Here is a 69,432-nt window from a genome sequence, read left to right as displayed (position 1 = left end):
GACCAGCGGTGCATGGGTGAAATGAGAACTTAGAAGCTCATAATAGAAGACCTTGTAGTCAATGGAGACTCCAAAATGTAGCATGGTGTAGCCAGCGTCTTGGAAGTTGGCTGAGTGAACCTGGATTCACACCAGCCATGTGACATGAGTTCAATGGCCGCTCATTGCTGTTCTGGGGGATGGCAGTTGTGTCCCCTTGCTCTCAGCCTCCTTCCCCAGTGGCCTGGGAATGCATGTTTGCCCACACGCCTAGGGGTAAATGCCCCTCTAATTCTGAAAAGGTTGGGTTGGTGCCCCCTGCCCTGTATGACTCCTGTTAAAGAGCCTTGTGGAAAATCTCTCTTGATTCTGTCAGCCTCTGTGAGCTAACACCTTAGGGAGAGAGAGGCTTCTTGAAATCTCTCAGACCCCACACTTCATCCACACCCAGATGAGGGTGGTCAGGATTCCCAAAATTGCTGAGCCTGATGTTTCAGCCTTTTGGTAGATTTTAATTCAGTGTCCAACTTCATTCAGCAATGCTAATGTCTCTGGCTTCTTCCGCAAATTTCAGCATTTTTATTTCTTAATTATGTATTCTGCTTCACTTCCACTAGGGCAGGGGTTGGGGATGTGTGCCACTCCAGATATTGATGGATTCCAAAACCTCCAATCCAAGCCAGTATGGAAAATGGTCAGCAATGGATATGGGCCTATGGCCGTAATAAAGTATTTGATTTGATTTGATTTTGGTCAGCAATGATGAGGGCTGTAGTCAAGCAATATCTGGAGGGCTATAGGCTTCCCATCCCTGCTCTAGGGGGATTGAAAGCAGATAACAACAAAAGAAATAATATCTTTTGCTGTGTTTTTATATCTGCTGTAAGGCACCCAAAATGGCTGGGGTTATAAATATTGAAATAATAATAATAATAATAATAATAATAATAATAATAATAATAATTTCTACCTCCTTCCATTTTTGTCTACACTTGAATACTTGAACCTCCTGCAAGGGGGCCATAATCTTACCGACAATCATTAGCAAGCACAGGTAGCTTGCTGTAGAAGAGTAAAGGTGTCTCCTCAGAAATAAATGTTTTAAGGTTAATGGGGCTTGCTCTGGTTTACCTGCATTCTCCATTCATCATGGTTAGTTCTAATCAATTTTATCTGCTCATCAAACATTTGCTGAAGGATGCCAACAGTCAGTGGAATATCCAACTATATACAGAGGTACCTCGGGTTAAGAACTTAATTCGTTCCGGAGGTCTGTTCTTAACCAGAAACTGTTCTTAACCTGAGACGCCCTTTAGCTAATGGGGCCTCCGGCTTCTGCCGCGCCGCCGGAGCACAATTTCTGTTCTTATCCTGAAGCAAAGTTCTTAACCTGAGGTACTAATTCTGGGTTAGTGGAGTATGTAACCTGAAGCGTATGTAACCTGAGGTACCACTGTACTTGCCACATATATAATAAGTATATGTCTTAAGAATAGAGTGTTCTGATCCATCACATGTGTTGGTGAAATAAAACTTTTCAATTGTGACTCGCCATCTGTCAAATGTGTGGCACAGTCAGGTTTGAACGGTTCTTTCTTGCCATCTTTTCCAAGGACCAGGATCTAATTCATTCACATTTCCTTATCTAGGTCACTGAATTTCTCCAAAGTGACATGAGTCAGACAAAATCATGGGGGGGGGGGGGAAGGAGAACCTAATTCAATAAGGAATATATAACCTCACAGTACATTGATAAACTATGGAACTCAGTGCTATAGGAAACAATGGCTAAACGACTAAACAACAACATATTTTGATAAGAATAGCTCTGTCAGAACAGAGGTACAAGAGAATAATGCATGTGTAAATGTATGATTGAATTCTTCCATGGAAATAAGTGAATTTTACAAAGGAATTTTCAACTATGGAAATTTGGAGTTAAAAAAAATTATAAAAGGAAGGGTTGAGCATATATTTCAAAATATTCTACTGTACACACAGAGGAAATCATGAAATACATCAAAGGACAGGTTTCTCATTTCTTTAATTTTTCCTCCTCATTAACTGTTCCCTGTTGTTCAGCTCTGGCCTCAGAATGATTATGTAACACTTGGGGGCAAAGATGCAGCCCAGCAACCCAACACCGGAGGCTAAGATGGAGAAGATCTCCACAGCTACCATATATTTTCCCTTGGTGCTCAGATAGGAAGGAATAAAAGACAGCCAAACACTGCAGAAGACCAACATGCTGAAGGTGATGAACTTGGCTTCGTTGAAACTGTCTGGTAACTTCCTGGCGAGAAAAGCCACAGCAAAACTTACAGTTGCCAGGAAGCTCATGTAGACGAGGACACAGTAAAACATTTTCACAGACCCCTCATTACATTCTAGTATAATTACTTCTGTCATTGAGTACATATCCACATCTGGGTATGGGGGAGAGGTTGCCAGCCACACAGTACATATCCCTGCTTGAATCATGGAGCAGGAAATGAGAATGGAATGGCCTAGTCCTTTCCCCACCCAATTCCTTATCCTGGATTCTGGTTTTGTAGCCATAAAGGCCAAAACCACTGTGAAAGTTTTTGCCAGGACACAAGAAACAGCGGTTGAGAAGATGATGCCAAAAGCTGTTTGTCGGAGGAGGCAGGTCACCTTCTCTGGTCGGCCAATGAAGAGCAATGCACAAAGGAAGCAAAGCAGGAGAGAGATGAGGAGAGCGTAGGTGAGGTTTCGGTTGTTTGCAATGACAATGGGTGTGTCGTGGTGTTTTATAAATATACCTAGTACAAGAGCTGTGATCAAGGAAAGGGAAAGAGAGAAACAGGCTAAACAGAAGCCCAAAGGTTCTTCATATGACAAGAAGCTTATATCCTTGGGTAGACATGCATCCCGGTTCTTGCTTGGATAGTCTTTGTCTGGGCATTTCTTACAGTCATTCATATCTGGGGGGGGGGGGAATAAAGAAATAAGCTCATATCATATCAGTTTGCTGAAATGTTTCCTTTCTGTCTGATAAGAAAAGAACTCTGTTTAAATCAAAATAAGGGAACCAGGTGGCACAGTGGGTTAAATCACAGAGTCTAGGGCTTGCTGATCAGAAGGTCGGCGCTTCGAATCCCTGCAACGGGTTGAGCTCCCGTTGCTCGGTCCCACCTCCTGCCTACCTAGCAGTTCGAAGGCACATCAAAGTGCAAGTAGATAAATAGGGACCGCTCTAGCGGGAAGGTGAACGGCGTTTCTGTGTGCTGCTCTGGTTCGTCAGAAGCAGCTTTGTCATGCTGGCCACATGTGCCGGAAGCTGTCTGCGGACAAACGCCTGCTCCCTCGGCTTATAGAGCGAAATGAGTGTGCAATCCCAGAGTCGGACACGACTGGACCTGATGGTCAGGGGCCCCTTTACCTTTACCTTAAATCAAAATACATGATTAGTACTGTCTGGGCCCCTGCAAACTGGTAATGTTGAATTTAATTGGTTCAGAGCTATGTGGTCCTGTAAGTGCCACAGCCAGGGCCATTGACACCTGAATGTTTATTCACACTAGCCTGGGTGTAGCCTGTGTAATTCAGAAGGAGTGACAAGGCCACCCTTGATGTATTATTTGAACCACATGCCATCCAACTACCCTCCATGCATTGTCATTCTCATTTTATTGGCATATTTTCACTATCTGAAAGACAATGATCACAAAGAGGCAGAATCTGTCTCACACAGTAGGTTATCTCTTTTGAAACTTAACTTCAGTCATCCTTACAACACCTTTCAATTATTAGTGCTGAGACTGGATCTATTTCTCCTACCATCCTGGTTTGCAATCTTCCCCTCCGCACATGGGATGCAATCGTAGCAGCAAGGTGGCTGTCCCTCCTTCACTTTCTTGCTTGATCCTGGAAGACATCTCTCAGTACAGACAGAAAGCGGCTGAGTCTAATCCATAAATGGAAGACCAGAAGGTTAATCAAGTGAATAATGAGTTTGGACATATTGTTCTTGGGCCGTTCTCTATGTTACTAAGCTGACCCAGCATTTCAGCAATATGTAGAATAGCTATATATATATAGTAGCAGTAATAATATTTGAAGTGATGTTGTATTCCCTCTATTGTTCTAGGATGTGCAGGTGTTGTGCTTACATAGCAGTGCCCTATCTGTTCTGCATAGATTGCCCTGCCAATTAATGTACACTCTGAAGTTTGTTATCTAACAATGCGGTCCTACCTGATTAAACCAACTGTGCCATGTTATGGCATCTTCATCAAGGATGAATGATTGGTTTGGTGGAGCCTGCGGATCTATACTCCCAACATTCACTCTGTTGAAACTTTGGTTGGAGAATATAATCCAATTGATGATATCTAAGCTAGATTCCACCTTCCCATTCTGGTTGATGAAGACCACATCTCCGGCAGTATTGTTAAATGAGATACTTCTCAGAAAGTGATGGAGCTAGATTGAAAACAGAAAAGGCACTTGTTTGGAAATGGCTGCAGTTCTAATACATGACTAAGGTATCTTTTTCCTGGGGCAGGACCTACAGCAATTCTCTCTCCCTTTCCCCATTTTTTTTACAGCTGTTCTTTCTCTCCACTGCCCCACACTTCTTTTCCTCCCTTCCTGTTCATCCCAGGAGACAAAACAATGGTATGCGACCACCTGCTCTGAGGGAGGATTTGGTGTATATGGGATAGAGAGAATGCTGAATATCTCTATTGGCCATTACCACTGCTTGTTATCTGTAAATGCAGTGACATCTCAGTGGTCTCCAAACATCTCTCTTAAAAATGCTTTTTCTTCTTTGAGAGGATTGAACGAGCTGACAACATTTTGAAAACCCATACTTTGTGAGGGAATCACAGGTCTCTTCCTGTTGAGCATGTTCAACCTATTACCTGCCAAAACTGTGGATCCTGATTCTTCTCTCCCCCTCCGTACACCATTCCTCTATGCCTGAGTCTGGATGTGGACATGGCATGTAAAGCATGGGCCAAAGCGTAGACAGCACTGTGGATGCTGTAACTGTGGCCTGTCATGCTCATTTCAAAAAATGATCCAGGAAGGCTCTCCAGCTTCTCTTCTCTGGTGCAAACATTCCCCTCCACCTTGTATGAAGTGATTTCTGGGAATACACATCCAAAGGCCTGTTGCCAGAATTCCCTGATAAAACCATCCCCATCTGTGGTGGAAGGTTTTCTGTGCACAACATACTGATGAAATCCTGGTGGGTTTTTGAAATGAATTTCAAGGGTTATAGCACCGTTGAATATTCCTGAATCCCAATTCCTTTGATTGACAAATGAAGTGAACTCAACCAGAGCCGTTGTTATCCATACTTTACTTTTCACATTGTTTGTCATGTCGTCATGTTCTGATAGGTATGTAAGCCATCTAAAAGTTGCCATGGAATAAGATTTTCCTTGGGCTACCATTACATTAGCTTTGCTGCTAAAGATTTTATGGTTTATAATTTCCCCCTGTCGTAGCAAGTCAAACATTTCAGAACTAAAACTAAGATCGGGGATTCTTTGTAGGAGTGCAATGCAGACACCACTTTTGGTAAACATTGAGGAAATGGTTTGCACAAATCTTTCTCCGTTTTCATTGTCCGTAGCAATGACTCCAATCCACGTCCACCTGAAATGCAGAAGCAAAGAGAGAATTCCCTTATACTGAAGGGCTTCTGGGGCTGCCATCTGGTAGAAGGGAAGCCCTGGGCTTTTATCATTCATCACTGGAGCAGAGCCGTAAATGAGCTAAAGAGGAAATGGAGGAAGAGAAGAGACAAAGTAGAGCTCTTTCAAAGTATTCATAATCATTATGTGGTGAACCCTGTTAGTCAAATATGCCCTTTTGCCAATATTTCGGGGTTTGTGTGCCTCTCTCTCAGATATTCAAAAGACACACATGCAGATGGGGTGAAAACTGGAATCTTCTCCCATTTATGGTTTTTAAAACTTTGCTTTGATGACTGCAGAGGGGCATTGTGTCTGTTTTATAATATATATATATATATATATATATATATATATATATATATATATATATATATATTGTTAATGCTTCAACACTAGAGTAGGATGTTACGTCTATTTTACATTTAAAAAACAAGAAACTTTTTTTGTGTCATTGCAAGATTTGGCAGGCTCTTGTACAATGGATAAAACTGAATGGAAGAACATACCATTCCCCAAACAGAAGATTACCTAGACATTATCTGGCTTTGTCAGAATTGCAACTTGGGTCAGATACACATTTCTTCTCTGGAGCTTCGTCTCTCTTCTTCATGACGCACATGCCCCATCACACAGCAAAACTGTGCTTATTCTTCTCAGACATTATTTATGAACATTTATTTCATTTGTGAGTCAGCTGCTAACTACTCTTACTGTTCTCCTGCAGAATTGGATGGCATCTGCCATTTGCCATAAATCCACAGTGTGGTGCCGTAAAGAGGAATAGTTACGGTTCTGGCCCTACCTGTCAGCTTTTACCCTTTAAGAAATTTCCCCCTTTCCACAACAATTCAATTTAGATACCCTCCTCACTGAACAGAAAAAGCTGCATAACCAAAAACAGCTGGTGAGGGAGAAGCCCACTCTCCCATCAGTGGCCTTTGGGATATCAGATTTCTGGATTTGTTTCTAAGACTGGGGGGAGTGATATATTTTTTCTGGTATTGCACCCTTTCCCCCTTATTCAGGCTTGTTTGTTTATATTATAGGGAAGCGGGTGGCGCTGTGGGTTAAACCACAGAGCCTAGGGCTTGCCATCAGAAGGTCAGCGGTTTGAATACCTGCGATGGGGTGAGCTCCCATTCCTCGGTCCCAGCTCCTGCCAACCTAGCAGTTCAAAAGCACGTCAAAGTGCAAGTAGATAAATAGGTACCGCTCCAGCGGGAAGGTAAACGGCATTTCCTTGTGCTGCTCTTGTTCGCCAGAAGCGGCTTTGTCATGCTGGCCACATGACCTGGAAGCTGTACGCCGGCTCCCTTGGCCAATAAGGCGAGATAAGCACTGCAACCCCAGAGTCGGTCACGAGTGGACCTAATGGTCAGAGGTCCCTTTACCTTTACCTTGTTTATATTATAATCATGTACCACCTTTATTTTCCAAGGGTCTCAAGGTGGTGTACATGGTTCTCCTTCCAATTTCATCTTCACCCTGAACTTATGCTGAGGATCCTGCCTCTTCCTCTATGCAAGCTAATAGAAGTATTGTACATAAATGTCTTACCTGCGGAATCTTATAGATATCCAAAAGAGTTGCCACATAAAAGGAGATTTCAGAATCCAGTCCACCAATGACCCCAGTCAGATTATTTTCAACATCACATATATAGTTAGGGGCAAATTTCTCCACCATGGATAAAAGCAGCAGTGTGGCAAGATATGTGCGCCTTGCATTGTTATAGCTGTCATATAAGTGAAAGCCCAAGGTGATATTGGGTAAGATGTGAGGGTCTTCGTTGATCTCCTTAACTGCAAATGTCAATGCCACAATGTGCTGGTAAAACTTAGGCACCACCCTAGAATGAGAGTTGCAAACGGTATCAGCAGGAACTTCAACAGTTATATCCTTTTACACACCAACACAGCAGTTAATCATATTGAGTTCAGTGAGGTTAACTCTAAGTCCGTTCTACTATTGAACAATTATAACCTGAAAGTTCTTCCTAGTGATTTGTTAGAAACTCCTTTCAGGTAGCTGGAATCCACTGGTTCTAGTCCTTCCTCCTGGAGCAGGAGAAACCCAGCTTGCTCCATTGAGACAGCCCTTGAGATATTTTAGAATGGTTATCATACTTCCCCTCTGTCTCCTATATTTTATAGCTAAGCATGCCAAACTTCCTCAACCATTCTGCATAAGGCTTGGTTTCCAGACCCTTGATCATCTTTGTCACCCTCCTCTGAACATTTTTCCACTTGCTAATCTCCTTCTTATATTGCTGCATTCAATACTGGATACAGTATTTCAGGTGTGGTCTGAGCAAGGCAGAATAGAGCAGTAGTATTACTTCCTTTGATCAGGACAGTATACTTCTGTTGATGCAGCCTAGCCTTTCTTGCTGCGGCATCACATTGTTGACATATGAAGAGCCACTGGGTGGCTAGCCAGTGGATCATTCCACTGCTGTAATAAGTGAGTGGTTTAGTTCTTACACAAGTGGTTTAGTTCTTACACAAGCTCATCAGGCAGTGCTGGTGGGGGTTCCTCAGTGAATGTTGCTGGAGAGGTGAAGAAGCCACCAAGGGAAAAAATGCCACCAATGAGAAACTCTCCTGGCTGAAGATACGTGTGAAGTGGACGGTGTGGATCTTGGAGCCAGCACTTTGCTATGTGAGCCTGACATACTTTGTAAGAAATCAGTTCCAGCAGCAAGAACAGTAAAACCACCATCCTTAATCCAAGGGCAACTGCTTGTTTTATGCAGAAAGCATGATTTTTATGGCAATACTAGAATAGATTTCTCTAAGATAAAGATTGTCTCATTTAAATGGTAGATTAATTTCCTGAAAGCACACAATCCGGGAGTATCCAAAAGCAGACTTGCTGATCCCAGACACTATTTAATAATTCTGGTGAAGTTGTTGTATTCATTGTGCTATGTTGCCAGTGGCCAGAGCAAATACACAGGGATTTTTGAGGAGCAGCAGATTAATTATAGCCCTGTTAATAACTAAGCAGGAGTGTAGTTATTCATCTAGTGCTCGGGACTTCCTGTGGAATTGCCGAAGATAATTGCTGAAGAAAATATTCAGAACTGTTTTTTTTTTAATTTCCCTTTCATTAGATAATAATAGACCAGCGGTGCATGGGTGAAATGAGAACTTAGAAGCTCATAATAGAAGACCTTGTAGTCAATGGAGACTCCAAAATGTAGCATGGTGTAGCCAGTGTCCTGGAAGTTGGCTAAGTGATCCTGGATTCACACCAGCCACATGACATGAGTGCAATGGCCACTTACTCTGGGTTTAATGGGCCTTACTCTGGTTTACTTGCATTCTCCATTCATCATGGTTAGATCCATAGCTGCCAAGTTATCCCTTTTTTAAAGGGATTTTCCCTTATGATGAATAGGCTTCCTAGCGAGAAAAGGGAAAACTTGGCAGCTATGGTTAGATCTAATCAATTTTATCTGCTCATCAAACATTTGCTGAAGGATGCCAACAGTCAGTGGAATATCCAACTATATACAGTGGTACCTCGGGTTAAGAACTTAATTCGTTCCAGAGGTCTGTTCTTAACCAGAAACTGTTCTTAACCTGAGACACCACTTTAGTTAATGGGGCCTCCGGCTTCTGCTACACTGCCGGAGCACAATTTCTGTTCTCATCCTAAAGCAAAGTTCTTAACCTGAGGTACTATTTCTGGGTTAGTGGAGTATGTAACCTGAAGCGTATGTAACCTGAGGTACCACTGTACTTGCCACATATATAATAATATATGTATTAAGAATAGAGTGTTCTGATCCATCACATGTGTTGGTGAAATAAAACTTTTCAATTGTGACTCCCCATCTGTCAAATGCGTTGCGCAGTGAGGTCTGAATGGTTCTTTCTTGCCATCTTTTCCAAGGACCAGGACATAATTCATTCACATTTCCTTATCTAGGTCACCGAATTTCTCCAAAGTGACATGATTCAGACAAAATTTCGGGGGGAGGGGAACCTAATTCAATGAAGCGTATATAACCTCACAGTACATTGATGAACTATGGAACTCAGTGCTATAGGAAACAATGGTGGAGACGGTGCATTTGCTCTTGGGTACGGCTTGAAGGTTTACCACAGGCATCTGGTTGGTCAGTGTGAGTACAGGCTGCTGGTTGAGATGGGCCATTGACCTGATTCAACAGGGTCATCTTACATTTCTACAATCTTGGTTATGGATAGGTTGATGGTGAAATCTAACTGTTAGCAGTACAGAAGAATAATTCATAAATGAGTACTTGAATATTCCATGGCCTGCAATAGTACAGTTTCACGGATCCTATTATGCTGAAAGCTGTGAGACAAGTTTGATCACTGAGAATTAAGGCCAGATAAAGATTTACTTGCATATATTTTAACAAAAATTGCGCTGAGTCTTCTTGTCACCACACGCTACAAGAGAATAATGTATGTGTAGAGGTATGATTCTTTTCTTAAAAGCAAATAAAAAAGTCTTTTTTTACAAATGAATTTTCAAGTATGGAAATTTGGAGTCCATAGATAATTATATAAGGAAGCAACTGAACATATATTTCCAAATATTCAACTGTAAACACAGAGAAAAACCCAAAATATATCAAAGAGCTGGTTTATTATTTCTTTAATTTTTCTTCCTTATTAGCTGTTCCCTGTTATTCAGGTCAGGCCTCAGTACGATAATATAACATTTGGGGGAAAATATGCAACCCAGCAACCCCCCACCGGAGGCTAAGATGGTGAAGATCTCCACAGCTACCATATATTTTCCCTTGGTGCTCAGATAGGAAGGAATAAAGGACAGCCAAACACTGCAGAAGACCAACATGCTGAAGGTGATGAACTTGGCTTCATTGAAACTGTCTGGTAGCTTCCTGGCGAGGAAAGCCAAAGCAAAACTTACAGTTGCCAGGAAGCTCATGTAGACGAGGACACAGTAAAACATGGCCACATTGCCCTCGTTACATTCTAGTATGATTTCTTCTGTCACTGAGTGCATGTCCACATCTGGGTATGGGGGAGAGGTTGCCAGCCACACAGTACATATCGCTGCTTGAACCATGGAGCAGGAAAGGAGAATGGAGTGGCCTAGTCCTTTCCCCACCCATTTTCTCATCATGGATTCTGGTTTGGTAGCCATGAAGGCCAAAACCACCATGAAGGTTTTTGCCAGGACACAAGAAACAGCGGTTGAGAAGATGTTGCCAAAAGCTGTTTGTCAGAGGAGGCAGGTCACCTTCTCTGGTCGGCCAATGAAGAGCAATGCACAAAGGAAGCAGAGTAGGAGAGAGATGAGGAGAGCATAGGTGAGGTTTCGATTATTTGCAATGACAATGGGTGTGTTGTGGTGCTTCATAAATATACCTAGTACCAGAGCTGTGATGAAGAAAAGGCAAAGAGAGAAACAGGCTAAACTGATGCCCAGAGGCTCTTCATAAGACAAGAAGCTGATATCCTTGGGTAGACATGCATCCTGGTTCTTGCTTGGATAGTCTTTGTCTGGGCATTCATAACAGTCATTCATATCTGGAAAAAATAAGGATATGGTCCTTAGTTCCTTTCATGCCAGCTTGCTGAAAAGTTTATTTTCTGTCAGAGAAGAAAAGAGCTCAGCTCAAATTAAAACATATGTCCAGTACTGACTCATGTCATTGAGTGCGATGTGGTCCTATAAGTGACACAGCCAGGGCCATTCCTCCTCATGATATTTGAGTGTATCATTGCACTAGCTTGGGTGCAGCTTGTGTAAGTCGGAAGGATTAACAAGGGCCCCTCTGGATATTGTTTGAACCACATACCACCTGGCTATTCTCAATGTATTGTTATTCTCACTAATTTAACATATTCCAACTATCTCTCTAAATATTGACCCTCTATACCCTCATTTTTCAGCCTGTTTGAAGTTTTACTGTGGTTGAGGTTTTAATTTGTAGGAAGCTGCTCAGAATTGTTGGGGCAACCCAGTCAGATAGGCAGCATATAAATTATTGTTACAACTACTACTACCACCAATATCTAAAGGACAATGACTACCAAGAGGCAGGGACACACACACAATAGCTTATGTCTTCTTTTGAAACTTAACCTCAGCCATCCTTACACCTTTCAATCAAATGGATCCATTTAATCGAATCCTGTTCCTTACCATCCTGGTTTGCAATTTTCCCCTCTGGACATGGGATGCAATCGTAGCAGCAAGGTGGCTGTGCCTCCTTCACTTTCTTGCTTGATCCTGGAAGACATCTCTCAGTACAGACAGAAAGAGGCTGAGTCTATTCCATAAATGGAAGAGCAGAAGAATCATCAAGAGAATAATGAGTTCAGAATGTTTCAGGTTCTAAGGCAGGAGTCAGCAAACTTTTTCAGCAGGGGGCCGGCCCACTGTCCCTCAGACTTTGTGGGGGGCCGGACTATATTTTGGGGGTGGGGAATGAACGAATTCCTATGCCCCACAAATAACCAGAGATGCATTTTAAATAAAAGGATACATTCTACTAATGTAAAAACACCAGGCAGGCCCCGCAAATAATCCAGAGATGCATTTTAAATAAAAGGACACATTCCACTCATGTAAAAACATGCTGATTCCCGGACCGTTCGTGGGCCGGATTGAGAAGGCGATTGGGCCGCATCTGGCCCCCAGGCCTTAGTTTGGAGACCCCTGTTCTAAGGCTCTTCTCTATGTTTCTAAACTGACATAGAATGCCTATACCAAGAGCAATTGCTACTTTTCTTTTGAGTAGAAGTAATGTTTGAAGTCATAACTTTTATATGCCTATTGTCTTTGTCCATGGAGTTTTCTTGGCAGGGATACTGGAGTGGCTTGCCAGTTCCTTCTCCAGGTGGATCACGTTTAGTCAAAACTCTCCACTATGACCTGTCCATCTTGGGTGGCCCTGCATGGCATAGCTCATAGCTTCTCTGAGTTATTCAAGCCCCTTCGCCACGACAAGGCATTGATCCATGAAGGGGTTATGGTCTGAAGCTCAACATCAAAAAAACCAAGATCATGGCCACTGGTCCCATCACCTCCTGGCAAATAGAAGGGGAAGAAATGGAGGCAGTGAGAGATTTTACTTTCTTGGGCTCCTTGATCACTGCAGATGGTGACAGCAGTCACGAAATTAAAAGACGCCTGCTTCTTGGGAGAAAAGCAATGACAAACCTAGACAGCATCTTAAAAAGCAGAGACATCACCTTGCCGACAAAGGTCCGTATAGTTAAAGCTATGGTTTTCCCAGTAGTGATGTATGGAAGTGAGAGCTGGACCATAAAGAAGGCTGATCGCCGAAGAATTGATGCTTTTGAATTGTGGTGCTGGAGGAGACTCTTGAGAGTCCCATGGACTGCAAGAAGATCAAACCTATCCATTCTTAAGGAAATCAGCCCTGAGTGCTCCCTGGAAGGACAGATCGTGAAGCTGAGGCTCCAATACTTTGGCCACCTCATGAGAAGAGAAGAATCCTTGGAAAAGACCCTGATGTTGGGAAAGATTGAGGGCACTAGGAGAAGGGGACGTCAGAGGACAAGATGGTTGGACAGTGTTCTCGAAGCTACGAACATGAGTTTGACCAAACTGCGGGAGGCAGTGCAAGACAGGAGTGCCTGGCGTGCTATGGTCCATGGGGTCACGAAGAGTCGGACACGACTAAACGACTAAACAACAACAACAAATGTTTGAAGTGATGTGATATCTCCTCTACAGTATTGTTATGGGGGGTGCAGGTACACTTTGAAGTTACTCTAGTGTCCCTGTTAAACTTGTTATAACTGTTACTTTTGAGTATGTTGTCCACTAGGTAGACATCTCAAGAATTTATTTTGGTGCTGGTGGCTACACATATTCTTGGACCCATCAGATGCTTTCTGGGGAAGGGTTCAAAATAAGGAATTTTTGAGGAATGTATTCTTTATGAATTCTTATACAAAAATGTAAAATAAAATGACAAAATCTGGACAAATACATGAATTGGAATGAAGGTATCAAAGATATACGACACTCAGCATGTTAAGGGGAAAATATATTTTGGAATACATAATTTAAGGTAACTATTTTTTGAAGACTGATGTATCTATTCCTAATGCTCTGTCTCTTGCTCTTCACATCTTTCCTCTAAGCCTCCCTCCTTCACTTTCTCTATCTTCACCACTTCTTCTGCTTCCAGCTCTTCCACTGGCCCACTTAGAACCTAGTGGTCTCCTGCATCTGCTGCTGTCTGTCTTCACTTGTTTCCTCCTTTCCGCAACCACTTCATTTCTCCACTTTTCTCACAAGAAAGGCAAAATTTGGGGGCCTATCAATTCATGCATCGTCTTCCACTCAGTTAAGAACCAGTATTTAATATTTATAAAGAAATCCATTTTTTTTGTTTATTTCACACTAGTTTTCTTTATATACTTAGGATTCTGGTTGCAGTCTACCAGAGTCCAACTGTCCTCCTTTGTGCACTGTCCTCCTTTGTTTTATATAAGAAATCCACTGGATAGCTAATTGGTCTTTCAAAAATACACCCTCTAGTGCAGGGGAAATGTATGCCAAGGCCATGATTGGCTGAAAGAAAACATGCCCTCCTGTACCCAGGCCTCTTCATAGAAAAACTGGTAATTGACTGGGCCCAGTATTCTGAACCTACATTCAGATGAAGATTGTGTGATGCAAAAACCACATTTGTATGGATGAAGCTTGTGGTGTGGTTTGTGAAGGGTTGGGATTAGGGTGAGACAACCTAGCTTTCACTATTTCGGTTTGCAATCAGATAACCCCAGGTGAGTTTACACTGTTAGACTTGTTTAACTGTATTTTATAGTGAAACGGTTCTTCTGTTTTGTAACCTTCTTAATGGAATATTTTCCTTTATTCCTGACGGGCTGCTTTCAGATGTCTTCTTAAAGTTGTGTAGGTCTTTTATCTCCATGACATCTGTAGGGAGCGTGTTCCACAGGGAACACTGTTCTAGGGATACACATGGTGAATTGGCTTATTTATTCATAAAGTGCTTTATCCAAACCTTTAAGCCTGGGATTCCCAGTGTGGTACCATGGCAATCTCATACAGCTCATTAGTCCAGGCCCTTTCCTCTACCATTTTCAATGATTTTTGTTAAAGTAATTAATTTTGCATTTAAAATGAAGATGGTGAATCCAGTGCCCTTAAGGCACTGGATGTAATTCATGAATTCGGAAGTGTGGCAGGTTTTAAACTGAATAAGACTAAAACCAAAGTGCTAGATAAAAATTTAGACTCTAAGGAAAGAGAAACATTACAAGAACTTACTGGTTTGTCATTTGTTAAGAAAGTGAAATACCTTGGTGTTAACATGACAGCTAAGAACTTGAATCTGTTTAAGGATAACTATGTTAAATTGTGGAATGAAGTTAAGAATGACTTAGAAACCTGGACAAACCTAAAATTGTCTTTGTTGAGCCGTATCGCAACTGTTAAGATGAATGTATTGCCAAAGATGTTGTTTTTGTTTCAGTCTATACCAATAATTGATAAGATTGAATGTTTTAAAGAATGGCAAAAGGCGATTTCAAAATATATATGGCAAGGGAAAAAGCCGAGAATTAAATACAAGATACTTACTGATGATAAACAAAGAGGAGGCTTTTCCCTGCCTGATTTGAAGATTTATTATGAAGCAGCAGCCTTTTGCTGGATGAAAGACTGGTTCATGTTGGAAAATGCTGATGTGTTTGGATCAGGTACAAAGATCTTTTAGAAAGAAAAACACCTAAATGGATTTCACCTTTGGAGGCCAAGGCACGTAAGAGGTTAAATATGGAAACTAGTTGGCCAAAATATAGAGATTTATTCAGGGCCGTCTTAAGCGCCCTGAGAGAAGACAGAGGGAGCAGTCAAGCTAGAGGCATAAGGTACATAGAAGCAGTGGTGGGGCTTACCTGACCCCCCTCAATATTTGATTCAAGTCGGTGATCCTGCTTTGGCCATCCACAAATCAGTAAATCGCAGTTCAAAAGCCAGTATTAGACAGGCAGGTGGATAATAATGGCTTAAGCTATATTGAATCTCTTCTGAATCAGATAACAATGTGGCCCTACCTGGTTAAACCAACTGTGCCATGTTATGGCATCTTCATCAATGGTTAATTTTTGGTCTGGAGGAGCTTGTGGATCTATCCTCCCAACTCTCACTCTTTGTAAACTTTGGTTGGCGAATACGATCCAATTGACAATATCCAAGCTTGATGCTGCCTCTCCATTCTGGTTGATGAAGACCACATCTCCTGCTGTATTGTTAAATGAGATACTTCTCAGAAGGTGATGGAGCTAGATTGAAAACAGAAAAGGCAGGTGTTTAGAAAAGGCTACAGTCTAATACAAGGCTGAGCAACCTTTTTTCCTGTGTGCAGAGAATGCAGCAAATGGTGGGTGGTGTTTTAGGCAACTGAGTGGAGTCAGGTCCAAGCATGGAGAGAGCCAACCCATTATCTTTCACAAACATGCCTTTCTCTCAGTCTTTCTTATAGCCCTTCTTCCCCACACTCCCTTTCCCATATTTTCCTTTCTCCCTCTCCATGAAACGCAGTGTTGTGCAGCCACCTGCTCTGAGGAGGGATTTGGTGGATATGGGCTTAGAGAGAATGCTGAACCTCTCTATTGACTATGACCACTGCTTCCTATCTGTACATGAAGTGGCATCTCATTGGGCTGCAAAGATTCTCTGCTCCAAATGCTTTCTCCTCAAATACAGGGCAGAATCCACTCAAAATAGGACACAACCATCATTTCCCTTTCTTTATTTGGTATACTGCCATTACATCCTCTAGATTTGCAAGCAGGACTGATATGTGGGGAATAATCTAGCATACAACCATAGCTGTGTGTTCTCCTCTGTCAGCAGAACTATAGATTCAATTCTGGATTCTGCCCAAATGTTTGAACTTTGAGAGGAAAATTAAGATGACAGAATTTTGTGAACGCATGCGTATTCAACAGAGTGGGTGTGTGTGCGGGGGGGTGCCCAGTGCCATATAAAATATCCAAAATACAACCATGATCCTCAAAAGGATGTGCCAGAGCAAAGACTGTAGGGAGAGTTTTCTGGGCTATCAGCAGCCCCCCCCCTCCTGTTTCTACAAGCGTCCTCTGATGAGCATAGCTCTGGAAAAGGCATACCCTACTTCTCCAGGGCGCTCCAGTGACATATTTATTTAGACTATATTACACAAAGGAATCATTTTGCTCTCTCCCATCCAGCTCCGAGAGAGAAGAGGCAAAAGTGAAAATACATCACATAATGCATACAGATAGGGCTATATCCGGTTCTCACGCTTGCTCTCAGGCAGATCGTGTGATTTGCACTAATCACAAAATGCAGCCTTGCAGGAGTGAAATTGCTGGAAGTGTGGGAAAGGAGGCCACCTGCAGAAGAATTGCAAGAAGGGCCAGAAGCCTAAGGGCTCTGGGGCAGGAGGAGCCAGTGGCAAGAATCGTGCCAAGCCTAGCTCTACCCAGGCACGTGCTTTGATCACACCAAGCACATCCCCAACTACCCAGAATGAAGCATCTTCACCCAAGTTTATCCCTTTCATGAAGGTAAGATGTTGGGGGGGGGATGATAGGTCAACTGTGATGTCATGCACTCCCCCCTCCCCCAATATTGGGTACAACTCTGATTATGAGGAAGCAACAGAGCTGTCTTGAGCATGTACAACCTTTACCTGCCAAAACTGTGGATTCGGATTCTTCCCTCTCCCTCCGTACACCATTCCTCTGTGCCTGTGCCTGGATGTGGACATGGCATGTAAAGCATGGGCCATGGCGTAGACAGCACTGTGGATGCTGTAACTGTGGCCTGTCATGCTCATTTCAAAAAATGATCCAGGAAGGTTCTCCAGCTTCTCTTCTCCTGTGCAAATATTTCCTTCCACCTTGTCTAAAGTGATATCTGGGAATACACATTCAAAGGCCTGTTGCCAGAAGTCCCTGATAAAACCATCCCCTTCTGTGGTGGAAGGTTTTCTGTGCACAACATACTGATGAAATATTGGTGGGTTTCTGAAGTGAATTTCAAAGGCTATAGCGCCATTGAATATTCCTGAATCCCAGGTCCTTTGAAAGACAAATGAAGCGAACTCAACCTGGGCTGTTATTATCCATACTTTACTTTTTACATTGTTGGTCGAGTCATCATGTTTTGATAGGTATGGAAGCCATCTAAAATTTGTCATGGAATAAGACTCTCCAGAGGTCACCACTACGTTAGCTTTGCTGCTAAAAATTTTATCTTGTATATTTGTCGCCTGTTCTAGCAAGCCATACATTTCAGATATAAAACTGAAATCGGGGATTCTTTCTATGAATGCAAAGCAGACACCACTCTTGGTAAACATTGGGGAAATAGTTTGCACAAATCTTTCTCCATTGTCATTGTCTGTTGCAATGACTCCAATCCATGTCCACCTGAAATGTAGAAGCAAAGAGAGAATTCCCTCATACTGAAGGGCTTCTGGGGCTGCCATCTGGTAGAAGGGAAGCCCTGGGCTTTTCTCATTCATCACTGGAGGCGAGCCATAAATGAGCTACAAGGTAAATGGAGGGAAAAAAGAGACAGAGTAGAGTACTTTCAAAGTATACATAATCATTATGTGGTGAACCCTGTTAGTCAAATATGCCCTTTGCCAATGTTTCGGGGTTTGTGCGCCTCTCTCTCAGATATACAAAAGACAAACATGCAGATGGGCTGGAAACTGGGATCATCTCCCATTTGTGGTTTTTAAACATTTGATTTGATGACTGGAGAGGGACACTGTGTCCGTCTTGTTTTATTTATAAATCTTGTGAACACTTTGATGACTAGAGCAGAGCATTGTCACTGTGTCTATTTTACTCTGGAGGGAAGTTTTTAATGTTTGACGGACTATTGTACAGTATCTTAACATTTTGTTGGAAGCCCCACAGAGTGGCTGGGGGAAATCCAGCAAGATTGGAGGGTTATAAAAACATATTATTATTATTATTAAAGAAGCAAACTTTTTTTATGTCATTGCAAAATTTAGCAGGGTCTTGTACAATGGATAAAATGAATGGAGGGCAGCGGTATTTATTTCGGCAGAGTTCTTGGTTAAAATAATGAAAGCTTTATTAAAACATTGTTCTTCATAAAATATAGTTTCAGAAACATAGACTCAGTTACAGAAACACAGAGGCAAAGATGTTCATGACTGTCAGGTTACACAAACTGGACGAAGAGACTCAAGCCTAAAATGGCAGTTGACAGTTACACTACAGCAGTTGGGATTTGACAGTTACAGCCTGCCTTGCTGTCCCGGCTCCCATGTGTCTTTGTCACATGACAAGTACCACGCCCCAAACAGCAGATCACCTAGACATTATCTGGCTATGTCAGAATTGCAAGCAATTTCCCGTTTTCCCCAGCAACTCGATTCGGATACCCTCCCCACTAAGCAGAAATTGCTACATAACTAAAAAACAGCTGGAAAGATAGAAGCCCACTCTCCGATCAGTGGCCTTTGGGATATCAGTGGTCTAGATGTGTGTGTAAGACAGGGGGGAGGGACATATTTTTTTGCCTCTGGTATTGCACCCTTTCCCCATATTCAGGTTTGTTTGTTTATATTATCATTATGTACCACCTTTATTTTCTAAGGCTCTAAAGGTGGTGGCCGTGGTTCTCCTTTCAATTTCATCTTCACCCTGAACTGATGCTGAGGATCCTGTCTCTTCCTCTATGCAAACTAGTACAGGTATAATACAAAGGTGTCCTACCTGTGGAATCTTATAGATATCCAAAACAGTAGCTACATAAAAGGAGATTTCAGAATCCAGTCCCCCAATGACCCCTGCCAGATAACTTTCAACATCACATATACAGTTGGGAACAAGTTTCTCCACCATGGATAAAAGTAGCAGTGTGGCAAGATATGTGCTCCTTGCATAGGAATAGCTGTCATATAAGTGAAAGCCCAACGTGAAATTGGGTAAGATGTGAGGGTCTTCGTTGATCTCCTTGACTGCAAATGCCAAGGCCACGATGTGCTGGTAACCCTTCGGCACCACCCTAGAATGAGAGTTACAAACTGTTTCAGTAGGAACGCCAACAGTTATTTCCTTTTACATATCAACACAGTAGTTAATCAGAATGAGTTCAGTGGGATTAACTCTCAGCTCTTGTAAATAGAAAGTTCTTCTTGATGTTTAGTTGAAATCTCCTTTCTTGTAACTTGAATACACCGATTTGTGTCCTACCCTCCAGAGCAAGAGAAGACAAGCTTGTTCCATCTTCCTGGTGAAAGCCCATGAGATATTTGAAAATAGTTATCATACCTCCCCTCAGTCTGATCATAGCTAAACATGCAAAACTCCCTTAACCGTTCTGCATAAGACTTGGTTTCCATACCATATTTGTTGCCCTCCTCTGCACATGTTCCAGCTTGCCAATTTAGTTCTTGAATTCAAAATGGGATGTTCAAAAGGGCTCTCCCAGACACAAAAATATACATCCATTTCAATACATTTATATTCATTTCCATATCCAGAAACTGGAATTTATCTTGTATTGTCTAAATTCACAAGAGATTCCTGAAATTTTTTGCACCGCCTTAACTCCCATTCAAATCTAAAGTGGTTTCCCCCAGCTAAATTAGAAGAAGTTTGCAACTCTAGGTTTGCTCATTCCTCCTCTGTATTAAATGAGTGGCTTAGTTCTTACACAAGCTCTTCAGGCAGCGCTGGTGGGGGTTCCTCAGTGAATGTTGCTGGAGAGGCGATGAAGCCCCCATGGGAAACAATGCCACCAATGAGGAATTCTCCTGGCTGATGATACGTGTGAAGTGGACGGTGTGGATCTTGGAGCCTGCATTTCGCTATGTGAGCCTCACATACATTGTAAGAAATCAGTTCCAGCAGCAAGAACACTAAAACCACCATTCTCAATTCAAAGGTAACTGATTGTTCAACGCAGAAACCACTATTTCTCTGGCAATAGTATAATAAACTTCTCCAAAATTAAAACTATCTCATTTGAATGGTACTTTATTTACCTGAGAGGATGCAATCTCAGAGTATCCAAGGTCAGACTTGTGGATCCCAGACACTATTTAAAGTAATCTGGTTAATTCTAGCATCCTTTGCCTTATTTTGCCAGTGGCCACTGAAAGTCCATAGGGCTTTTTGAGAAGCCTCAGCTTTAATTATAGCCCTGTTAATAACCAAGCTGGAATTGCTTGTGAACCCCTGTGGAATTGCAGAAGAAAATGTGTTTGTCACATATTCAAAATTGTGTTTAATTCCCTTTCAGTGGCTAATAAGGGACCTGTGGTGTATTGGTGGATTTTGAAGTTTGAAGTTCATAATAGAAGACCTTGTAAAAAATGGAGACTCCAAAATGTATTACGGTGTTTTCAACATCTTGGAATTTGGCTGAGTGGACCTGGATCCACACCAACCATGTGGCATGAGTATAATGGCTGCTCACCACTTTTCCAGGGGGTGACAGTTTCGTACCCTCACTCTCAGCCTCCTTTCCCTATGGCCTAGGGACACACATTTGCTGGCCTTTGGAGGGAAATTCTCCTTGGCTAGTGGATCTCAAAGGGAAGGGTCTTTCCCACCCAAAAGGCATCATAAATGGGCCATAGAGTGGCACCTCCTGGAGGGCACTACCTTGCTGCTGCCTTGTCTGGCCTGGCAGTGAGGCTTAAAAGGGCAGATGCAGGGACCTCTCACAGCCCTGCTAGGTGAAGAGCGACACCCTCCCACCCTCCCTTATTATTATCATTCACAGTTCAGGTCAATTAATGATCATGCTTATAAAATGTATTTTCCTTAACACGTCATCATCTAACATTGCTTTTCTCCTTAAGCGTCATTCCGTTTAACCACTTCATTTTTTTTGTACTAGCTGACCTTGCTATGGTGGCTAACGGCGGTGGTATTCAAAGCTGGGGAGGAATTTGCCTGTGGACAAATTGGCTGGCCTTGAGGTTCTGCCTTCCTAATAGCAAAACATCAAAACTTTTGGTGGTTGAGGTGGTGGTCACCCCAGGTTGGGGGTGATGGAACTGTGCCAAGCCCTCACATTTGTGCCATTTTCTGCCCCTATTACCAAAATGACTTGACCTTCCACTGGTGCCTAAAGCTGTGTACAGCCTGGGACCCAGAAACCTGAAAGATTGTCTAATGTTGTTTTAAACTGGTTCAATAGGGTGAAGGATGGGTGATTAATAAATAAATATCCCTCCTGTAACCAACTGGCAATTGCAGCTACAGGGAACCTGTGGCTGTTTAGACAGAACACTCTCCCTGAATACGGAGAGGCAATTGTTTTTGAATAAAGGGAGCATGTTTTTATAGCACAACACACACTTTTTTCTAAAATCCAATCTGTGCAGCATCATCAAAGTTGAATTCATGATTTTGGGGGGTTATTTCATATATTAAAAAGGAGATGATGTGTCCCCTTCCTCTAGCTCCAACTCCAGACCATGGCAGCCTTTCCACCCACCACTCAAACCCTGAAAACTCTGGATCACTCTGTGTATCCCACCCCATAATTGGACAATCTGTGCTTGTCTTTCCTGAACTTGGCCCAAGCTTTGCATGACCCAATTTGGATTGTCCTTCAGCCAAATTCAAGACACAGCCATGAAAGATAGCTCTCACCTTCCCTTACCCAGTCGTAGCAGTCATAAGAGGGGCACTGCTCAATGAGATCAAAGGCGCATCTAGCTCAGAATCCTGTTTTCACAATGGAAAGTCTGAAGTCTATGGGTAACCTGCAAACAGAACATGAGCTCAACTGCAGTCTCCCACTCTTGTTCCCCGATCAACTGGTATTTGAGGACATACTGCCTCTGATAGTGGGGGCATCTTGAGTAGTAGATGTGGATGGATATAACTTCCACGAATCTGTTAAATACATCAAAGTCATTGACAATCCCTTGGGTCAGCAAAGTCTGTTGTTCAAAAGTGTGCACTATAAAAAAGTACTTCCTTTTCAGCTCTATTGGATGAGCCTGGGTTATATAATCAGGAGAAATCTAACTGTTAGCAGTATAGAACAATAAACCATAAATGAATACTCGAATATTCCATGGCCTGCAATAGTACAGTTTCATAGATCCCATCATACTGAAAGCTGAGAGACAAATTTTATCATTGAGAATTAAGGCCGGATACAGATTTACTGGCATGTATATTTTGACAAGAAGAGCTCTGAGTCTTCTTGTCAGCACATGCTACAAGAGAATAATGTATGTGTAAAGGTATGATTGAGTTCTTCCAAGGAAATAAGCCACTTTTACAAAGGAATTTTCATTTATGGAAATTTGGATTCTAGAAAAAATAATATGAGGCATCAGCTGAACTTATATTTCAAAATATTCTACTGTAAACACAGGGAAAAACACAAAATACAGCAAATGACAGATTTCTCATTTCTTTAATTTTTCTTCCTTATTAGCTGTTCCCTGTTGTTCAGCTCAGGCCTCAGAATGATTATATAACATTTGGGGGCAAAGATGCAGGGATTTGAGGGATAATGAAGAGGAAATTGTTTATGAAATAGAGGAAGATGAAAATGTATAAGTGCTAGAAAATGCTTAAGATATAATATGAAAATTGCCGAGGATAGATTAAAAATGGACCCAGTGAGGGGGGAATAGAGGAAGTCTACAATGTTAAGTAATGAGAAATATCGTTGTTACAGTTATTTTTTCCTTTTTTTGTCTTTTTGTTTCTTCTTCTTTTTTTGGGGGGGGGAGCTACTAAAAATGTATTTCCAAATATTCCACTGCACACACAGAGAAAAACCCAAAATACAGCAAAGGACAGGTTTCTTATTTCTTTATTTTTTCTTCCTTATTAGCTGTTCCCTATTGTTCAGCTCAGGCCTCAGAATGATTATGTAACACTTGGGGGAAAAGATGCAGCCCAGCAACCCACCACCAGAGGCTAAGATGGAGAAGATCTCTACAGCGACCATATATTTTCCCTTGGTGCTCAGGTAGGAAGGAATAAAGGACAGCCAAACACTGCAGAAGACCAACATGCTGAAAGTGATGAACTTGGCTTCGTTGAAACTGTCTGGTAACTTCCTAGCAAGAAAAGCCACAGCAAAACTTACAATTGCCAGGAAGCTCATGTAGATGAGGACACAGTAAAACATGGCCACAGATCCCTCATTACATTCTAGTATAATTTCTTCTGTCACTGAGTGCATGTCCACATCTGGGTATGGGGGAGAGGTTGCCAGCCACACAGTGCATATCCCTTCTTGAACCATGGAGCAAAAAAGAAGAATGGAGTGGCCTAGTCCTTTCCCCACCCATTTCCTCATCCTAGATTCTGGTTTTGTAGCCATGAAGGCCAAAACCACAGTTAAAGTTTTTGCCAGGACACAAGAAACAGCAGTTGAGAAGATGATACCAAAAGCTGTTTGCCGGAGGAGGCAGGTCACCTTCTCTGGTCGGCCAATGAAGAGCAATGCACAAAGGAAACAGAGCAGGAGAGAGATGAGGAGAGCGTAGGTGAGGTTTCGATTATTTGCAATGACAATGGGTGTGTTGTGGTGCTTCATAAATATACCTAGTACCAGAGCTGTGATCAAGAAAAGGCAAAGAGAGAAACAGGCTAAACTGATGCCCAATGGTTCTTCATAAGACAAGAAGCTGATATCCTTGGGTAGACATGCATCCCGGTTCTTGCTTGGATAGTCTTCTTCTGGGCATTTATAACAGTCATTCATATCTTGAAAAAATAAGGATATAGTCCTTAGCTCCTTTCACGCCAACTAGCTGAAACGTTTATTTTCTCTCTGAGAAGAAAAGAGCTCAGCTCAAATTAAAACATATGTCCAGTACTCTCTCATTTTGTTGAGAGCAATGTGGTCCTATAAGTGAAACAGCCAGGGCAATTCCTCCTCATGATATTTAAATGTATCATCACACTAGCTTGAGTGCAGCTTGTGTATGTCGGAAGGAGTGTCAAGGGCTCCTCTGCATATTATTTGAATCACGTACCACCTGGCTATTTGCAATGCATTGTTATTATCATTTGATTAACATATTCCAACAATCTGTCTAAATTTTGCCCCTATATACCCTCATTGTTCAGCCTGTACACTGAGATCAAGCTCAGAGAGCCTTTTCACAGTTCTCCCATTGCGGGAAGTGAGGTTACAGGCAACCAGGGACAGAGCCTTCTTGGTAGAGGTGTCCACAACAATCTGACTTTTAGAAGACACCTCAAACCAGCCGTATATAAGGAAGTTTCAAATGTTTGATGTTTTACTATGATTGATGTTTTCATTTTCTGGAAGCTTCTCAGAATTGTTGGGGCAAGCCAGTCAGATGGGTAGCATATAAATTATTGTTATTACTACTGCTGCCACCACCAATATTTGAAGGGCAACAACCACAAAGAGGCAAGGAGACACACACAATAGCTTATGTCTTCTTTTGAAACTTAACCTCAGCCATCCTTACACCTCTCAATCAAATGGATCCATTTAATCACATTCTTTCCCTTACCATCCTGGTTTGCAATCTTTCCCTCTGCACATGGGATGCAATCGTAGCAGCAAGGGGGCTGTCCCTCCTTCACTTTCTTGCTGGATCCTGGAAGACATCTCTCAGTACAGACAGAAAGAGGCCGAGTCTAATCCATAAATGGAAGAGCAGAAGAATCATAAAGACAATAACGAGTTCAGAATGTCTCAGGTTCTAAGGCTCTTATCTATGTTTCTAAACTGACACAGAATGCCTCTACCAAGAGCAATTGCTACCTTTCTTTTTAGTAGTAGTAATGTTTGACGTGATGTGATATCTCCTCTATTGTTCTGGTATGTGCAGGCACACTTTGAAGTTACTCTAGTGTCCGTGTTAATCTTGTTATAATTGTTACTTCTTCTTCTTTTCAATGTTTAAAATCAAATGTTTTTTTATCATGTATAATTTTTCTATTAATTTTTTTCTGTTTTACATTTTAGAATATTTATTTAAGCAAGCTTAAAACATTAATGACTTCCACAGGTGTAATAATGGTATGCAGAATTGTTACTTCGTAGTATGTAGCCCTCTAGGTAGACATCTCTAGAATTGATTTGGTGTTGGTGGCTACACCTATTCTTGGGCTCATCAGATGCTGTCTGGGGAAGAGTTCCTTAAAGTTCCAAATAAGGGATTTTTGAGGAATGTGTTCTTTATGAGAACTTATACAAAAATAAAATAAAAATTCTGGACAAATACATGAATTGGAATGAAGCTATCCAAGAGATTTGAGACGCTGATCATGTTAAGGGGAAAATATACTTTGGAATACATATTTTGAGATAACTCTTTTTCGAAGACTGATACATCTATTCCTAATACATTGTTTCTTGCTCTTCACACCTTTCCTCTCAGCCTCCTTTCCTTCACTTTCTCTGTCTTGACCACTTTTCCTGCTTCCACCTCTTCCCTTTTCTTTATATACTTAGGATTCTGGTTGCAGTCTTTCAGATGGGAAAAAAGGAACCTATTTAATTAGTCCAACTGACCTCCTGTGTGCACTGTCTGATGTAAGATTGTTTCAAGGTCAACATGATCATGCAAAAATCCACTGGATAGCTAATTGGTCTTTCAGATAAGCACCCTCTAGTGCAGGGGATATTTATGCCAAGGCCATGATTGGCTTAAAGAAAACATGCCCTCCTTTTCATAAAAACAAAACAAAACTGGTATTTGCCTTGGGCCTAATAACCCACATTCAGATGAAGATTGTCTGATGCAAAAAACACATTTGTGTGGATGAAGCTTGTGGTGCGGTCTGTGAAAGGTTGTGATTAGGGTGAGACAACCTAGCTTTCGCTATTTTGGTTTGCAATCAGATTACCCAGGGTGAGTTTACACTGTCAGCCTTGCTTAAGTGTTTTTTTAATCGTAAAAGGGTTCTTCTGCTTTGTAATCTCCTTAATGAAATATTTGCCTTCATTCCTTGTTCCAACGGTGGGCTGCCTTCAGATGTCTTCTAAAAGTTGAGTAGGTCTTTTATCTCCTTGACATCTGGAGGGAGCGTGTTCCACAGCGAACATTGTTCTAGGGATATGTATGGTGAATTGGGCTGTATATTCATAAAGTGCTTTATCCAAACCTTTAAGCCTGGGATTCCCAGTGTGGTACCATGGCAACCTCATACAGCTCATTAGTCCATGCCCAGGCCCTCTCCACTACCACTTTCAATGATTTTTGTTAATGTAATTAATTTTGCATTTTAATGGAAGATGGTGCTGAAGTGACTAGAAAGTGGCATCTAGTGGCATCCTTAAATTTCTCCAGAATGTTTCTGGATCCCACATGGGGTCCATAGAGAAGATAGAGGGAATAGACAAGCTAGAGGAATAAGGTACATAGAAGCAGTGGTGGGGCTTACCTGCCAGCCCCCCTCAATATTTAATTCAAGTTGGTGATAATTGTTGATTAAGCTATATTGAATCTCTTCTGAATTAGATAACAATGTGGCCCTACCTGGTTAAACCAACTGTGCCATGTTATGGCATCTTCATCAAGGGTTAATTTTTGGTCTGGAGGAGCTTGTGGATCTATCCTCCCAACTCTCACTCTGTGCAAACTTTGGTTTGTGAATATGATCCAATTGACAATATCCAAGCTAGATGCTGCCTCTCCATTCTGGTTGATGAAGACCACATCTCCTGCCGTATTGTTAAATGAGATACTTCTCAGAAAGTGATGGATCTAGATTGAAAACAGAAAAGGCACTTGTTTGGAAATGGCTGCTGTTCTAATACATGGCTAAAACAGAAAATTCAGGTGTTTAGAAAAGGCTACAGTCTAATACAGGGCTGAGCAACCTTTTTTCTGTGTGCAGAGTATGCAGCAAAAAGTGGGTGGCAATTTAGGCAACTGTGAGTGGAGTCAGGTCCAAGCATGGAGAAAGCCAACCTATTTTCTTTCGCAAACATGCCCCTCTCTCAGTCTTTCTTACAGCTCTTCTTCCCCACACTCCCTTTTCCATCTTTTCCTTTCTCCCTCCCCATGAAACGCAGTGTTGTGCAGCCACCTGCTCTGAGGAAGGATTTGGTGGATATGGACTTAGAGAGAATGCTGAACCTCTCTATTGACTATGACCACTGCTTCCTATCTGTACATGCAGTGGCATCTCATTGGGCTGCAAAGATTCTCTGCTCCAAATGCTTTCTCCTCAAATACAGGGCAGAATCCACTCAAAATAGGACACAACCATCATTTCCCTTTCTTTATTTGGTATACTGCCATTACATCCGCTAGATTTGCAAGCAGGACTGATATGTGGGGAATAATCTAGCATACAACCATAGCTGTGTGTTCTCCTCTGTCAGCAGAACTATAGATTCAATTCTGGATTCTGCCCAAATGTTTGAACTTTGAGAGGAAAATTAAGATGACAGAATTTTGTGAACGCATGCGTATTCAACAGAGTGGGTGTGTGTGAGGGGGTGCCCAGTGCCATATAAAATTTCCAAAATACAACCATGATCCTCGAAAGGATGTGCCAGAGCAAAGACTGTAGGGAGAGTTTTCTGGGCTATCAGCAGCCCCCCCCTCCTGTTTCTACAAGCGTCCTCTGATGAGCATAGCTCTGGAAAAGGCATTCCCTACTTCTCCAGGGCGCTCCAGTGACATATTTATTTAGACTATATTACACAAAGGAATCATTTTGCTCTCTCTCATCCAGCTCCAAGAAAGAACAGGCAAAAGTGAAAATACATCACATAATGCATACAGATATGGATATATCCGGTTGTCACGCTTGCTCTCAGACAGACCGTGTGATTTGCACATATCACAAAATGCAGCCTCAGAGGAGTGAAATTGCTGGACGTGTGGGAAAGAAGGCCACGTGCAGAAGAATTAGAAGAAGGGCCAGATGCCTAAGGGCTCTGGGGCAGGAGGGGCCAGTTGCAAGAATCATGCCAACCCTAGCTCTACCCGGGCATGTGCATTGATCACACCAATCACATCCCCAACTACCCAGAATGAAGCATCTCCACCCTAGTTCATCCCTTTCATGAAGGTAAGGTGGGGGGTAATAGGTCCCATGTGATATCATGCACTCCCCCTCCCCCAATGTTGGGTACAACTCTGATTATGAGGAAGCAACAGAGCTCTCTTGAGCATGTACAACCTTTACCTGCCAAAACTGTGGATTCGGATTCCCTCTCCCTCCGTACACCATTCCTCTGTGCCTGGATGTGGACATGGCATGTAAAGCATGGGCCATGGCGTAGACAGCACTGTGGATGCTGTAACTGTGGCCTGTCATGCTCATTTCAAAAAATGATCCAGGAAGGTTCTCCAGCTTCTCTTCTCCTGTGCAAATATTCCCTTCCACCTTGTCTGAAGTGATATCTGGGAATACACATTCAAAGGCCTGTTGCCAGAAGTTCCTGATAAAACCATCCCCTTCTGTGGTGGAAGGTTTTCTGTGCACAACATACTGATGAAATCTTGGTGGGTTTCTGAAGTGAATTTCAAAGGATATAGCACCATTGAATATTCCTGTATCCCAGGTCCTTTGAAAGACAAATGAAGCGAACTCAACCTGGGCTGTTGTTATCCATACTTTACTTTTTACATTGTTGGCCGGGTCGTCATGTTTTGATAGGTATGGAAGCCATATAAAATTTGTCATGGAATAAGACTCTCCAGAAGTCACCACTACGTTAGTTTTGCTGCTAAACAATTTATCTTCTATATTGGCTGCCTGTTCTAGCAAGCCATACATTTCAGATATAAAACTGAAATCAGGGATTCTTTCTATGAATGCAAAGCAGACACCACTCTTGGTAAACATTGGGGAAATAGTTTGCACAAATCTTTCTCCATTGTCATTGTCTGTTGCAATGACTCCAATCCATGTCCACCTGAAATGTAGAAGCAAAGAGAGAATTCCCTTGTACTGAAGGGCTTCTGGGGCTGCCATCTGGTAGAAGGGAAGCCCTGGGCTTTTATCATTCATCACTGGAGCAGAGCCATAAATGAGCTACAAGGTAAATGGAGGGGGGGGGAACAAAGTAGAGTTCTTTCTAAGTATTCGTAATCATTATGTGATGAACCCTGTTAGTCAAATATGCCCTTTGCCAATGTTTCAGGGTTTGTGTGCCTCTCTCTCAAATATACAAAATACAAACATGCAGATGGGCTGGAAACTGGGATCATCTCCCATTTGTGGTTTTAAATATTTGATTTCATGACTGGAGAGGGACCCTGTGTCTGTTTTGTTTTATTTATAAATCTGTTGAACACTTTGATGACTAGAGCAGGGCATTGTCATTGTTTCTATTTTACTGTGTAGGGAAGTTTTAAACGTTCGTCGGGCTAGTTTATTTTAATATTTTGTTGGAAGCCAGATTGGTGGCTTATAAAAATACATCATTATATTATTATTATTATTATTATTATTATTATTATTATTATTATTATTATTATTATAAAAGAAGCAAACTTTTTTATGTCATTGCAAAATTTAGCAGGGTCTTGTACAATGGATAAAATGAATAGAGGAACTTAAGTACTGACGGGCAGCGGTATTTATTTCGGCAGAGTTCTTGGTTAAAATAATGAAAGCTTTATTAAAACATTGTTCTTCATAAAACATAGTTTCAGAAACATAGACTCAGTTACAGAAACACAGAGGCAAAGATGTTCATGACTGTCAGGTTACACAAACTGGACAAAGAGACTCAAGCCTAGAATGGCAGTTGACAGTTACACTACAGCAGTTGGGATTTGACAGTTACAGCCTGCCTTGCTGTCCCGGCTCCCATGTGTCTGTGTCACATGACAAGTACCACGCCCCAAACAGCAGATCACTTAGACATTATCTGGCTATGTCAGAATTGCAAGCAATTTCCCGTTTTCCCCAGCAACTCAATTCGGATACCTTCCTCACTAAGCAGAAATTGCTACATAACTAAAAAACAGCTGGAAAGATAGAAGCCCACTCTTCCATCAGTGGCCTTTGGGATATCAGTGGTCTAGATGTGTGTGTAAGACAGGGGGGAGGGAATATTTTTTTGCCTCTGGTATTGCACCCTTTCCCCTTAATCAGGTTTGTTTGTTTATATTATCATTATGTACCACCTTTGTTTTCTAAGGCTCTAAAGGTGGTTGCCGTGGTTCTCCTTCCTATTTCATCTTCACCCTGAACTGATGCTGAGGATCCTGCCTCTTCCTCTATGCAAACTAATACAGGTATAATACATAGGTGTCCTACCTGTGGAATCTTATAGATATCCAAAACAGTAGCCACATAAAAGGAGATTTCAGAATCCAGTCCCCCAATGATCCCTGCCAGATAATGTTCAACATCACATATATAGTTGGGAACAAATTTCTCCACCATGGATAAAAGTAGCAGTGTGGCAAGATATGTGCTCCTTGCATAGGAATAGCTGTCATATAAGTGAAAGCCCAACGTGAAATTGGGTAAGATGTGAGGGTCTTCGTTGATCTCCTTGACTGCAAATGCCAAGGCCACGATGTGCTGGTAACCCTTAGGCACCACCCTAGAATGAGAGTTGCAAACTATTTCAGTAGGAACAGCAACGGTTATTTCCTTTTACATATCAACACAGTAGTTAATCAGGATGAGTTCAGTGGGATTAACTCTCAGCTCTTGTAAATAGAAAGTTCTTCTTGATGTTTAGTTGAAATCTCCTTTCTTGTAACTTGAATACACTGATTTGTGTCCTACCCTCCAGAGCAAGAGAAGACAAGCTTGTTCCATATTTCTGGTGACAGCCCATGAGATATTTGAAAATAGCTATCATACCTCCCCTCAGTCTGATCATAGCTAAACATGCAAAACTCCCTTAACCGTTCTGCATAAGACTTGGTTTCCATACCATATTTGTTGCCCTCCTCTGCACATGTTCCAGCTTGCCAATTTAGTTCTTGAATTGTGATGATCAGAACTAGACACAGGACTCCAGGTGACCAAGGCAGAATAGAGCAGTACTGTACTATTACCTCCTTTGATCAGGACACTATACTTCCGCTGATGCAGAACCTTTCCACATGTACTACTGGCAAGCCAAGTGTTCCTCATCTTAGATTTGCGCATTTGTCCCTATTGAAATTCAGATTTTTTACTTTTGCCCCAGTTTTCCAAACTTTTAAGATTAATAATATCTAGAGCAGGGGTTGCTAATGTGGGGTAATGGGAGGTTTTCCCTTACACGTCTGAGGTCTTTATCTGAGTCTTACAAAGTCTCTGGTCTCTCCCTGCAATGTCCTCATTTTCATGAGGCAGTGATGGTCACTGGAATTCACTGAATTCTATATTTCATAATAAGTACCTTTCAGTACTGGAACAAACCTTAGCCTAAGATCAAAAAATAATACCATAAGAAGCTTCAGCTTCAGAACAGGTTTTTAAAAATTGATTCTTACTAACACTCTAGTTCAGATAAAGTCTATCAAAATGGGCTGTTCAAAAGGGCTCTCCCAGACACAAAAATATACATCCATTTCAATACATTTATATTCATTTCCATATCCGGAAACTGGAATTTATCTTGTATTGTCTAAATTCACAAGAGATTCCTGAAATTTTTTGCACCATCTTAAGTCCCATTCAAATCTAAAGTGGTTTCCCCTAGCTAAATTAGAAGAAGTTTGCAACTCTAGGTTTGCTCATTCCTCCTCTGTAATAAATGAGTGGCTTAGTTCTTACACAAGCTCTTCAGGCAGCGATGGTGGGGGTTCCTCAGTGAATGTTGCTGGAGAGGCGATGAAGCCACCATGGGAAACAATGCCACCAATGAGGAATTCTCCTGGCTGATGATACGTGTGAAGTGGACGGTGTGGATCTTGGAGCCTGCATTTCGCTATGTGAGCCTCACATACATTGTAAGAAATCAGTTCCAGCAGCAAGAACACTAAAACCACCATTCTCAATTCAAAGGTAACTGATTGTTCAACGCAGAAACCACTATTTCTCTGGCAATAGTATAAAAAACTTCTCCAAGATTAAAACTATCTCATTTGAATGGTACTTTATTTACCTGAGAGGATGTAATCTCGGAGTATCCAAGGTCAGACTTGTGGATCCCAGACACTATTTAAAGTAATCTGGTTAGTTTTAGTATCCTTTGCCTTATTTTGCCAGTGGCCACTGAAAGTCCATAGGGCTTTTTGAGAAGCCACAGCTTTAATTATAGCCCTGTTAATAACCAAGCTGGAATTGCTTGTGAACCCCTGTGGAATTGCAGAAGAAAATGTGTTCGTCACATATTTAAAATTGCGTTTAATTCCCTTTCAGTGGCTAATAAGGGACCTGTGGTGTATTGGTGGATTTTGAAGTTTGAAGTTCATAATAGAAGACCTTGTAAAAAATGGAGACTCCAAAATGTATTACGGTGTTTTCAACATCTTGGAATTTGGCTGAGTGGACCTGGATCCACACCAACCATGTGGCATGATTATAATGGCTGCTCACCACTTTTCCAGGGGATGACAGTTTCGTACCCTCACTCTCAGCCTCCTTTCCCTATGGCCTAGGGACACACATTTGCTGGCCTTTGGAGGGGAATTCTCCTTGGCTAGTGTATCTCAAAAGGGAAGGGTCTTTCCCACCCAAAAGGCACCATAAATGGGCCATAGAGTGGCACCTCCTGGAGGGCACTACCTTGCTGCTGCCTTGTCTGGCCTGGCAGTGAGGCTTAAAAGGGCAGATTCAGGGACCTCTCGCAGCCCTGCTAGGTGAAGAGCGACACCCTCCCACCCTCCCTTATTATTTCCATTCACAGTTCAGGTCAATTAATGATCATGCTTATAAAATGTATTTTCCTTATCACCTCATCATCTAACATTGCTTTTCTCCTTAAGCGTCATTCCGTTTAACCACTTCATTTTTCTTGTACTTGCTGACCTTGCTATGGTTGCTAATGGTTGTGGTATTCGAAGCTGGGGAGGAATATGCCTTTAGACAAATTGGCTGGCCTTGAGGTTCTGCCTTCCTAATAGCAAAACATCAAAACTTTGGGTGGTAAAGCTTTTTGTGGAATCCCAGTCTTCAAGCGCTGGGTGAAGTAGCGCATCACCAAGTACTGAACCAGCGATGTATTCTGGGTACCCCATTAGCTCTATCTGAACCCAAAATTGGTTTGAGTCCCAGGTGGTTGGTCACCCCAGGTGGGGGGTGATGGAACTGTGCAACGTCCTCACATTTGTGCCATTTTCTGCCCCTATTACCAAATGACTTGACCTTCCACTGGTGCCTAAAGCTGTGTACAGCCTGGGACCCAGAAACCTGAAAGATTGTCTAATGTTGTTTTAAACTGTTTCAATAGGGTGAAGGATGGGTGATTAATAAATCAATATCCCTCCTGTAACCAACTGGCAATTGCAGCTACAGGGAACCTGTGAGTGTTTAGACAGAACACTCTCCCTGAATATGGAGAGGCAATTGTTTTTGAATAAAGGGAGCATGTTATTATAGCATAACACACACTTTTTCTAAAATGCAATCTGTGCAGCAGCATCAAAGTTGAATTCATGATTTTGGGGGGTTATTTCATATATTTAAAAAACGGAAATGATGTGTCCCCTTCCTCCAGCTCCAACTCAGAACAGGAATTGATCCTGATAGGTGCTTCTTCTATAGGAGCACCCTGAAACCAGCTGGATCAAATCCCCCCCAAACCAGCTGCTATGCAGAGGTTTCTGCAGGAAACAGGGTGGTGAAATAGACTCTGGCACCCTTACCACCCACCACTCACACCCTGAAAACTCCAGATCACTCTGTGTATCCTATCCCATAATGGGACGATCTGTGCTTGTCTTTCCTGAACTTGGCCCAAGCTTTGCATGACATGACCCAATTTGGATTGTCCTTCAGCCAAATTCAAGTCACAGCCATGAAAGATAGCTCTCATATTCCCATACCCAATCCTAGCAGTCATAAGAAGGGCACTGCTCAATGAGATCAAAGGCCCATCTAGCTCAGAATCCTGTTTTCACAGTGGCCAGTCTGAAGTCTACGGAAAACCTGCAAACAGAACATGAGCTCAACTGCAGTCTCCCACTCTTGTTCCCCGATCAACTGGTATTTGAGGACATACTGCCTCTGATAGTGGGGGCATCATGAGTAGTAGATGTGGATAGACGTAACTTCCATGAATCTGTTAAATACATCTAAGTCATTGACAATCCCTTGGGTCAGCAAAGACTATTGTTCAAAAGTGTGCACTATAAAAAAGTACTTCCTTTTCAGCTCTATTGGATGAGCCTGGGTTATATAATCAGGAGAAATCTGACTGTTAGCAGTATAGAACAATAAACCATAAATGAGTACTCGAATATTCCATGGCCTGCAATAGTACAGTTTCATAGATCCCATCATACTGAAAGCTGAGAGACAAATTTTATCATTGAGAATTAAGGCCGGATACAGATTTACTGGCATGTATATTTTGACAAGAAGAGCTCTGAGTCTTCTTGTCAGCACATGCTACAAGAGAATAATGTATGTGTAAAGGTATGATTGAGTTCTTCCAAGGAAATAAGCCACTTTTACAAAGGAAATTTCGTTTATGGAAATTTGGACCCCAGAAAAAATTATATAAGCCATCAGCAGAACTTTTATTTCAAAATATTCTACTGTAAACACAGGGGGAAACAAAAAATACAGCAAATGACAGGTTTCTCATTTCTTTAATTTCGCTTCCTTATTAGCTGTTCTCTATTGTTCAGCTCAGGCCTCAGAATGATTATGTAACATTTGGGGGCAAAGATGCAGCCCAGCAACCCAACACTGGAGGCTAAGATAGAGAAGATTTCCACAGCGACCATATATTTTCCCTTGGTGCTCAGGTAGGAAGGAATAAAGGACAGCCAAACACTGCAGAAGACCAACATGCTGAAAGTGATGAACTTGGCTTCGTTGAAACTGTCTGGTAACTTCCTGGCAAGGAAAGCCACAGCAAAACTTACAATTGCCAGGAAGCTCATGTAGACGAGGACACAGTAAAACATTGTCACAGACCCCTCATTACATTCTAGAATGATTTCTTCAATCACAGTGTGCATGTCCACATCTGGGTATGGGGGAGAGGTTGCCAGCCACACAGTACATATCCCTGCTTGAACTATGGAGCAGGAAAGGAGAATGGAGTGACCTAGTCCTTTCCCCACCCATTTCCTCATCCTGGATTCTGGTTTTGTAGCCATGAAGGCCAAAACCACAGTTAAAGTTTTTGCCAGGACACAAGAAACAGCAGTTGAGAAGATGATGCCAAAAGCTGTTTGTCGGAGGAGGCAGGTCACCTTCTCTGGTCGGCCAATGAAGAGCAATGCACAAAGGAAACAGAGCAGGAGAGAGATGAGGAGAGCGTAGGTGAGGTTTCGATTATTTGCAATGACAATAGGTGTGTTGTGGTGCTTCATAAATATACCTAGTACCGGAGCTGTGATCAAGGAAAGGGAAAGAGAGAAACAGGCTAAACTGATGCCCAAAGGTTCTTCATAAGACAAGAAGCTGATATCCTTGGGTAAACATGCATCCCGGTTCTTGCTTGGATAGTCTTTGTCTGGGCATTTATAACAGTCATTCATATCTGGGGAAAATAAGGATATGGTCCTTAGCTCCTTTCATGCGAACTAGCTGAAATGTTTATTTTCTCTCTGAGAAGAAAAGAGCTCAGCTCAAATTAAAACATATGTCCAGTACTCTCTCATTTTGTTGAGAGCAATGTGGTCCTATAAGTGACACAGCCAGGGCCATTCCTCCTCATGATATTTGAATGTATCATCACACTAGCTTTAGTGCAGCTTGCGTAAGTCGGAAGGAGTGACAAGGGCCCCTCTGGATATTATTTGAACCACGTACCACCTGGCTATTCTCAATGCATTGTTATTATAATTTATTAATATATTCTAACAATCTGTCAAATTTTTGACCCTATATACCTTCATTGTTCAGCCTGTACACTGAGATCAAGCTCTGAGAGCCTTTTGGCAGTTCTCCCATTGCGGGAAGTGAAGTTCCAGGCAAACCAGGGCCTTCTTGGTAGAGGGGTCCACAACAATCTGATTTTTAGAAGACACACCAAACCAGCCATATATAAGGAAGTTTCGAATGTTTGATGTTTTCATTTTTTGGAAGGTTCTCAGAATTGTTGGGGCAAGCCAGTCAGATGGGTAGCATATAAATTATTGTTATTACTACTGCTGCCACCACCAATATCTGAAAGGCAATGACCACAAAGAGGCAGGGAGACACACACAATAGCTTATGTCTTCTTTTGAAACTTATCCTCAGCCATCCTTACACCTTTCAATCAAATGGATCCATTTAATCGAATCCTGTTCCTTACCATCCTGGTTTGCAATCTTCCCCTCTGCACATGGAATGCAATCGTAGCAGCAAGGTGGCTGTCCCTCCTTCACTTTCTTGCTTGATCCTGGAAGACATCTCTCAGTACAGACAGAAAGAGGCTGAGTCTATTCCATAAATGGAAGAGTAGAAGAATCATCAAGAGAATAATGAGTTCAGAATGTTTCAGGTTCTAAGGCTCTTCTCTATATTTCTAAACTGACACGGAATGCCTCTACCAAGGGCAATTGCTACTTTTTTAAAAAAATGTTTTTTATTTATTTCAATCTTTAAAACCATACAGAGAAATCATGGATCCTCATTTACAAGTAGTAGGGAAGAGAAGAATAGAGAGGTGTTGGGGCAAACCACAACATATCCTGCTCTATACACAGATTATCTCCTCTAAATAAAAATTACAAAGAGGGGGAAGGAAACAAAGGGAAAAAGAAGAAGAAAGAAAAAGGAAAGGAAAGAGAGAAAAACAAAATACAAAATACAAAAGCGAAAAAAGAAATACAAAATACAAAAAAGAAAAAAGAAAAATCTGTACATATAAAATAAAACACAAAATTTAACAACGGTCTTCCAATCATATCCTATGCAATTTGTATTAGTCCATCTTATTATACACAGAAAGTTCACCTCTAATTTTTCTCCTTTTAATTCCCAACAGGTTCAGCACCCATCTGCCTTCATGATCTTATTACTTTACTCGTTAATATATAATCGTCAAAAATCTTCCATTCCTTTTTCATTTTTTGCTTTGTTTGACCTCTAATTCGCCCGGTGACCCTGGCTAGCTGTGAATATTCCTTCATTAAAATTTGCCAGTCTGCTACTTTTCTTTTTGGTAGTAGTTACGTCTGACATGATGTGACAACTCCTCTATTGTTCTGGTATGTGCAGGCACACTTTGAAGTTACTCTAGTGTCCCTGTTAATCTTGTTATAATTGTTACTTCTTCTTTTCTTCAATGTTTAAAATCAAATGTTTGATATCATGTATAATTTTTCTATTAAATTTTATCTGCTTTACATTTTAGAATATTAATTTAAGCAACCTTAAAATATTAATGACTTCCACGGGTGTAATAATGGTATGCAGAATTGTTACTTCTTAGTATGTAGTCCTCTAGGTAGACATCTCTAGAATTAATTTGGTGCTGGTGGCTACACCTATTCTTGGGCTCATCATATGCTGTCTGGGTAAGAGTTCCTTATATTTCCAAATAAGGGATTTTTGAGGAATGTGTTCAATATGAGTACTTATAGAAAAATAAAATGAAAATTCTGGTTAAATACATGAATTGGAATGAAGCTATCCAAGAGATTTGAAACACCGGGCATGTTAAAGGGAAAATATACTTTGGAATACATATTTTGAGATACCAGTAACTCTTTTTTGAAGACTGATGCATCTATTCCGAATGATCTATTTCTTGTTCTTCACACCTTTCCTCTCAGCCTCCGTCCTTCACTTTCTCTATCTTCATCACTTCTCCTGCCTCCACCTTTTCCACTGGCCCCCTTAGAAGACCAGTGGTCTCCTACATCTGCTGCTCTCTGTTTTCACTTTCCCAACCACTTCATTTCTCCACTTTTCTCGCAAGAAAGGCAAAAATCTGGGGCTTATAAATTCATACATTGTCTTTTACTCAGTTCAAAACCAGTATTTAATATTTATAAATAAATCCCAATCACTTTTTGTTTATTTCCCAAGTTTTCTGAGGATTCTGGTTGCAGTCTTTCAGAAGGGAAAAAAGAACCTATTTAATTAGTCCAACTGACCTCCTGTGTGCACTGTTTAATGTAAGATTGTTTCAAAGTCAACATGATCGTGCAAAAATCCACTGGATAGCTTATTGGTCTTTCAGATATACACCCTCTAGCGCAGTGGAAATGTATGCCAAGGCCATGATTGGCTGAAAGAAAACATGCCCTCCTGTATCCAGGCCTTTTCATAGAAAAACCGTTATTTGACTTGGGCCTAATAACCCACATTCAGATGAAGATTGTATGATGCAAAAACCACATTTGTATGGATGAAGCTTGTGGTGAGGTCTATGAAGGGTTGGGATTACGGTGAGACAACCTAGATTTCACTACTCCTTTACATCTGGAGGGAGCGTGTTCCACAGTGAACACTGTTCTAGGGATATGCATGGTGAATTGGCTTGTTTATTCATAAAGTGCTTTATCCAAACCTTTAAGCCTGGAATTCCCAGTGGTCTATGCCCAGGCCCCCTCCACTACAATTTTCAATGATTTTTTTTTTAATGTAATGAATTTTGCATTTAAATTGAAGCTGGTGCTGAAGTGACTGGAAAGTGGTATCTAGTGGCATCCTTAAATTTCTCCAGAATGTTTCTGGATCCCACATGGGGCCCATAGAGAAAATTGAGGGAGCAGTCAAGCTAGAGGCATAAGGTAGATAGAAGCAGTGGTGAGGCTTTCCTACCCCTCAATATTTTATTCAAGTTGGTGAACCTGCTTTGGCCATCCACTAATCAGTAACTTGCAGTTAAAAAGCCAGTAATTAGACAGACAGGTGGGTACTGTAATTATTTCTTGTTATTATTGATTAAGTTATATTAAATCTCTTCTGAATTAGATAACAATGTGGCAGTACCTGGTTAAACCAACTGTGCCATGTTATGGCATCTTCATCAAGGGTTAATTTTTGGTCTGGAGGAGCTTGTGGATCTATCCTCCCAACTCTCACTCTTTGTAAACTTTGGTTGGCGAATATGATCCAATTGACAATATCCAAGCTAGATGCTGCCTCTCCATTCTGGTTGATGAAGACCACATCTCCTGCAGTATTGTTAAATGAGATACTTCTCAGAAAGTGATGGAGCTAGAAAACAGAAAAGACAGGTGTTTAGAAAAGGCTACAGTCTAATACAAGGCTGAGCAAACTTTTTTCCTGTGTGCAGAGAATGCAGCAAAAGGTGGGTGGTGATTTAGGCAACTGAGTGGAGTCAGGTCCAAGCATGGAGAGAGCCAACCCATTATCTTTCACAAACATGCCTCTCTCACACTCTTTCTTACAGCTCTTCTTCCCCACACTCCCGTTTCCATTGTTCCCTTTCTCCCTCTCCATGAGACGCAGTGTTGTGCAGCAATCTGCTCTGAGGAAAGATTTGGTGGATATGGGCTAGAGAAAATGCTGATCCTCTCTATTGACTATGATCACTGCTTCCTATTTACAAGTTACAGGGAACCAGGCAGAGGGCCTTCTCGGTAGTGGCACCCACCCTGTGGAATGTCCTCCCACCTGAGGTCAAAGAGAACAACAATTACCAGACCTTTTGGAAGGCATCTTAAGACAGCCCTGTTTAGGGAAGCTTTTAATGTTTGATGGAATTCTGTATTTTAATATTTTGTTCGAAGCCGCCCAGAGTGGCTGGGGGAACCCGGCCAGATGGGCGGGGTATAAATTAATTAATTTATTATTATTATTATTATTATTATTATTATTATTATTATTATTATTATTCCTATTTGTGAACGCAGTGGCATCTCATTGTGCTGCAAAGATTATCTCCTACAAATGCTTTCTCCTCAAATACAGGGCAGTATCCACGGACATAATTTCCCTTTCCTCTGGGGGTATACTGCCTTTACGTAGTCCAGATCTGCAAGCAGCACAATATGTGGGGAATCATCTAGGATAACACCAGATCAGTGCCTTCTCATCTGTCAGCAGAATTATAGGTTCATAGATTCATTTTTGGACTCTGCCGAAATGTTTGAACTCTGAGAGGAAAGACTAAGGTGACAATCTTTTGTGAACCAATGCATAATCCTCAGAGTGGGTGTGGTTGCCTAGTGCCATATAATATTTCCAAAATAAAATTGTGATCCTCGAAAGGATGTGCCAGAGCAAAGACTGTAGGGAGAGTTTTCCGGGCTATCAGCAACCCCCTTCCCCATTTCTCCAAGCGTCCTCCGGTGAGCATAGCTCTGGAAAAGCACCCCCTTCTTCGTCAGGGCGCTCCTGTGAAATATACTTATTTCACTATATTAGACAGACAAGGAATCATAGTGCTCTCTCTCATCCAGCTCCGAGAAAGAACAGGCAAAAGTGAAAGTACATCACATAATACATAGAGATAGGGATATATCCAGTTCTCACGCTTGCTCTCAGACAGACCGTGTGTTATACACTAATCACAAAATGCAGCCTCAGAGGAGTGAAATTGCTGGAAGTGTGGGAAAGAAGACCACCTGCAGAAGAATTACAGGAAAGGCGAGACGCCTAAGGGCTCTGGGGCAGGAGGGACCAGTAGCAAGAATCATGCCAAGCCTAGCTCTACCCAGGCACGTGCTATGATCACACCAAGCACATCCCCAACTACCGAGAATGAAGCACCTTCACCCTAGTTAATCCCTTTCATGAAGATAAGACGTTGGGGGGGGGGGTAATAGGTCCCATGAGATGTCATGCACTCCCCCTCCCTCAATGTTGGGCACAACTCTGATTATGAGGAAGCAACAGAGCTCTGTTGAGGATGTACAACCTTTACCTGCCAAAACTGTGGATTCGGATTCTTCCCTCTCCCTCCGTACACCATTCCTCTGTGCCTGGATGTGGACATGGCATGTAAAGCATGGGCCATGGCGTACACAGCACTGTGGATGCTGTAACTGTGGCCTGTCATGCTCATTTCAAAAAATGATCCAGGAAGGTTCTCCAGCTTCTCTTCTCCTGTGCAAATATTTCCTTCCACCTTGTCTGAAGTGATATCTGGGAATACGCATTCAAAGGCCTGTTGCCAGAAGTTCCTGATAAAACCATCCCCTTCTGTGGTGGAAGGTTTTCTGTGCAAAACATACTGATGAAATCCTGGTGGGTTTCTGAAGTGAATTTCAAAGGCTATAGCACCATCGAATATTCCTGAATCCCAGGTCCTTTGAAAGACAAATGAAGCGAACTCAACCTGGGCTGTTATTATCCATACTTTACTTTTTACATTGTTGGTCAAGTCATTATGTTTTGATAGGTATGAAAGCAATCTAAAATTTGTCAAGGAATAAGACTCTCCATATGTCACAACTACATTAGCTTTGCTGCTAAACAATTTATCTTCTATATTGGCTGCCTGTTCTAGCAAGCCATACATTTCAGATATAAAACTGAAATCGGGGAATCTTTCTATGAATGCAAAGCAGACACCACTTTCCATAAACATTGGGGAAATAGTTTGCACAAATCTTTCTCCATTGTCATTGTCTGTTACAATGACTCCAATCCACAGCCACCTAAAATGTAGAAGCAAAGAGAGAATTCCCTCATACTGAAGGGCTTCTGGGGCTGCCATCTGGTAGAAGGGAAGCCCTGGGCTTTTCTCATTCATCACTGGAGGCGAGCCATAAATGAGCTACAAGGTAAATGGAGGGGAAAAAGAGACAGAGTAGAGTACTTTCAAAGTATACATAATCATTATGTGGTGAACCCTGTTAGTCAAATATGCCCTTTGCCAATGTTTTGGGGTTTCTGTGCCTCTCTCTCAGATATACAAAGACAAACATGCAGATGGACTGGTGTGACAATAATCCTGTACTTTTCGTCTTTATTGTACAACCTACCTCTCAGATTATAAAAGGATTTAATGGGGATGTCCTGAGGTAAAGTTCACCTCCCACTATCCCGGTTATTCTCCTTATAAACCCCCTTATAACGCTTGGGGTTTAGAGATAAAATGAGAGTACTCTTCCAGCCCAAAACATGGTACGGTATCTTGTAAAGCTCTGAGGTGGATATGATACTATTCCTAGTGTACACACCAGTAAGGGGTTCTCCTCTCTTGAGCTTTCCCCACTGCGAAGCTTTCCTCCCTCCCGAGGAAACTCTGTGTCACCCTTGAACCAGTCTCCCTCTTCCTCCTCTCGGTGCACTCAAAGGACAACAACCTATCCTTTCTGCCTTAGATAAGGGGTTTTGTCCTTTTAATGAGTATCCCCACCAGATGAGCAATAGATACCTCTGCTGGAAAGTTCACACAGACGATAGCACAGATGGAACGTTAACATTTAATGTCTTAAGATCTTAATGGTTGCATTCAAGGTTCATGTGTACAAGCATGTGGTTTCAATGGAACTGTTCTTCTTAAACATATAGTTTCAAACCTCACCAATTCCTCACCTAACACTACTCTATAAACCTATTCTACCATCACCCAAGCTCACACTCTCCTGCTTTATCTCCCTCTCTATCCCAACTGTCAACTGTCACTAACTGCCGTTTTCTCCTCATAGAATGTCCGTAACCCCGCCCCCACAAGCATGTGATGTAACTCAGGGTAGGAGATGCATTAACCCTTATACATCCAGGCTGTGACCAAATATATCATCCTAGGGTTATTTTCGTTACAACTGGAAACTGGGATCATCTCCCATTTGTGGTTTTTAAACATTTGATTTCATGACTGGAGAGGACACCGGGTCTGTTTTGTTTTATTTATAAATCTTGTGAACACTTTGATGACTAGAGCAGGGCAATGTCATTGTGTCTATTTTACTGTATAGGGAAGTTTTTAATGTTTGTCAGACTATTGTATTTTAATATTTTGTTGGCAGCCACCCAGAGTGGCTGGGGAAATCCCAGCCAGATTGGCAGGGTATAAATAAATAAATAAATAAATTATTATTATTATTATTATTATTATTATTATTATTATTATTATTATTAAAAAACATATAAATGATTTTTTTCTTCATTGCAAAATTTGGCAGGGTCTTGCACAATGGATAAAACCACTCACCAAACAGCAGATCACCTAGACATTATCTCGCTATGTCAGAATTTACAGCAATTTCCCATTTTCCCCAGCAACTCAGTTCGGATACCCTCCTCACTAAGCAGAAATTGCTACATAACTAAAAACAGCTGGTGAGAGAGAATCCCACTCTCCCATCAGTTGCCTTTGGGATATCAGTGGTCTAGATTTGTGTATAAGACAAGGGGGAGGGACAAGTATTTTTTTTTCTAGTATTGCACCCTTTCCCCATATTCAGGTTTGTTTGTTTATATTATATGGTAATTATGTACCACCTTTATTTTCTATGGGTCTCAAAGTAGTGTACATGGTTCTCCTTCTAATTTCATCTTCACCCTGAACTGATGCTGAGGATCCTGCCTCTTCCTCTATACTGAAGAAGCCCGTCATATGGGCGAAACAGGCGAAAAACGCTGGCAGCCTGTCTATCATTGACACTTCGTTCGACCTGCTGCCACTTTGCTGACCGCTACATAGCCTCAAAGACCATATGCTATTTGCTTGACGTTTGGTTTTGGCTTCTGTGTCAGCGTTTGTATATGGTTCTCTTATTGTTTTCTTTTTGTACTAATAATACTTGATTGAAACTTGATTGAATCTTGTGCCTTTGCGTGCTGCTTGTATTGTATTGGACTTTTGAAGAAATTGGCAGCATTAGCCCATTATTACAGTTTTTGTCTTCCTCTATGCAAGCTAATAGAAGTATTACATGAGTAAATGTTTGTCCTACCTGAGGAATCTTATAGATGTCCAAAACAGTAGCCACATAAAAGGAGATTTCAGAATCCAATCCCCCAATGACCCCTGCCAGATAACGTTCAACATCACATATATAGTTGGGAACAAATTTCTCCACCATCGATAAAAGTAGCAGTGTGGCAAGATATGTGCTCCTTGCATGGGTATAGCTGTCATATAAGTGAAAGCCCAAGGTGATATTGGGTAAGATGTGAGGGTCTTCGTTGATCTCCTTGACTGCAAATGCCAAGGCCACGATGTGCTGGTAAAGCTTAGGCACCACCCTAGAATGAGAGTTACAAACTGTTTCAGTAGAAACGCCAACAGTTATTTCCCTTTACATATCAACACAGTAGTTAATCATATTGAGTTCAGTGGGGTTAACTCTCAGTCTGCTCTACTGTTGAACAGCCCTTATAAATAGAAACTTCTTCTTGGTGTTTAGTGGAAATCTCCTTTCTTGTAACTTGAATACCCTGATTTGGAGGAAGAGAAAACAAGCATGCTTCATCCTCCTGGAGACAGCCCTTGAGATATTTGAAAATGGCTATCATAGCTCCCCTCAGTCTCATCAAAGGTAAACATAAAAAACCTCCCTTAACCATTCCTTATAAGACTTGGTTTGCAGAACATATTTGTTGCCCTCTTCTGCATATGGTCCAACTTGCCAATATCCTCCTTAAATTGTGGTGATCAGAACTGGACCCAGGACTCCAAGTTACCAGGGCAGAATAGAGCAGTACAATTGCTTCCTTTGATCAGGACATTATACTTCTGTTGATGCAGATCCCTTGAACCTTTCCACATGTACTACTGGCAAGCCAAGTGTTCCTCATCTTAGATTTGTGCTTTTGTCCCTATTGAAATTCAGGTTTTTACTTTTGCCCCAGTTTTCCAAACTTTTAAGATTAATAGTATCTACAGCAGGGGTTGCTAATGTGGGGCAATGGGAGGTTTTCCCTTAAACGCCTGAGATCTTTTTCTGGCTCTTACAAAGTCTCTGGTCTCTCCCTGCAATGTCCTCGTTTTCATGATGGTCATTGGAATTCACTGAATTCTATACTTCATAGAAAGTACCTATCAGTGCTATCACAAACGTTAGCCAAAGATCAAAAAATAATACCATAAGCACATTCAGTTTCAAAAAAGGTTATTAAAAATTCATTCTTACTAACACTCTAGTAGTTCAAATAAAGTTTATCAAAATGGGCTGTTCAAAAGGGCTCTCCCAGACACACAAACATGCATACATTGCAAAACAGTGATATTTATTTCCCTATCCAGAAATGGGAGTTTATCCCGTATTGTCTTAAATTTAAAGAGATTCCTGTAATTTTTTGCACCAGTATAAGTCCCATTCAAATCTAAAGTAGTTTTCCCCATTTAAAGTAGAAGAAGTTTGCAACTCCAGGTTTGATCATTCCTCTTCTGTAATAAAAGAGTAGCTTAGTTCTTACACAAGCTCTTCAGGCAGCACTGATGGGGGTTCTTCAGTGAATGTTGCTTCAGAGGCGATGAAGCCACCATGGGAAACAATGCCACCAATGAGGAATTCTCCTGGCTGATGATACGTGTGAAGTGGACGATGTGGACCTTGGAGCCTGCATTTTGCTATGTGAGCCTGACATACATTGTAAGAAACCAGTTCCAGCAGCAAGACAACTAAAACCACCATTCTCAGTTCAAAAGCAACTGTTTGTTCTACGCAGAAACCACTATTTCTCTGGCAATAGTATAATAAACTTCTCCAATATAAAAACTGTCTCATTTGAATGGTGCTTTATTAAGCTAAGAGGAAGCAATCTGGGAGTATCCAAGATCAGACTTGTGGATCCGAGACCCTATTTAAATTATTCTGCTTAATTTTAGTATCCTTGGCGTTACTTTTTCCAGTGGCCACTGAAAGTCCACAGGGTTTTTTGAAAAGCCACAGCTTTAATTATAGCCCTGTTAATAACCCAGTTGGAATGTAGTTATTTATTCAATGCTTGTGAACCCCCGTGGAATTGCAGAAGAAAATGTGTTTGTCACATATTCAGAACTGTTGGGTTTAATTCCCTTTCAGTAGATAATAAGGAGACAGTGGTGTATTGGTGAAGTTAGAAGTTCATAATAAAAGACCTTTGTGCCAATTTCTGCCTCCGTTACCAAAATGACATGACCTGCCACTGGTGCCTAAAGCTCCATACAGCGTTGGACCCAGAAACCTGAAAGATTGCCTAATGTTGTTTTAAACTGTTTTTAAAGGATGGGTGAAGGATGGGTGATGAATAAATAAATATCCCTACTGTAACCAACTGAAAATTGCAGGTACAGGGAACCTGTGGCTGTTGAAACAGAAAACACTCCCTGGATATGGAGAGGCAATTATTTTTGAATAAAGGGAGCATGATATTATAGCATAACATACAATTTTTCTAAAAATGCAATCTGTGCACAGTCATCAAAGTTGAATTTTTGTGTTATTTCATACATTAAAAAACGAGTTGATGTGTCCCTTCCGCCACTCCCAACTGAGAACAGGAATTGAATCCTGATGTGTGCTGCTTGCATAGGAGCATAGGTGCCAACTCCCAGATTGAAAAATCCGGGATCGGCAGCAGCACGGCACCGGGGGTCGTGCTGCGGCCATTTTGGAACTGGGCAGAGCAGCACCGGAAGTTGCTTCTACGCATGCTCTGCCCATTTCCAAAATGGCTGCAGCACTGGAAGTCGTGCTGTGGCCATTTTGGAACTGGGCAGAGCACCACCGGAAGTCGCTTCTACGCATGCTCTGCCCATTTCCAAAATGGCCACAGCGCCATAAATCACTTATGCGCATGTCCAGAGACTCCAGACATGTGCAGAAGGAGCCTCCCCGGGGCGGTAAGAATCCGGGGGATTTACGGGGTTTTTAAAAATCTGGGCTGCCAGTGGGAAACAACTGGAAAAACGGGGGTTTCCCAGGGAATATGGGAGACTTGGCAGCTATGCATAGGAGCACCCTGAAACCAGCAGGATCAAACCCTCCCCTAACCAGCTGCTGAGCAGAGGTTTCTGCAGGGGACATGGCGGTGTATTAGAACCTGGCAGCCTTGCCACCCACCACTCAACCCCTGAAAACTCCGGATCACTCTGCATGGCCCACCCCAAAATGGGACGATCTGTGCATGTCTTAACTCCACTTGGCCCAATATTTGCATGACCCAGTTTGGATTGGCCTTCATCCAAGCCATTGACAATCCCTTGTGACAACAAAGTCTATTGTTCAAAATGTACAATATAAAGAAGTACTTGCTTTTCAGCTCCATTGGATGAGCCTGGGTTATACAATCAAGAGAGGAAAGAAACTTCTTATTCACTTTTTCCACCATGTATTTGCGTGCGTAGGCCTTTTAACCACCACCACCCCAAAATAAATTCAGACAAGAAAGACTCAAATTTTGGTTTGGTTTTTGGCAGAATTTACGCCACAACTTTATTGATTACTAGCTGACCCGGCCACACGTTGCTGTGGGTTTTTTGTGTTTTTTTATGGGGGGGGGGTATTGATGTCATTTGTGTTTTGAATGGTAATAGTTGCATAACTTGTTTTTGGTTAGTGTTTTGATGTAATATGCTTTTCCGGATTGTTTGAACGTTGTCCTTGGATTTGTTGTTTTAATTATTTTTGTTTTCTTTTGATTTTTTGCTGTGCATGACTCAGGGGCCTTGTTTCCCAGGAAAGGGGGAGGATGTGTCCGTTCCCCCCTGGACTATGTGCTTTTTTCCTCTCCCCCCCCATTGTTGTGTCTCATCCCTGTGATTACTCCCATGCTGTAGCAACCCATGAGGTATCCCGTCCCCCTTCCCCCACCCTGTGGCTCCCCCCACCCTACGTCAACCCATGACCTATTCGGGCCTTTCCCACCCCCACCCCCCACCCAGGGCTCCACTCGGGATAGTATTTAAAGTAGAGTAGAGGCCTAGTTTGTAGGCTGTAGAGCTGAGGCCTAGTCTGTAAAGTGGAGCCGAGGCCTAGTCTGTAGGCTGTAAAGTAGAGCTGAGGCCTAGTCTGTAGGCTTTAAAGTAGAGGCGAGGCCTAGTTTGTTGATCTTGGCTTGGGCTAGTATTTAAATGTGAGCCGAGGCCTCCACCCTGTATCTCCATTCCTTGGCCCAGCCTGACTCTGTGGGTTGTCTGGTAATGGCCGCCTTGGTGGTTTCAGTTGCTCGGTTGATGACGTCATTGTTTGGCGTCACCCTTCAAAGCTTTTCCTGGTGACAGCGCGCAATCTGCCTTTCTTTTGGATGCTGCTGGAGTCTTCAGAGCTTCTGCTGGTGATGTGTAATTTGGGCGCCACTTTTTGTGTTTAATCATTATTTTAGGTATGAAAGGTGTGTGTTTTTGGAAATATTTTTATGCCAGATCCCTCCCTGGTGGGCAAGGTACGCTTTGTCCTAATTTGATGCAATTCGGTTCAGCGGTTACAGACGAAGGGTGTTACAGCCGCGCATGCAGTGGGAATATATATATATATATATATATATATATATATATATATATATAGACAATCAAGTGAGTGGTTGCATAGGCTCTGGTTCGACTAGCTCCCTGCACCCTTGCAGGAAGCGCTGACCCTGGGCACCAACCATATGTCAGCCTCGGGTGAACACCTGGGACAGTGGAAAGCAGGAGCCCTGCTAGTCCCCCACACAGATGTCCCCTGGACTCAGGTTCAAGGCACAACCCCTCACAGGGTTGACCAACCAATGAGTCCGTGGAATACCCAATGCATAGGGATGGTGAGACCGTTCTGCCACCCCTATCACCTGAACCAGAGCCGATCTGCAACCTTACAAGTTGAGATGATTTGCTACGCGGCAGGCGAAACCCAAATGGCAACAGCCAATCAGCCAAGTGGGGGAAATTCCTGCCATGCCCCTGTCCCAACAACAGATGACACACGACAGCATAGCAAGGTCAAGCGTAAGCCCTAAATATAGGGAGAGGTGGGCAGGTGTTCCGATGCAGAGAACCCAAAAGGGGAAGCTCAGGGACATGGGCATAGGCTTAAATAGAGGTCACTCGACCGGTTTCGCTGGCATCCCACTGGTCAGATTGCACCCAGGATCGAGGGACCTCCAATAGGGTGGGCATCTAAACGTTCCCACCCACAACACAGGGTCTGGTTGCCAGGTTGCACCGCAACACGTGCCCTCTTGTTAGGGAGGACCTGATAAGTGCATCGGAACAGCAAATTAAATAACTGACCATTTGCTATTGCTCTGTGACAGCCAAAATCAGCTGCTGGATGTGGCCGCCTCATGCTGTCTAATGGTGGGGACGTCCCTGAGTAGAAACCTGCCCAGAAAGCCTTGCTGAAAGGCTTGTAATGGCAGCCCTTATCTCCTTGTTCTTCAAAGCATAGAATGAATCCATAGGCGATCAGCAGGCCAATAAAAGACACTAGTGAGAAAAACACACTAGTGAGAAAAACACACGGAGAAAGAAGATTTGTGCCATGCTGGTCTGGAAGCAGGTGATCTGATGTTGGGCAAGGAAATCCAAGAGAGATCTTGGTATGGCAAAGGAGGATAGGCAGAGTTCCAGTAAAGCCAAGTGACCCAGCAGAAAGAACATGGGTGAATCCGAAAGACATTGATCCCTGGAAATGGCTGAGAAAATGAGAGTGTTGCTGAAGACAGTAGCAATGTAGAGGAGGAGGAAGAAGACAAAGAAGAAGAGTTGGATTACCCAGGTTTCAGAAAGGCCAAGCAAGACAAACTCAGTCACCATTGTCTGGTCTGCAACCAACATTCCTTTTTTGCATATCACTGTTTATATTGGAGAGGGAGAAAGGAGACAGTAATGAGATGCTTCCATCACAGTCTTTGGTGAAATCAGCAAAAAGTGCATCTTTGTGTTATCTGCCATTATTATTATTATATAATAATGGCGCTAGGGAGGGAGTTGTCGCCGCGGCACCCCTTGGTGTGTGGAGTCCCGCAAGGCGCAATCCTTTCCCCAATGCTTTTTAATATCTTTATGCGCCCCCTTGCCCAGATTGTCCGGAGTTTTGGGCTGGGTTGTCATCAATATGCTGATGACACCCAGATCTATCTGTTGATGGACGGCTGCCCTGCCTCGGCCCCGGACACACTCACCAGGTGCTTGGAAGCTGTGGCTGGATGGCTACGTGGGAGCCGACTGAAGTTAAATCCTTCGAAGACAGAGGTCCTCTGGCTAGGTCGGGGCGACATGGGGTTGGGGGGCCAACTCCCATCTTTTGCAGGGGCTCAATTGGTACCAGCGCCTTCTGTCAAGAGTTTGGGTGTAACCTTTGACGCCTCCCTTTCCATGGAGGCGCAGGTTGCATCCACAGCAAAGGTGGCATTTTTCCATCTCCGCCGCATCAAGCAGTTGGTCCCTTACCTCTCTCGCCCCGATCTGGCCACAGTGATCCATGCGACGATCACCTCCAGGCTTGACTATTGTAACTCGCTCTACGCAGGGTTGCCGTTAAAGCTGACCCAGAAACTCCAGCGGGTGCAGAATGCCGCGGCGAGGCTCCTTACAGGGTCCCGGCCGCGGGATCACATTCATCCAGTGCTTTACCAGCTGCACTGGCTCCCGGTGGAGTACAGGATCAGGTTTAAGGTGCTGGTTTTGACCTTTAAAGCCCTATGCGACTTGGGACCCTCGTACCTACGGGACCGCCTCTCCTGGTATGCCCCGCGGAGGACCTTAAGGTCCACAAACAATAATATTCTGGAGATCCCGAGTCATAAGATGGCTACATTGGCCTCTACTAGAGCCAGGGCCTTTTCAGTACTGGCCCCAACCTGGTGGAACGCTCTTTCCCAGGAGACCAGGGCCCTGCGGGATTTGTCATCTTTCCGCAGGGCCTGCAAGACAGAGCTGTTCCGCCTGGCCTTTGGGTTAGACTCAGCCTGACCCCTGTGTTTTTCTCCCTCATGGCTTGGATTTATGGCCTACTTGAAATGAGGCTGCACTTTAAATTTTAATACTGTATTTTAATCTGTATTTTAACTAATTGTTTTTATGTTTTTATGTGGTTCTGTTGGTGTCAGCCACTTATGGCCTACTTGAAATGAGGCTGCACTTTAAATTTTAATACTGTATTTTAATCTGTATTTTAATTAATTGTTTTTATGTTTTATTGTGGTTCTGTTGGTGTCAGCCGCCCTGAGCCCGGTTTTTGACTGGGGAGGGCGGGGTATAAATAAAAATTTATTATTATTATTATTATGAATTGTTTTTTAATTGTTTTTATTTTCTGCCATTATTCTTGACTAGGTCCTGAGACTCCAGTCCAAGTGTATCATACATTGCTTATAGGTACATCTGAAGGTGACTTATACAGAGCCAAGCCAAGCCATTGCTCCAACTAGCTCACTAATGTTTGCAGTGGAGATGGGGAATCGGTGGCCTTTCATTTGTTATTGGACTCCATTTTTTTTTTTTACCTTTTGCCACTGACCATTCTGCTTGGGTTGATGGGAGCAGACAAAATATCTGAAAGTCTTGTTCCCTGTCCTACACACACACACACACACACACACACACACACACAAATCTATGTCCCTTTCATTGAATGAGACCACTTTTTGCTCAGTGTCATAGAAGCCAATATTTGAGGGGGCCATTTTCCCACAAAATTGATGGAAATTGCCATTCAAATGGTTTGTGAGCACTGCATCATGTGATCAATTATGCAGGGCGGGGCTTACCTGGGCACCCACAATATTTTATTTAAGTTGGCTGTCCTGCTCTATGTTAATCAGATGCTCTGAACCCCCTCCCCATTTCATCAACTTAACTAACATATGCTACCCTTCTGCCCAAACTTTTGTACACCCCCTAACCCGCCCCCACCCCCAACAATTATCTAAATGATCAAAAGTTCCCTATCCTGGATTTAAACACTAGGCTATTATTTTTAGGAAGATAGGAAGCTGCTTTATATAGAACTAGCTGGCCCGGCCATGTGTTGTTGTGGCTCAGTCTGTTAAAAGGACCTTCATAGTCCCCTAACCTTCAGAGTTCCCCCCAATACGTGTGTTGTTTAAAATTCCGCCCCATCCCAACCCTGACTCCCCCACCCAAGCATGTTCTGTGAAATCCACGCACCCCATCCTGACACGTTCATCCTCCCTAAAGGCAGGGCCCTCCTCCAGTCAGTGCCTCCATTCCTCACCCCAGTTGCATGACAGCACGACACCCCTCTCTCTGTTCCCCACATTGTGTGACGTCATCTTCCTTCCATGTGACGGCACCCCTCTATCTCTCCCCCTTGTCAGCATGGCCAGGAATGTCCCTACTTGAGAGTAAGGCCATGGCAGAGACACATACCCAACTGGCATTTTCCCTCTCTCCTGGGAGATCGTTCGGGAGCTTCTTGAGCATTCTTCAGCCCAAACATCACAGTGACTGGTGATGTGAAGCACCAGCACACTTTAGGGATCCACAGAGGTTTGTGTAGTTGCGTGACAGACTCAGCAGCACAGCATTCTGGCTAAGCTAGTTTATTTACATATAAACAGACTTGGAGCTCTTCATTATGGCTCACTTTCTCTAGCATCACAGGCAGTAAAGAGAATGAACGAAGAACAATAGTTCCACTTCAGGAACACATAAGACAAACATCCTGTCTATGTCACTTCCACTCTGTGGAATGAAAACACATACAGTCATATGATATACAATAAACCTATGACTGCAGATGGGGAATGAATTTCCCAACACCCCTCGCAAGCCCCTGTGGCCTAGCTGGTTCTCCCAGCTCGCCAATGCTGGGCATTGCTGTTGATTTCTGTTAAAGGCCCATATTCAGTTGGTTGCTGTGGTCTTCTGTGATGTCAATGATAGTCTGCAGCCAATGGCAGCAGCTGAGGCCGTGTTGACATCCAACAGATGGCGCTATACCAAAGGAAATATCTTCAGTTCCTTTGACATCCTCTGGAGGGTGCTGTGTTTTTTATCTAAAATCACCTAAAATCATCTTTTTACCTGTCTCAGGTGTGAAATCTGTTTACACAAACTGCCTTAGCTTCCTCGTGTATTCACATCTGACGTTGTGTCAAAATTTTAACACAATCGGTCCAGCAGTTTCAGTGAAAAGTGGAGACACGCAAACATGTTTAATCAGCCACATTTCTCACTTAGAAGCCCACCATTACTAAGGAGATTGCTGGGCCCACTTTCAACATCTCCTGCTCCTGCTCAGGCTGATCACATGCCAACCCACCTTCTTATGATTTTTAATAAATGGAATAATTTGGTGAGCAAACACACAGACATAAACAGTTGTTTCTGCAATTTGGTGGTGTTATTAGTCTATAGAGGGGTCACCATGTCTCCAAGTTCCAATTCCAGGAACCTATGTGAAGAAAGAAAATGTTATGCCACTTTGGTTTCTCAATTCATGTCAAAGGAATTCCTGAAGATTCAATTTCTAAATCTCAATTTGGATTCAGGGTTCTGAATGAAATCAGGACCAAACTGATTCCCTCTGAAAGAGGAGTGAAGGAATTGAATCACCAAATCAGGCCATTGGCCTGTTTCAAGAGGATCATCTTACATTTCTATGATCTTGAGCAGGCACCCCCAAACTTCAGCCCTCCAGATGTTTTGGACTACAATTCCCATCATCCCTGACCACTGGTCCTCTTAGGTAGGGCTCATGGGAGTTGTAGGCCAAAACATCTGGAGGGCCGCAGTTTGGGGATGCCTGATCTTGAGTATGGATAGGGTTGATGGTGAAATCTGTTAGCAGTACAGAACAACAAACAAGAAATATCCCATGGGCTGCAATAGATGAAGTTATTTAATCCTACAGTTTCACAGAACCCATTATGCTGACAGTTTTAAGTAATATTTTTATCATTGAGAATTAAGGCCAGATACAGATTTGCATATTTTGACAAGAATTGTTGAGTCCTCTCATCAAAACATGCTACAAGAAAATAATGTGTGCGTAGAGGTATGCTTGTTTTCTTCAAATGAAATAAGTCAATTTTACAAATGAATTTTCAATTATGGAAATTTGGAGTGTAGAAAGATTTATATAAGACAGCAACTGAAGGACTTCTGGTCTACCGCCATCGCTGAGCGGCGAGGAAACCTCGAGCTCCAAGGTTCCTCGCACTGTGAAGGGGGGGGGGAGCTGTGAGAATGCCACGGACCCCCAGAAGAAGCCTAGATTGAGCTTTCTGGGGTCATGGGGACTCAGCTGCACCCAGAAATGCATCCTCCGCTCCCTGCTAAGCTCTATTAAGAGCCCCGAGAGTGAGTGAAGTTGAGACGTGGGTGTCTGTGAGTAGATTCGCTACCTTCGCAGCGTGAAGCTCTGAGCCGACAGCCTGTTGAGTGGTGGATTCTTCTAATTTAAAAATAATTGAATACATTGGACACCATGAGCAAAAGAAAAGGGATTTTTAAACCATTAATTTGAAGAAATTGGCCACAGGAGGAGATTTTAAAAATGGAGGTTGATCTCCCCCATTGAGTGAACTGAGACACAGTTATCTTGCCGAAAGCTGGAAAGAACGATAGGAAGCTTTTAATTTCCAAAGATTGGGCAGAATAAGATGTAAGTGTTTAAATGCTATTCAAATAGAAGTAATGTTTAAAATTATGGACATTTTGGGGAATTAGTTTTAGGCTAAGGGGTGGATTGAAGACAGATATTGAGAAATTAATTAAAGGATATGAATATTTGATGATTATAGGTTAAGAATAATTGATGATTATAGGTTAGGAATATTTGAGGGATAATGAAGAGGAAATTGTTTATGAAATAGAGGAAGATGAAAATGTATAAGTGCTAGAAAATGCTTAAGATATAACATGAAAATTGCCAAGGATAGATTAAAAATGGACCCAGTGAGGGGGGAATAGAGGAAGTCTACAATGTTAAGTAATGAGAAATATCGTTGTTACAGTTATTTTTTCCTTTTTTTGTCTTTTTGTTTCTTCTTCTTTTTTTGGGGGGGGGAAGCTACTGAAAATGTATTTCCAAATATTCCACTGCACACACAGAGAAAAACCCAAAATACAGCAAAGGACAGGTTTCTTATTTCTTTATTTTTTCTTCCTTATTAGCTGTTCCCTATTGTTCAGCTCAGGCCTCAGAATGATTATGTAACACTTGGGGGAAAAGATGCAGCCCAGCAACCCACCACCAGAGGCTAGGATGGAGAAGATCTCCACAGCTACCATATATTTTCCCTTGGTGCTCAGGTAGGAAGGAATAAAGGACAGCCAAACACTGCAGAAGACCAACATGCTGAAAGTGATGAACTTGGCTTCGTTGAAACTGTCTGGCAGCTTCCTGGCGAGGAAAGCCACAGCAAAACTTACAGTTGCCAGGCAGCTCATGTAGATGAGGACACAGTAAAACATTGTCACAGACCCCTCATTACATTCTAGTATAATTTCTTCCATCACTGAGTGCATGTCCACATCTGGGTATGGGGGAGAGGTTGCCAGCCACACAGTACATATCCCTGCTTGAACTATGGAGCAGGAAAGGAGAATGGAGTGACCTAGTCCTTTCCCCACCCATTTCCTCATCCTGGATTCTGGTTTTGTAGCCATGAAGGCCAAAACCACAGTTAAAGTTTTTGCCAGGACACAAGAAACAGCAGTTGAGAAGATGATACCAAAAGCTGTTTGTCGAAGGAGGCAGGTCACCTTCTCTGGTCGCCCAATGAAGAGCAATGCACAAAGGAAGCAGAGCAGGAGAGAGATGAGGAGAGCGTACGTCAGGTTTCGGTTGTTTGCAATGACAATGGGTGTGTCGTGGTGCTTCATAAATATACCTAGTATCAGAGCTGTGATCAAGAAAAGGGAAAGAGAGAAACAAGCTAAACTGATGCCCAAAGATTCTTCATAAGACAAGAAGCTGATATCCTTGGGTAGACATACATTCCGGTTCTTGCTTGGATATTCTTTGTCTGGGCATTTATAACAGTCATTCATATCTGGAAAAAATAAGGATATGGCCCTTAGCTCCTTTCATGCCAGCTTGCTGAAAGGTTTATTTTCTGTCTCAGAAGAAAAGAGCTCAGCTCAAATAAAATGTATGTCCAGTACTCTCTCATGTCGTTGAGAGCGATGTGGTTCTATAAGTGACACAGCCAGGGCCATTCTTCCTCGTAATATTTGAATGTATCATCACACTAGCTTGAGTGCAGCTTGTGTAAGTCAGAATTAGTAACAAGGGCCCCTCTGAATATTATTTGAACCACTTACCACCTGGCTATTGTCAATGCATTGTTCTTATCATTTGATTCACATATTCCAACTATCTCACTAAATATTGACCCTGTGTGCCTCCATTGTTCAGCCTGTACTCTGAGATCAAGCTCTCGGGGCCTTTTGTCAGTTCTCCCACTGCGAGAAGTGAGGTTACCCCCATCGGATGTCAAGGATATAAACGACAACCTGACTTTTAGAAGACACCTGAAGACAGCTCTATATAGCGAAGCCTTTAATGTTTGAAGTTTGACTGTGGTCGATAGTTTAATTTGTTGGAAGCTGCCCAGCATGGTTGTGGCAACCCAGTCAAATAGACTGAATAAAAATTATTGTTAATACTACTACTACCACCAATATCTGAAGGACAATGACTACCAAGAGGCAAGGACACACACACACAATAGCTTATGTCTACTTTTGAAACTTAACCTCAGCCAGTCTTACACCTTTCAATCAAATGGATCCATTTAATCGAATCCTGTTCCTTACCATCCTGGTTTGCAATCTTCCCCTCTGCACATGGAATGCAATCGTAGCAGCAAGGTGGCTGTCCCTCCTTCACTTTCTTGCTTGATCCTGGAAGACATCTCTCAGTACAGACAGAAAAAGGCTGAGTCTATTCCATAAATGAAAGAGCAGAAGAATCAGCAAGAGAATAATGAGTTGAGAATGTTTCAGGCTCTTAGGCTCTTCTCTATGTTTCTAAACCGATACGGAATGCCTCTACCAAGAGCAATTGCTACGTTTCCTTTTAGTAGTAGTAATGTTTGACATGATGTGATATCTCCTCTATTGTTCTAGGATGTGCAGGCACTACCATTTTCAATGATTTTTGTTAATGTAATGAATTTTGCATTTAAACTGAAGATGCTGCTGAAGTGACTGGAAAGTGGCATCCGGTGGCATCCTTACTTTTCTCCAGAATGTTTCTGGATCCCACATGGGGCACATAGAGAAGATAGAAGGAGCGGACAAGCTAGAGGAATAAGGTACATAGAAGCAGTGGTGGGGCTTACCTGCCAGCCCCCCTCAATATTTAATTCAAATTGGTGATCCTGCTTTGGACATCCACAAATCAGTAACTTGCAGTTTAAAAGACAGTGATTAGACATGCAGGTGGATAATTATTGCTTAACCTATATTGAATCTCTTCTGAATTAGATAACAATGTGGCCCTACCTGGTTAAACCAACCGTGCCATGTTATGGCATCTTCATCAAGGGTTAATTTATGGTCTGGAGGAGCTTGTGGATCTATCCTCCCAACTCTCACTCTGTGCAAACTTTGGTTTGTGAATATGATCCAATTGACAATATCCAAGCTAGATGCTGCCTCTCCATTCTGGTTGATGAAGACCACATCTCCTGCAGTATTGTTAAATGAGATACTTCTCAGAAAGTGATGGAGCTAGATTGAAAACAGAAAAGACAGGTGTTTAGAAAAGGCTACAGTTTAATACAGGGCTGAGCAACCTTTTGTCCTGTGTGCAGAGAATGCAGCAAATGGCTGGAGATTTAGGCAACTGTGAGTGGAGTCAGGTCCAAGCATGGAGAAAGCCAACCCGTTCTCTTTCACAAGCATGCCTCTCTCTTAGTTTTTTTATAGCCCTTCTTCACCACACTTCCCTTTCCATCTTTTCTTTCTCCCTCTCCATGAGACTCCATGTTGTGCAGCCACCTGCTCTGAGGAAGGATTTGGTGGATATGGCCTAAGAGAGAATGCTGAACCTCTCTATTGACCATGACCACTGCTTTCTATCTGTAGATGCAGTGGCATCTCATTGGGCTGCAAAGATTCACTCCTGCAAATGCTTTCTCCTCAAATACAGGGCAATATCCACTCAAAATAGGACACAACCATCATTTCCCTTTCCTCTGGGGGTATACTGCCTTTACATAGTCCAGATCTGCAAGCAGCACAATATGTGGGGAATCATCTAGGGTAACACCAAATCAGTGCTCCAGTGACATGTTTATTTATATACCTCCTCAACTACCCAGAATAAAGCATCTTCACCCTAGTGCATCCCTTTCATGAAGGTAAGATGTTCCGGGGGGCGGGGCGGGAGATAGCTCAACTGTGATGTCATGCACTCCCCTCCCCGGATGTTGGCCACAACTCTGATTATGAGGAAGCAACAGAGCTCTGTTGTGGATGTGCAACCTTTACCTGCCAAACCTGTGGATTTGGATTCTTCCCTCTCCCTCCGTACACCATTCCTCTGTTTCTGCGTCTGGATGTGGACATGGCATGTAAAGCATGGGCCATGGCGTACACAGCACTGTGGACACTGTAACTGTGGCCTGTCATGCTCAGTTCAAAAAGTGATCCAGGAAGGTTCTCCAGCTTCTCTTTTCCTTTGCAAATATTCCACTCCATCTTGTCTGAAGTGATATCTGGGAATACACATTCAAAGGCATGTTTCCAGAAATGCCTGATAAAACCATCCCCTTTTGTGGTGGCAGGGTTTCTGTGCACAACATACTGATGAAATCCTGTGGGGTTTCTGAAGTGAATTTCAAAGGCTATAGCACCATTGAATATTCCTGAATCCCAGTTCCTTTGAAAGAAAAATGATGCAAACTCAATCTGGGCTGTTATTATCCATACTTTACTTTTTACATTTTTGGTCATGTCATCATGTTTTGTTAGGAATGGAAGCCATCTAAAATTTGCCATGGAATAAGACTCTCCAGAGGTCACCACTACATTAGCTTTGCTGCTAACAATTTTATCTTGTATATTGTACGCCTGTTCTAGCAAGCCATACATTTCAGATATAAAACTGAAATTGGGGAATCTTTCTATGAATGCAAAGCAGACACCACTTTTCGTAAACATTGGGGAAATAGTTTGCACAAATCTTTCCCCATTATCATTGTCTGTTGCAAGGACTCCAATCCATGTCCACCTGAAATGTAGAAGCAAAGAGAGAATTCCCTCATACTGAAGGGCTTCTGGGGGTGCCATCTGGTAGAAGGGAAGCCCTGGGCTTTTCTCATTCATCACTGGAGCAGAGCCATAAATGAGCTAAAGTGAGAATGGGGGAAGAGAAGAGAAGAAATAGAGCTCTTTCAAAGTATTCACAATCATTATAGGTGAACCCAAATTAATCAAATATGTCCTTTGACAATGTTTCGGGCTTTGTGCGCCTCTCTTTCAGATATACAAAAGACAAACATGCAGATGGGCTGGAAACTGGGATCATCTCCCATTTGTGGTTTTTAGACCTTTGATTTGATGACTGGAGAGGGACACTGTGTCTATTTTATTTATTTATAAATTTTGTGAACACTTTGATGACTAGAGCGGAGCATTGTCATTGTGTCTATTTTACTGTTTACCCATGTTTTTCCTCAAAAAAACACACTATGGCTTATTTTCAGGGGATGTCTTATTTTTTTCCTCCTCCTCCTCTTCCTCCTCCTCCTCCTCCTCCTCCTGCCGCGGCCGGCATTGCTGCTACGCCTATCACTATGTCTTATTTTCGGGGTATGGCTTATATGCCTTGAATGCTTAAAAATTCTGCTATGGCTTATTTTATGACTACATCTTAAAATACGGGAAACAGGGTAGGGAATCTTTTAATGTTTGACGGACTATTGTATTTTAATATTTTATTGGAAGGCACCCAGATTGGCAGGGTATAAATAATAAAGTGTTGTTGTTGTTGTTGTTAAAAAACAAACAAATTATTTTTTATGTCATTGCAAAATTTGGCAAGGTCTTGTACAATGGATAAAGCTGAATCGGGGGACATATGTACCATGCCCCAAACAGCAGATAACCTAGACATTCTCTGGCTATGTCAGAATCTAAAGCAATTTCCCATTTTCCCCAGCAACTCAATTCGGATACCCTCCTCACTGAGCAGAAATTGCTACATAACTAAAAACAGCTGGTGAGGTAGAAGCCCACTCTCCCATCGGTTGTCTTTGGCATATCAGTGGTCTTGATGTGTGTGTAAGACTGGGGGGAGGGACGTGTATTTTGTTTTCTAGTATTGCACCCTTTCCCCTTATTCAGGTTTGTTTGTTTATATTATCATTATGTACCACCATTATTTTCTAAGGGTCTCAAGGCGGTGTACATGGTTCTCCTAATTTCATCTTCACCCTGAACTGATTCTGAGGATCCTGCCTCATCCTCTATGCAAGCTAATAGAAGTATTGTACATGGGTGTCATACCTGTGGAATCTTGTAGATATCCAAAACAGTAGCCACATAAAAGGAGATTTCAGAATCCAGTCCCCCAATGACCCCAGACAGATAACTTTCAACATCACATATATAGTTGGGAACAAATTTCTCCACCATCGATAAAAGTAGCAGTGTGGCAAGATATGTGCTCTTTGCATAGGAATAGCTGTCATATAAGTGAAAGCCCAAGGTGATATTGGGTAAGATGTGAGGGTCTTCATTGATCTCCTTGACTGCAAATGCCAAGGTCACGATGTGCTGGTAAAGCTTAGGCATCACCCTAGAATGAGAGTTGCAAACTGTTTCAGTAGGAACGCCAACAGCTATTTCCTTATATATTTATATCAACACAGTAGTTAATCAAATTGAGTTCTGTGTGGTTAAATCTCAGTCTGTTCTACTCTTGAACAGCTCTTATAAATAGAAACTTCTTCTTGATGTAACTTGATTACCCTTATTTGGAGGAAGAGAAAACAAGCATGTTTCATCTTCCTGGTGACAGCCCTTGAGATATTTGAAAATGGCTATCATACCTCCCCTCTGCCTCATCAAAGCTAAACATACCAAACTCCCTTATCCTTTCCTCATAAGACTTGGTTTGCAGACCATCTTTGTTGCCCTCCTCTGCACATGTTCCTGCTTCACAATATCCTTCTTGAATTGTGGTGATTAGAACTGGACACAGGACTCCAGGTGTCCAGGGAGGAATACAGCAGTACTATTACTTCCTTTGATCACGACACAATACTTGAACCTTTCCACATGTACTAATGGCAAGCCAAGTGTTCCTCATCTTAGGTTTGTGCATTCATCCCTATTGAAATTAATGTTGTTCCTTTTTCCCCAGTTTCCCAATCTTTTAAGATTAATATTATCTAGAGCAGGGGTTGCTCATGCAACGTCTTCCCTTACATATCTGAGGTCTTTTTATGACACTTACAACATCTCTGGTCTCTCTGGTCTCTCCCTGCAATGACCTCATTTTCATGAGGCAGTGATGGTGGTTGGAATTCACTAAATTCTATACTTCATAATAAGTACCTCTCAGTGCTGAGAGAAACCTTAGCCTAAGATCTGGGCTTCCGGTTTTACCGCTCCCCCAGGACGGACACGCTCCGTTGAAGCTCCAAGCAGGAGCGATTGTTGGAGGAGATTTTGAGAGGCAACGTGAAGGTTACGTGACCCCAAAAGGCTCAGGGGGTGACCCTGTTCCGAAATATCTAGTGGCATCGGAAGGGACCTTTGGCATTCTGCGTCTTTGCGACAAAAGAGCAGAGAGACCTAGACGCGAGGAAATGAACTTCCCTCCACAAGAAGCCTTGAATTCCGTGACGGTGAGCGGTGGTAAAGTTTCCAGTTAACTATACCCCTTAATCTCTACTAAGTGGCATTAATTCCAAGAGGAATTAAGAGACTAAAGACTGCCATTTAGATCCAGGAGAGTAAAACCTAGGGGGCCAGACAGGAAAATCTTGGAAATTAAGCTTACTGTGTGTGACTTCAGCACAGAAAATAACCACAAGGCTCAGTGGAAAATAGAGCTATTTAAGGAAAGAACTGCCACTGATAGCTGTGCACCCAAGCCTTAAACTGCAACAAGGAACTGTTACAATAATTGTAACCGTAACAAGGAAAAATTTGAAAAAGCCATGGATTAATGAACTGTTTCAAATACCATACTACTAAAAGGAGGCAGAGAAGAAGAGAAAGGGCTAAATAGTGTAAAATTCATCATAGAAGACAAAGCTAAGGATAAGGGAGAAAATGAAAGTCTGAACTTTGAAAGAAAACCAGGACCTAGATCGGAGACTTTTAAAAGTAACTTACATTCTCAACTGGGGCAACAATGGAGCGGCGTGGAAAGGAGAATGGCAGGGACTATTGAAAAGTTGAGAAGAAAAGACTGGAACAGCCAATAAGAAAGCGGAGAGGACAAAATTAAGCTGAAAGCCCTAACAAAGGAATTGTAGATAGAAATGACAGCGACATCAAGTAGCTGGAAACGGAACTTTAATTAATATAAAACACCTGGTGGGGAAACAAAGAGAAGTAAATTAAAGTGAAAGAGGAAATGTGATATTAGAAAATGGTGGGAAATTGTGTGGAACCATAGAGTGAACCTATGGCTGTTGGAGATTGTTACTCCAATTTATTATTATGTCATAGAACAAAAAATATAGCCAAAGTGTGACTTGTAACCAACAGGGAAGGAGAGCTTCAGGCCAAAACTCAGAAATGGAGGTCAATGATTTAATTTTGAGTTTGAAGGGGGACATAGGGGAGATGAGAGAATTTAATGATTAAAAAAGGGAAATTAATAACAAAATGAAAGGAATAGAGGAGAAACTAGATAAGATGGATGAAAGAGTTGAAGACAATACAAAATCAATTACAGAGTTGAAATTACAAGTAACTGACCTCTCTGAGAAAAATAAAGAATTGACAAAAATAGTACAAGAATCTAAAAATAAGTCACAACACTTGGAAGATACTGCAAAAAAATCTTTTAAAGAAATAAAGGATTATAAAAAAAATGGGAAAAGGCCAAAAAAGAAAGAGAGGAATTCAAAATAACATTTAGAATTTAAGACCGATAAAAAAGCAGCACTTTTACTGCTAGATGCAGAAAAGGCATTCGATAACGTCTCCTGGCGGTTTATGAAAAAACAAATTGAAGTAATGGGAATAAGAGGAAGAAAGGGGAAAGCTATAGAAGCGATATATGACCAGCAGAGAGCAAGGCTAATAATAAATGGTAATTTGACGGAAAGTTTTCCAATCACAAAAGGGACAACACAAGGTTGCCCCTCGTCACCTTGGTTACTTATATTAGTTTTGGAAATTTTATTGCAAAATCTCAGAAATGAAGATAAAATAAAAGGAATTGTAATTGGGAAAAAATCTTACAAAGTTAGGACATTTGCCGACGACTTAATAATAACAACACGAGTCACGAAAGGGAGCATGCCTGTGATGTTAGAAATAATCAACAAATATGGGAAAGTGGCAGGTCTAAAGATAAACTAGCAAAAAACTAAGTTATTAACAAAAAATGTAAACACAGAAGAGAAAAAGGAACTCAACCTGCTGACGGGTTTAGAGATTAAGAACAAGATAAAATATCTAGGGATCTGGATATCAGCAGAGAGTATTAATTTATATGAAGTCGATTATGTCAAAGCATGGAACGACGTTAAGCAAAATATGAAAACCTGGAATAAGCTACATCTCTCTCTATGGGGTAGAATCTCGGTGGTTAAGATGAACATACTCCCCAAAATGACTTTTTTATTCCAAACTATACCGATATTGGGGGGACTAAATGTTTCCAGGAGTGGAAAAAAGATATGGCGAAATTTATATGGAACGAAAAAAGACCGAGGATAAAACACCAGCTGTTAATAGACAAAAGAGAGAGAGGAGCCTTGCGCTCCCTGATCTAGAGTTATATCATACAGCAGCAGGTTTTGGTTGGTTAAAAGATTGGATAACATTAAGGGACACCGACGTGCTAGACCTGGAGGGATACGGCAATCGGTATGGGTGGCATACCTATTTAATATATGAGAAGGTAAAGGTCCACAGGTTTTTTTTGAATCACCTAATAAGGAAATCATTATATAAAATTTGGTTAAAATATAAAGGAATTTGGGAATCTAAAATCCCCCTGCAGAGGCATTAGCAGTCAGGAAAAGAAACATGGAAGGGGAATGGGCCACATACCAACTACTACTGGTACGAGAAGAACATCAGAATGAATTAAATTGAAAAAATACGAAGAAATTAAAGGGTGCGTGACAGACTGGCTGCAATATTTTCAAACCCATCAAAGATTAATTACCGATAAAAAAAACAGGCCTTGCAAAAGAAACATCCAAATTCGAAAAGGAATTAATACAAAATACTAAAGGAAGAATTGATGCTTTTGAATTATGGTGCTGGAGGAGACTCTTGAGAGTCCCATGGACTGCAAGAAGATCAAACCTATCCACCTATCCATTCTGAAGGAAATCAGCCCTGAGTGCTCACTGGAAGGACAGATCCTGTAGCTGAGGCTCCAATACTTTGGCCACCTCATGAGAAGAGAAGACTCCCTGGAAAAGACCCTGATGTTGGGAAAGATCGAGGGCACTAGGAGAAGGGTACGACAGAGGATGAGATGGTTGGACAGTGTTCTTGAAGCTACGAACATGAGTTTGACCAAACTGCGGGAGGCAGTGGAAGACAGGAGTGCCTGGTGTGCTATGGTCTATGGGGTCACAAAGAGTCGGACATGACTAAACGACTAAACAACAACAACAACTAAAGGAAGACACATCTTATGGCTTTATGGTCTTTTATTAGAGTGGGAGGTAAAAGAGGAACAAGTGAAAGCAGTAATGGTGAGAGGGGCACAGGACCTGGGTTATAATATCTACATGGCACAATGGGAAAAATTATGGCAGGTAGACATAAAATTTATGGCCTGTTATAACCTAAGGGAAAATATTCTAAAGATGATGTACAGATGGCACAAAACTCCGGAAATATTAGCTAAAATGTATAAAAATAGAACACTGATATGTTGGAGGTATAACAGAGAAATTGGATCTTATTGGCACATGTGGTGGAATTGTACAGACACCTGTGTACAGTATATTGGAATACTATATATGAAGAACTTTAAAAAAATATTTAAATGTACATTTTAAAAAAGGCCAGAAATATTTTTTATTAAGCATACTGCCAAATGAAATAGGGAAAACCAAAAGAACATTGTTCATGTATGGAACAACGGCGGCCAGAATATTAATAGTGAGGAATTGTAAGAATACAGCAATACCCAATACAGCAGATTGGCAAGCCCTTATGGTAGAATACCTGCAACTTGCAAAGACAACAGGTAAGATAAGGGGACAAACAAAACAAACAACCTATAAGGAATGGAGAATTTTTAAAGAGTATCTAGAAAATTATGGTACAAAAGGGAATCTCTTGGAGAATTAGACTGACCCTTGAAGGATGTAAATAGAAACGTGCAAGGATATACAAAGAAATTATATATGAAAGATGCAACTGTGCGGTACAAGGTAATGACTAGGCAAAACACAGTGAGATTAACTGGCAGTCATTTTTAACCTATTTTTTTCCCGGTTTTAAATTATTTTCATGGTCGGACATATAAATGGTATAGATCATGTTAAACTTCCTAATTTCAGTTTGGATATTATTAGTTTCTTTAAATATACGTATGCTTATATGTAAATTATTGTAATTTTGCTTTCTGTGTATTTCTGTTCTATCAATGTATTGATTTTAAAATAATAAAGAGTTATTCAAAACAAACAAACAAACCTTAGCCTAAGATCAGAAAATGAAACCTTAAGAACATTCAGCTCAGAACAGGTTTTTAAAAATTCATTGTTACTAAAACTCTAGTTCAGATAAAGTCCATCAAAATGGGCTGTTCAAAAGGCCTATCCCAGACACACAAACATGCATACATATCAAAATTTTATGTTCATTTCTCTACCCAGACGTGGGAATTTCTCCTGTATTCTCTTAATTTGCAAGAGATTCCTTCCATTTTTTTGCACCAGCGTAAGTCTCATTCAAATCTAAAGTGGTTTTCCCCAGGAAAATGAGTAGAGGTTTGCAGTTTCAGTCATTCTGAGGCTGCAACTCTAGGTTTGATCATTCCTCTGCTGTAATAAATGAGTGGCTTAGTTCTTACACAAGCTCGTCAGGCAGCGCTGCTGGGGGATCCTCAGTGAATGTTGCTGGAGAGGAGAGGAAGGCACTGTGGGAGACGATGCCACCAATGATGAACTCTCCTGGCTGATGATACATGTGAAGTGGACGGTGTGGACCTTGGAGCCTGCATTTTGCTATGTGAGCCTCACATACATTGTAAGAAACCAGTTCCAGGAGCAAGACCACTAAGACCACCATTCTCAATACAAAAGCAACTGTTTGTTCTACACGGAATCCATGATTTCTCCGGCAATATTATAATTAACTTCTCTAAGATAAGATCTGTCTCATTTGAATGGTACTTTATTTACCTGAGAGGATGCAATCTGGGAGTATATAAGATCAGACTTGTGGATCCCAGACCCTATTTAAATTATTCTTGTTAATTTTAGTATCCTTTGTGTTCCTTTTGCCAGTGCCACTGAAGGTCCACAGGGGTTTCTGAGGGGCAGCAGATTTAATTATAGCCCTGTTAATAACCAAGCTGGAATTTAGTTATTTATTCAATGCTTGGGGACCCCTGTGGAATTGCTGAAGAATATGTGTTTGTCACATATTCAAAACTTTTGTGTCTAATTCCCTTTCAGTGGATAATAAGGAGCCAATGGTGTATTGGTGAAGTTTGAAGTTCATAACAGAAGACCTTGTAAACAATGGAGACGCCAAAATGTATTTTGGTGTTTTCTGCAGGAACGTTTATAATATACTTTAGTTTAGTTGCAGAGTCAAACGTTTCCTTACTGAGGTCTGCACAGCAGCAAAACGGCTTGCTGACTTGTTAGAGTCTTTCTTAGTTGCAAATCCCTTTTATCCGTCTTAAAAAAAAATACACATGAATCTGTGTTATAATAAAGCAAACTAGTTTACTGTCAGATTCATACTTAGGTTAAAAAATAAACTATATGTTATGTATTAGTGAGTCTTAACAACTCCTTCATAGCATCTATCAGCAGCAGCTTAACTGTTCAACGGTCCAAACAAACTGACACAGAGATGACAGTTGGTTCTTCTTGGAAGGTTGGAGTTGACTGACACATCCCACATTTTCAGCATCTTGAAATCTGACTGAGTGGACCTGGATTCACATCAGTCATATGGCATGAGTACAGTGGTACCTCGGTTTGGTTCCAAGGAGGCATTCGCTTGCCGAGGCGTTCGCTTACCGAAGGCACGCTTCTGCCCATGTGTGAAGCGCCGATAGAGCACTTCTGTGCACATGTGCGCTGCGCAGATCGCTTCTGCATATCCGAGCGCTGTGGAACCTGGATGTAAACACTTCCGGGTCTGCGGCGTTCGTAAATGGAGGCGTTCATAAACGGAGGTAGGCGTAAACTGAGGTTCCACTGTACAATGGTTGCTCACCACTTTACCAGGGGGTGACGGTTGTGTTCCCTCACTCTCAGCCTCCTTCCCCGATGGCCTAAGCACACATATTTGCTGGCCTTTGGAAGGGAATTCTCCTTGGCCGGTGGATCTCAAAGGGGAGGGGTCTTCCAACCCAAAAGGCACCATAAATGGGCAACTCAGTGCTGCCTCCTGGAGGGCAGTTCCTTGCTGGCTGCAGCCATAGGCTGCTGCCTTGTCTGGCCTGACAGTGAGGCTTAAAAGGGCAGTTGCAGGGACCTCTCACAGCGCTGCTGGGTGAAGAGTGACACCCTCCCACCCTCCCTTATTATTTCCATTCACAATAATTCAGGTCAATTAATGATCATGCCTGTAAAATGTATTTTCCTTATCACGTCATGATCTAACATTGCTTTTCTCCTTTAGCGTCATTCTGTTTAATCACTTCGTTTTTCTTGTAGTTGCTGAACTTGCTATGGTTGCCAACAGTTGTGGTATTAGAAGCCGGGAAGGAATATGCCTGTAGACAAATTGGCTGCCCTTGAGGTTTTGCCTTCCTAATAGCAAAACATCAAAACTTTGGGTGGTAAAGCCATTTGGTGGAATCTTAGTCTTCAAGTATTGGGTGAAGTAGGGCATAGCTGCCAAGTTTTCCCTTTTATCACAAGGAGGCCTATTCAGCATAAGGGAATTTCCCTTAAAAAAAGGGAGAACTTGGCAGCTATGAATTTGGATTATCCTTCAGCCAAATTCAAGACACAGCCATGAAAGATACCGTGTTCCTCCAAAAAATAAGCCATACCCCGAAAATAAGCCATACCCCGAAAATAAGCCACACCCCGAAAATAAGCCACACCCTGAAAATAAGCTATAGCGATAGGCACTTTAACCTTGTACCATACTTAATTAAAAAAATAAATAAGACATCCCCTGAAAATAAGCCACTGTGTTTTTTTTTAAGGAAAAATAAATATAAGACGGTGTCTTATTTTTGGAGAAACATGGTAGCTCTCACCTTCCCTTACCCAATCGTAGCAGTCATAAGAAGGCACTGCTCAATGAGACCAAAGGCCCATCTAGCTCAGAATCCTGTTTTCACAGTGGCCAGTCTGAAGTCTACGGAAAACCTGCAAACAGAACATGAGCTCAACTGCAGTCTCCCACTCTTGTTCCCCGATCAACTGGTATTTGAGGACATACTGCCTCTGATAGTGGGGGCATCATGAGTAGTAGATGTGGATAGACGTAACTTCCATGAATCTGTTAAATACATCTAAGTCATTGACAATCCCTTGGGTCAGCAAAGACTATTGTTCAAAAGTGTGCACTATAAAAAAGTACTTCCTTTTCAGCTCTATTGGATGAGCCTGGGTTATATACAGTGGTGCCT

General features: G+C 42.0%; 3 protein-coding genes across 3 annotated transcripts; all 3 read right to left on the bottom strand.

The window, feature by feature from the left end:
• Positions 1–21,779: 21,779 nt before the first annotated feature.
• On the bottom strand, positions 21,780–32,577 carry LOC132592974 (vomeronasal type-2 receptor 26-like). Its single transcript, XM_060281284.1, has 8 exons — positions 32,360–32,577; positions 30,899–31,190; positions 29,583–29,665; positions 28,814–29,141; positions 27,151–27,378; positions 25,177–25,303; positions 23,521–24,394; positions 21,780–21,900 (listed from the first exon to the last, which is right to left on the bottom strand). Exons 1-8 carry the CDS (start codon positions 32,575–32,577, stop codon positions 21,780–21,782), a joined length of 2,271 nt encoding a protein of 756 aa, XP_060137267.1.
• Positions 32,578–34,001: 1,424 nt separating this feature from the next.
• Positions 34,002–46,197, bottom strand: LOC132592973 (vomeronasal type-2 receptor 26-like). The gene is made up of 7 exons (XM_060281283.1): positions 45,980–46,197; positions 44,515–44,806; positions 41,532–42,386; positions 39,632–39,859; positions 37,002–37,128; positions 35,369–36,242; positions 34,002–34,026 (listed from the first exon to the last, which is right to left on the bottom strand). Exons 1-7 carry the CDS (start codon positions 46,195–46,197, stop codon positions 34,002–34,004), a joined length of 2,619 nt encoding a protein of 872 aa, XP_060137266.1.
• Positions 46,198–55,586: 9,389 nt separating this feature from the next.
• Positions 55,587–66,896, bottom strand: LOC118095617 (vomeronasal type-2 receptor 26-like). Its single transcript, XM_060281282.1, has 6 exons — positions 66,679–66,896; positions 60,954–61,245; positions 58,935–59,795; positions 57,945–58,172; positions 57,255–57,381; positions 55,587–56,488 (listed from the first exon to the last, which is right to left on the bottom strand). The coding sequence occupies exons 1-6, from the start codon at positions 66,894–66,896 to the stop codon at positions 55,587–55,589; spliced, it is 2,628 nt and encodes an 875-aa protein (XP_060137265.1).
• Positions 66,897–69,432: the final 2,536 nt, after the last annotated feature.

This window comes from Zootoca vivipara, chromosome 13 (assembly GCF_963506605.1).
Source record: "Zootoca vivipara chromosome 13, rZooViv1.1, whole genome shotgun sequence".
Lineage (NCBI taxonomy): Eukaryota > Metazoa > Chordata > Lepidosauria > Squamata > Lacertidae > Zootoca > Zootoca vivipara.
This window is presented reverse-complemented; position numbering and strand designations above follow the sequence as displayed.

Excerpts from the sequence above, each read along its gene's own strand:
- LOC132592973 (XM_060281283.1), bottom strand. The coding sequence starts at position 46,197 with ATGGTGGTTTTAGTTGTCTTGCTGCTGGAACTGGTTTCTTACAATGTA. Across the intron at positions 39,860-41,531 it reads CGAATCCACAGTTTTGGCAG|CTCCATCACTTTCTGAGAAG; the intron begins GTAAAGGTTGTA and ends TCTGTTTTCTAG. Across the intron at positions 34,027-35,368 it reads AGGCCTGAGCTGAACAATAG|CAGTTGGTTACAGGAGGGAT; the intron begins AGAACAGCTAAT and ends AGCTGCAATTGC.
- LOC118095617 (XM_060281282.1), bottom strand. The coding sequence starts at position 66,896 with ATGGTGGTCTTAGTGGTCTTGCTCCTGGAACTGGTTTCTTACAATGTA. Across the intron at positions 61,246-66,678 it reads GCGCTGCCTGACGAGCTTGT|GGTGATGCCTAAGCTTTACC; the intron begins GTAAGAACTAAG and ends CTCTCATTCTAG. Across the intron at positions 59,796-60,953 it reads ATATCTACAAGATTCCACAG|CTCATTTATGGCTCTGCTCC; the intron begins GTATGACACCCA and ends TTCTCACTTTAG.
- LOC132592974 (XM_060281284.1), bottom strand. The coding sequence starts at position 32,577 with ATGGTGGTTTTAGTGTTCTTGCTGCTGGAACTGATTTCTTACAATGTA. Across the intron at positions 29,142-29,582 it reads GCAGCCCCAGAAGCCCTTCA|AAACCCACCAAGATTTCATC; the intron begins GTACAAGGGAAT and ends AATTCACTTCAG. Across the intron at positions 25,304-27,150 it reads GGCACAGTTGGTTTAACCAG|ACTCGGCCTCTTTCTGTCTG; the intron begins GTAGGGCCACAT and ends TTTATGGATTAG.